The sequence below is a fragment of the Quercus lobata genome, chromosome 3, assembly GCF_001633185.2.
Source record: "Quercus lobata isolate SW786 chromosome 3, ValleyOak3.0 Primary Assembly, whole genome shotgun sequence".
NCBI classification, from domain to species: domain Eukaryota; kingdom Viridiplantae; phylum Streptophyta; class Magnoliopsida; order Fagales; family Fagaceae; genus Quercus; species Quercus lobata.
Genome location: NC_044906.1, coordinates 5,523,669 through 5,595,757, shown reverse-complemented (window position 1 = coordinate 5,595,757; position 72,089 = coordinate 5,523,669). Strand labels below are relative to the sequence as shown.

The following is a 72,089-nucleotide window of genomic DNA, read 5'->3' as shown; positions in this document are numbered from 1 at the left end:
CAGTTGTTCCAGCTCATCAGCCATTTGATCTTCTTTCACGCACAGTAACGAAACACTACACCAAACACAACTAGCAGACTCACAGACACAAAAAACCAGACCTCACGTTGGGAGGTCACTAAACTCCTGTAAGAGAAATACTACAGGACGAACACTGCTACCACATGTCCAGAGAACATGAGAGCACTATGAAATTCATTTTTTCTTGCCGGCCCGCTTAAAGAAGTCACATGTTTTTGACTGTCGGACTTGACTTTTAGAGAAAGGCATAAATAACCATCTCACCACTGTTCACTAGCCAATCATGAACACCTTAGTGCATATCATAATATTTTGTGCTCGAGAAAGTGTAGCACATGCACAAAAAAAAAAAAAAAAAAAAAAAAAAAAAAAAAAAAAAGGTGAAGCCTCGGTTTAAAATTGCTTAAATACTTAAAATTGGTGTGTACTAGTAGGCTTGATGCCAAAATCACATGACTTAAAATTGGTGTGTATATTATGAGGCAAAAATTCAAGAAACTTACATGATTGCAAGCTTATGATCTAGGAGATGTGGGAGTTATATGATGTAACTCTTTAAGTGATAGTCTCTTTTAAATTCTTTGTGATGAATTTTGTAGACTTTGTGATTGATTACTATTCACATATCACCTCACATGTATCTCAAGCTTTTGCTAGTTGCACACACTACACGAGTTACTCTTTGCTAAGCTTTGTACATGTTATTGTGTGTGTTTATGGTCTGACCAACCAAGTTTTGTAAATACCTTGAATTTTGTGCATAATTAATTGGATGCTTGAAAATTTATGGAGAATGCAAGAAATTTTAACGTTGGGAATTTTGGGCTTAAATTCTTGTTTTTGAAAATCACAACATCACATACTCATGCATTTTGTTCTACAATTTCAATGCTGTGAGTTGATTCTGAATTTCTTTCAAAAACTGTATTTTTCCTCAAATTTAGTGTGCCTTTGCCCATTTCGATCGATCCATTCTATTTTTCGATCAATCGAAATTGTTTAAATATGTTTGAGAGAGCCTCTGACTGTTTCGATCGATTGAAACTGATTTTCAATTGATCGAACTTTTTAAAATTGTTTTGTTAAAGTCTCTGTCTGTTTCGATCGATCGAGGCTTTTTTTCGATCAATCGAAACTCATGAATCAAGTTTTTTTAAAAGTCAGATTGGACTGTTTCAAACATACTTTTTCAAATATTTTCAAACTTTCCTCTCTCTCTCCGACTAGGCAAGGCTCCACTAAGGATTTTTTGTCGTATTCGACAAAATTTTTTGCAAGGTTTTTGTCTCCCAAGGCCGGTAAGACCCTTATACCCTTCCTTTTGCATTTATTTTCATGTTTTCATGCATAAACTCATGCATTTTAAGGGAATTTTTGGAACTTTTCATTATTGGGATTTTTGATGAATCAATCCTCTTTTTCTAAAATTGATCATTAGGTTTTGCTTCTATATTGTTATATTCATGATATATGTTGGTTAATTTGATCAATTTGGGGATTTGTGAAAAATTGAAAATTCTAGGGTTTGTAATTGATCCGAATTGGGAATTTTGTTCAATTTGGCTAAATTGATGAAATTGGCTTGTTCAATTGATGTAATTGGTCATTATTTTCTGAAATCTATCATGTAAGATGATCAATTAGTCAATATCTTTCAAATTGATCAAGTGGTTTTCAAAATTTTGGGGTTTTTGTGTTAAAACCTCTATGTTCAAGCCAATTTTGTGAATTTGAATTTATTTGAACTTAATTTTACTGCATTAGGACATGCATCATGCCATTTAACTTGTTCATGTATCATATAGATTTTGTTCTATATTTTTTCCATGTGCTAACTTGCAGTCTGCCCTTGGTATTTTTTTTTGTGTTTTTGTTCCTTTGTTTTGTGTTTTGGTCTTTTTCTTAGCACCATGCCTAGGAAAACTAGAGCCCATAGGACCCCTTCCACTTCCTCTGAGTCTCCCTTTAAGAGTGAGGTGTTTAGGAATGATAGAAGCCGAGAAGCCTTTGAGACTTTGAACAGTAAGCGTAAAATTTGGGCTGAGTGTGCTGTGGTTTTAGATGAGATTGATCTGGCCATTAGGGCTAACTTTGAGTCTAGAGGTTGGTTGTCTCTCTTAGAGATAGATCATCCACCCCTAACCGCCCTGATTAGAGAGTTCTTCTCAAATCTCTCTTGCCACGTCTGTGATTACAACACCCTTGTTAGGAGTTGGATACGAGGTGTTGAGTTCACCATTACCCTTCGGGTAGTGGCTGAAGCTCTTGGGGTTTCGGTTGTTCGGGAGCCTGACTACCCCTATGATGAGTCGCCCTCCTTAGATGTTGTTATGTCATACATCAATGGGTCATCTATCCAGTGGGGTTCTAATCCTCGGATCACATCTGCTGAGCTTACCGAGATTGCCTATCTTTTCTTTAGGATAGCGTGTCATTCGTTGTGGCCTATTTCTCATTTCCACACCATCCCTCTGGAGCGATGTGTGTTTTTGTATGCGTTTGTTTCTGGTGCATCTATCAGTTTTCTTCATCTATTCCTTTATTCTTTGAATGAGGTTCATAGGAGTTCTGCCGTAGGGCATGCACTTATTCATCCTATTTTCATTCATAGGATTTTGCTCTTTTTGGGTCTAGATGGTTTCCTGTCTGGTGAGCCTGTTCATGTCGTTGCTCCCATAGGTGCCACCTTTCTTAGACAGAGGGTTGCTCACATGAGAGCTACGTCATCTGGTGCTGTTCCCCCTCCTCCCTCTTCTACAGGTGTTGATACTGCTGAGACATTGGGTACTACTGCTGCTGATGCTGATGTTCCTTCACTGACTACTTCAAATGATTCAGACATTCAATGTATGTTGGATCATGTCTTGACCGTTCAGGTAGCTCATGGATAGATTTTGGTGGACGTGCTCGATGAGGTTCGTGCCTTGCGTGCGGAGTTGGCGCAGTTTAGACACTCTTCCACACCACCTCCCTTTTGATGATGGATTTTATTTGCCCTTTGACATTCCGTCACAAAAAGGGGATTACATTGTAGAGTTTTGTTTTTCAGGGGGAGAGTATTTTGATTGGTTGGAGCTTGTGGAGTATAGATTGTATCTAGGTGCTTCACATTGTATTTTATCTTTTTAGCTCTTGCCATGTTTTTGATGGGATATTCATATTAGGGGGAGTATATTTTTTTTTGTTACCTTATATTGTTTCTTGTTTCAAACTGTTTATTGATTTATATTTATGAGGTATTCATTGATATATCTCTCTATTGTGTGTTGTTTGAAATCAAGGATTTAATTTGTTTACTTGTAATTTTTCCACACATGCGGTTATGCATTTTGTTTAGTGTTTCAAGAAATATACAGATTGGTTCAATTTAGCTGCTGTCTACACTTGCAACTGATAAATAGTAGTTAGGATTGAGTTTGTTTTATGAGCATTATTTTTGTAAAGGGCTTTTATTTTGTAAACTTTGAGCTTCTAATTGTGTTTTGTCACGGATTGCCAAAGATGGAGTTTGTTAGGTTCTAAAGACTTAGGTATTTATATATTTAGAACTCTAATGTGTATTGTTGGCAAACCATGATCAAAACAATGTGTTTAGAAGTGTTTTAGTCTTGCTCAAAGTTGTGGATTTTATGTAAAGTTGGAATTGAGCTAATGCAGAACGCATTATGCATTTCGGCCTGGCTCGATCGATCGAAGCTTGGGCAGAATGTTTTTTTTCTGCAGATTTCCAACTCAGCCCTAGTTGTTTAAAACGTTTTAGGGTTTTCTAATTTGTTCTAAGTATAAAAAGCAAACCCTAGTCACGTTTTAGTGTTGCTCATATTACGGTTTGTGTAAATCTCTTGTGAGATCTAGAGGAGCTTTCCTTTACACAAACTTAGGGTTTTCAAGGAGAAGATTTATCTACACCTTGATGATCAACTTGGTTACTGCCATTGAAGCTTAAAGAAAACACAAGTGGGTGTGCTTGTATCTAGTGGTGAATCCAAGAAAGAAGGAGTCCGTGGATTCGGAGCTTGCACGTGGTCATGTTAGTAATTTCTACTGGTTGGTAGTAATAAGAAGTCGAGCGTGGGGGCTTGTAAGTCTTATTGTATGAACCTCGATTCTTTCAAGATAGTGGATTCAAGTTTACTTTGAGGAAAGCTAGGTCAAATCCTCCCCAGGTTTTTACCGGTTTGGTTTCCTGGGTGATCATATCTTGTGTTATTTATTTTTCCGCTGCTTTGAATGATATGATTGTGTTGATTGTGATAACCTAGTTTTGTTAAATTGGACTAAGTAACAACTTGGCTAATTACCTAGGTTAAATCAATTGTGTTTTAAGGGGTCTAAAAACCAACAAAACTATCTCTAAAAAAAATAATAAATGTATATTAATAACAACCTTAATTATCAAATTTTATAGGTAGAAAAAAAAATAAAGGAAAGAAAAGGAATCATATTATATTACTGACTAGTATATATATAAACTTAAGCATTCATGAGTAATTTATAAAAGAGAGAAAAAAAGTTCCGGTTCAGGGACAAATTATTTAAAAAAAAAAAGAAATGATTATTATCTAAATTTTTTCTTCTCTTCATTTGAACAATTTGTCCTTGAACCGGAACTTTTTTTTATAGTAATTTTAGGAAAAAAAAAAATTCAATTAATTGAATTCGATTTTTTTCCCCATAGATTTTACTAAATCATCAACTATTTTTTCAATTAGTGTCTTTTATTAAGAGATAATTTTATACAAAGAACGCATTCAAATAATTGTTCCAAATCAGCCATAAAAGATAAAGTCTCTTGAGTGCATAACCCATTGAGAATTAAAATGTTAGTATGGAGATGTTTAGGGAAATAATTCATGTTAGCAATGAAATTGGGCAAGAAAATAATTAAATAAAACAAAATAAATAACAAATTAGAGAAAAGACAAAAAGAGTACATCAGTCTAGGTGCTCAAATTAATTCCTTGCTGATTTGCTTCTCTTCTTCTTTTTTTCATTTTCTTTTGTGTTTGTGAAGTTTTATTTTTGGGCACAATGGAATGATTTGATAAAAGTATGAGGAACATTCCTTCATAAGGTGACACTCATCTAGAGCTATATATATTGTAGAAGTTATAAATGAGCTCCAAGATGAGCTCAACATATACTGGAGCTACTTGGGATTATCTTTGGAGATGTTTCAAAGCTTGAAATGGATTTTTGTTATTGTAAGTATCGATTACTTAAACTTTAGGTCTATAAAATTGTTAATTTCTATATACATACATGCCTAGTGAACCCTGCACTTGGGTTAGCGATATATGATCGTTAAATATATTATTACTTTTTTTTTCTTATACAAAATAGAATTTTTACTCTAACCTAATTTAAGTATATATGTGTGTGAAACTCCTTCTTGGAGACTTGAACCCTGGCTCTTGCCCTCCACACCCCACAAGCATTTATACTTGTGGAGTGACCACCGTACCAAGGGTGCGCAGTGGTTATTATTACTAAATCAATTGTGTTTTGATTTATATTTAATGTGTACCATTAATATAAGTTACACCACTTCATTAACTTCTTTTTATTAAACCACAATTTTGTGGAAACTATTTTTCGGCTAAATGTTTTCAGTAGCAATTACAAACAATTGAATATTGAATAGATTGCTCACATATCAATACTATCATCTTTTTCCCATAAAAAGAAAATCTATAAGTTTTTAAAAAAAATATTCAGTACATTTTTTTATTTTAAAAAAAAAAACTGTAATTTTGAGGACTACTGGATATGTACATACTTATATATTTTACATATATTTCATAAGAATTATAACTAGTATCATAGGTTTGAACATCCTTTTAAATTGAAATTTATATTCATGTTTTACTCGAGGCTTTACATTTGAACCAAATTAAACTTATAATATCGAATTCTTCTTCTACGTTTAGTCTGTCTTCAATTACATGGTCTTTCCTGTAAATATTTTTCAAAAAAGTTTATGCACACTTTCAAACACACAGTCACAAACTAGTTTATGCTCATAAAATTTCTATATGAATAATCAAATTAAATAAATATATACACGTAATTTAATATATATATATATATATATATATATGATGAGCAAATGGCTGAAACCCATTTTCATTAGGTTTTAGATGTTAGCTAATTCTATGTGACAAATACAGTGTCTAAGGGCTGTTGTTCATAGAGAAGATCCATAAAAAATGATTCAAAGAGGTTTTGGGATTATTGTAGTAGAAAGGGAAGAGGGACATTTATTGAAGTTACAATGGAGAGTCTAGTTATTATTATTATTATTATTATTATTATTATTATTATTATTATTATTATTATTTAGAGAGTTTCAATCTATGGCATCTGCTCTTGATGATAGCTCTTTATCATCAGACCAAAACACAAATCGGTTTTTAGTGTAGATAGGAATTGAATCACAAATCTCTTATTTAACCATTAAATACTTTACCAGTTGAGCTAACTGTAAATTCACGAGAGTTTAGTTATTTAAAGGTTTTGTATGTAGACTATTGTAATAGTTTGTTCTAGCGAATTTTATATAGGATTGGATTCCTAGAGTAATTTTTCCATTTAAAGAGGTTTTACATTAGTTTTCCATTTCATTATCAAATCTGTGTGCCTTTTATTGCTTTCATTATAATTTTGTTTTAGATTTGATATTATAATAGTGATTAAGATATCTTTTTTGGTAGACTGTTTGGAATACGTCATAAATTGAAAACTAGTATCAAAGTAACTAAAATACATATGGATTGATACAAACCCATAAGTAGAATTCACCTTGAAAACTGGCTTGCAAGGGGAGGGTGCCAAATAACTTATATACAAATTTTTTAGCTTGTACTTGAGCAATGTGAGACACTTGAATCGTAACATTCCACCACGCTCTGCAGCCGACATCCACGATGACTTACTCTATCAAAACTAACTCGATGGTAGCCCTTTCTCTTTTTGGCGGCTACACTCACCTACCAATTATTCAATGACTTAGTAAGAAATTTTAATCTAACCTCTAGGTCGCCTCCTTTGAGATCTGACCACAAAAGCTGTAATTCATTTGATCTCATAATCAACAAGCTACGTGTGATTATTTGACGTGGTGGTTGGCTCTGATACCAAATGATACAAACCCATATGTAGAACTCACCCTCAAAAAATGACTTGCAAGGGAAGGGGTCCAAGAGTTTATATACATATGGTTAAGCTAACACTTAAACCATGTGTGATATTAGGATCATTGCATGCCACCATGGTCCGCAGTCAACACCCACAATGGCACACTTTATCAACATTGACCCAATGGTAGCCCTTTTTTTTTTTTTCTTTATTTTTTTTTTTTCGCGGATCCATTCACCTATCAATTATTAGATAATTGTGTAAGACATTTTAATTTAGCCTCTAGGTTGTCCCATCCGAGACTCGACCACAAAATCACAAGTCGTTTGATCCCCATACTCAATGAGCTACGTCCGATTACTTGATGTGGTGGTTGTTTATAGCAAATGATAAAAACCTATAGATAATTAAAACTCACACTTGAAAACTGGTTTGCAAGGAAAGGGTATCCAATAACTTATACAAACTTGTTTAAGCTTGTATTTAAGCAACATAGGATACTTTGAAAATTTTAAGAAAATTTTAATGTATTTTTTGTTGGTTTTTATGTTATTTATTTTATAAGGTATATATAATATGCTTTATCTTTCAAACTTTAAATTTATGATGTATTTTGGTATTTTTGTTATAAGGAATTTATATTTTTATGTTTAAAGATTTAAATTGTTTACATATATATATATATATATATATAGTTTCTCAAAAAAAAAATATATATATATATATATAAAAGGAAAATATCTCATTGTATTAATATAAATGGTTGCCACAATTTACATCAAATAGGATTTGTTCCATGACAATAGGTGAGGTTTCCTCTATCCTGAAGATGAGAAATTGATGATAACTTCCATTTTTACGGTTGCTTTCGTATTTGTTGATTTTTATTGTACGATATTGAAAGCAATTATCATTGTTTTATGCAAATGAGAAAGCAACATGTACAAAATATGCAAATTTTATAATAGTATGGAGTAATTCGATATATAGTAGGTGATGATCCACATATTTGTTTTGCTTCAGAATAATTTATGCTATGATTTTTAGGTAAACCATGCCTTTAATTATAATCATGTCATTAATAATATTGTCAAAGGCCTTGTGCTTTAGCCATCAATATAGGTTCAAATATCCCCTAAATTTATATATTTTTATTATAGAATTTCAAATTTTCAATCTATAATGTTTGCTTTTGATAATTGTATTTTTTACCATTAGATTAAGACATAAATTTGTTTTTAGTGTAAGTGAGAATTGAACCTCATATCTCATATTCTAACATCTAGTTAAGCTAACTGAACTCACACTTTTTTTCAATTTATTAATTTAAGAAAACAACTCTATTATACCAATGAACTATATATCAAAGGCCTAATACGAGATAGATAATTAATAACAAAACACGGTAATAGACTGTCGAAATAACCCAGATAATAATGTTTATATTAAATGATGTTAAGAAATGTGATTCATTAAGACTTAAATTCTATATCCTCTAAAAAGGGGAAGGAATGAGATTTTCTGCAGGGAAACAAAGATTTTTTTTAATTTATTTTTTAAACAAGTGAGTTTAATTTGTCCCCCACAAGGGAAAGATATAAACCAAGATTGTTTTGCAGGGAAACAGCCAATTATCGAATTTTTTAAGGCATATCGCTAAAGTGAGGCAATTATGGCAGAGATGGAATCTCAGGAGCTTTATTCTCTTTAGCATTGTGGTTCAGATATTTTTGCTTTTTACTGCACCCCTGAGAAAGGAAACGGCAAACAAAGCTTTCATCATTATCATCTGGGCAGCTTACCTGATTGCAGACTGGGCTGCTGGCTTTGCAGTTGGACTAATCTTTGACAGTGAAGAGAAATATACTGCCTCTGGTGCCATCAATAATACTGTTAGTTTTCTTGTGACGAAGAACCATGGTATCTTTAGTACTGTCAGTTCCAGGACCAAGGATGATACTGGTCTTCTGCTGATGTGGACACTTTTCTATTGTTACTGGTTGGTGGCCAAGACAAAATAACTTCTTTTGCTGTTGAGGATAATGAGTTGTGGATTAGGCACTTGATTTGGCTCTTGCTCCAAATCCTCACCACTTGTTTTGTGTTTTATCAATCATTACATCTAAACAACCTATGAATCCCCACAATATTTCTCCTTCTTGCTGGAACAATCAAGTATGCGGAGCGAATAGCTGCATTGTATCTTGCAAGTTCGGATGGTCTTGGATTCTCATTCTCTGTTCTTAGAAGACCTGACCCTGGGCCTAACTATGAGTGATTGAAAAGTGCATACACACACTATAAAGGAAACAATCTTGCTATTAAAATCGAGTATGTCAACGACGTGGAGTCCGAGACTGCAGGTGAAAAAAGTTCAGACACTGTTGGCAGATTTGATTCTCATCATCTGGTGCAGCGTGCTCATGAATTCGCGTATATGTACAAGGGGCTTATAGTCGATCACATGTTCAGCTCCCATGAGCATATAGGGAGTCGAGAATTCTTCAGTAAACGAAGTACAGAAGATGCATTGAAACTATTAGAGATCCAGCTCAACTACTTTTATGATCTTCTCCATACCAAGGTGCTGGTGGCAACCTCCTCGATGGAAATAGCAACTCGGTTTGTATCCACCGGGTTAGTTGTCGCAGCCTTTGCACTTTTCCCCATCATAGAAGAGAAGGGAACTTTCGAGCAGACATTTGATGTCTTTGTGACCTACGCCTTGTTCTTTGGTGTTTTAGGCCTGGATATGGTAACTCTCCTCTTATGGTTTTACTCTGATTGGGCTGTGGCTTATCTTGAAAATTTTGATAAAGATTCCCTCCGATTCAAAGTCATCAACAAGCTCCTCTCTCCCAAGGAGCAACCCCAATCCAAAATCCCCTCTCCTAAGAAACCATGGAGAATAAAGAAAGTGATTTCTAGAAGGTGGTCTGAAAATCTCTCACAATTCAACTTCCTAAATTATTGTTATCAACAAAGGTCTCGAAGCAGAAGCAGAATAAAAACCATCAGCGACATCATCAGCAACTCTAACCGTGACAAAGTAAATGGCATTCAATATTTGCAGCACATTAAGGATTTAGTTTTTTATTTATTTATTTTATATTATTAACGATTTTATCTTTTATTTTTTATTTTATTCTTTTATGCCGAGGGACGTTAAGAATTTTATAGATCAGAAGAAAAGTGACTTAATAATTCAGTTGAAATATGTGAGTTCTCGTCATTTTGATCCGTATGTATGGGAATTTTTCTTCGACAAGCTGTTAGAGAAATCCTACTTTGCGGATGATGCTGAAGAAGCCAAGAGATTAAGTTCAGCTAGAGGTGAAAGGATTCTTGAGAATGGTGACTTCGACTACAGTATCTCAAGTAAGGTATGCCTTGGGTCAAAAGTACTGTGGCACATTGCTACTGAACTCTGCTACAACAGTGATCCATCCAGCAATCATGAGCCTTCGATTTGTTAAGCTCCTTGCTTCACAAATGGCCTCATGGCTATTAAATTCTGGAATAAAACTGATCCACACATTTGTGAAGGTTTTGATGCTCGTGAATTCAGCAAGCGCCTCTCAGATTACATGTTTTATCTACTATATCAGCAACAAGGTATGATGTCCGAAGTGTCAGGAATTTCAAAACTAAGGTTCAAGTGCACCAGCTCTGAAGCATCGCGGTTCTTTAGTGAATATGGAGGACAAGATCTGGTACAAGGCTGTAAAAATATTCTTGAGGTGAACACATCTGTCAAACCTGTTCATGTGAAGGGGGGTCGATCTAAGTCTGTACTGTTTGATGCATGCATGTTGGCAAAAGAGATTCAGAAATTGAGCCCAGACATTAAATGGAAGGTAACAAGTATGGGTGGAATTGTTGTCATATGCTGCGAGTCGTAGCAGAGCAAAGGCCCATATTCAACAACTAAGGGTGCTGAGCTTATTACTTTTGTTTGGCTTTTGATGGCACAGTTTGGGTTGAAAGAGCATGCTTGGGTTGAGACCCATACCAGAGCAAAGCTGAATATTATTAAATGACCAAATATATGCAGGTTATGTACTGAATAATGATAAATAAATATGATGTACCCAGTAATTTCTTCATTATTATCGTCATCAATAGCTTAGTTGCCATAAATATTATGAAATAAAATGTGTGGATTTCATTTGCTTTCATTGATACCATTGTCTTGGCCCAAATTAAATTATAGGGCAAATTACAAATTCAGTCCCTAATTTTTAGGTTATATTTCAATTTAGTCATTGACCTTTTAAACGTATCAATTTAGTCTCTAATCTATTAGTATTGTATCAAAATAGTCTCTACTGTTAAGTAATAGATGAAAAATGCTGATATGGCTAACAACTAAAATAAAATATAATTTTCTTGAATAACATATAATTTTTTGCCACGTAGATTGCCACTTAGGCTACAAAACGGACTAAACTAAAAATAAATAAATACAAAATGAAAAAGAACCAAGTGCAAGCACAAGGACAAAATTTAACTATAAAATTGGTTGTAGTTTTAGGTTACAACTTTATTCAATATTTTTTTATTAAAGGTGAATTTTGACAAATCAACCATTGGATCATATCTCCTTCTTATATCCTCCATACTTGCAAAATTTCTAGAAAATTAAAGATCAATAGTTATGTCATTAATAAATTGTTTAAATTGCAAGTTTTTGTAATTTAAAAATTATAAATAAAATATAAGTATATATGTCATATAGTAAATAATATCCAATTGACAAAAAATTTGACATGTGTATTAAAAACGTAAAGAATTATAGCTAATTTTGTAGCTAAACTTTGTCCCACATGCAAATATTACCTTCAGTCTTTTTTTTTTAAATAAGAAAACATAGCCTTCAATCTATTTTTTCTTTTTGCACTTTCTGTCATCTTTCCTTACACTTTCTTTGGAAACAAACAGACACTAATATTTCAAAACCAAATATTAAGCCTCATCACCCAAAGAGGACCCAATCAAAGGCTGCCACGTCACAATTAAGGACTAAAAAAACAATTATGGACACAATGTATCCTAACCTTATGCTATTCTCGCTTTAATTTTGTAAATTCTCTTTTTCTTTTTCTTTTACATTAATTTATTCCAGATTTTGGTATCACAAATTGAATCTGTTTAGAGTTCTAAAGCATGACCATGAAACTTGTTGTAACACCACTTGTGTGAATACTAACACTTTACCTTCTCATTCATAAGCGTTTACTTAAATCCCCATGACTATGTCAATAATGCCTACACAACAGTGCTAGCAGTGAAATTTACAATTGCACCATTGTCTGCATGGTTACCATTAATCTGAAACTGTTGTTAGTAACAATGTAACATACATTAAAAAATAATAATAATAAATAACGAATTAAAAAAAAATACTAATAAAGCTCATTTTTAAAATTTTTGGGACTAAAATCGCTCCTTTCAAACATTATATAGTAAAAGGGCTCAGTGTGGAAACTTTAGGGACCATTTTGTTTGTTAGATAAAAAATTATGGATACAATGTATTAGGACCTTATGCTATTCTCTCTTTAATTTTCTAAATTTCATTTTCCTTTATCTTTTTCATTTCTTGGTTATGGGTTATGGCATCAGAGAGTGGAACCATTTGTTGTTCTAAAGCAAGACCATGAAACACGTTGTATCACCACTTATGTGAATAATAGCTCTTTAAAATTTTATTCATAAGTGTTTTTTTATTATTATAATTATTATTTTTAAATCCACATGATGATAAGGACTATGCAACAATACTAGCAGTCAAATTTACAATTCCATGGCCATTCTTTGCATGGTTACCATTAGGATTTGGCTTACATCCAGTACTTTTTTAACTGGAATCTCTTTTTGTTTTAATGAGAAACTATCACATCATCTACTAACTAAATGAAATATGGAGATTAAAACCCACTACAACTTGTCATGGTATTTTTAAAATAACAGGAGATGTCCAGTTAAAAAAATACTGGAGGTAAGCCAAACCCTTACCATTAATCTTAAAATTTTGTTAGTCAAATACTTAAAAAAGAAAAGAAAAGAAAAGAATGAATCAGATATATAAAAGTACCAATAAAGCTCGTTTGTGAAACTTTAGAGACTAAAATTCGCTCATTTGAAACATTAGATACCAAAAAGACTCAACGTGGAAACTTTAGAGACAATGTATTTTTCTTTTCTTTAACATTTCTTGACTATGGGCTATGATATCACATAGTGAATCCATTTGGAGTTCTAAAGCAAGACCATGAAACACGCTATAACACCATTTATGTCAATACTAACACTTTGCCATTTCATTTATAATAGTCTCATAAATTTAAAAGATTAACGTATGAGATAGGAGTATCAATAAAGCTGGTTTTTAAAAATTTTAAGGTCTAAAATCGCTCATTTGAAACATTAGATACTAATAGGACTCAATGTGGAAACTTAAGGGACAAAATGCTTTTCTTTATTTATTTAAATATGGACATGATGTATTTTTTCTTTATGCTATTCTCTCTTTTTTAACTTTCTATCTTCTCCTTTTCTTTTACATTTCTTAATTATGGGTCATGGTATCACAGAATGAATTTGTGTGGAGTTCTAAAGCAACACCATGAAACACATGTTGTAACCCAACTTTTGTGAATGCTAACACTTTTCCTTGAAATTAATTTACAATTCCACATTTCTCTCATGGTTAATTACAATTTTTTTTTTTTTTTTTTTGAGAGAGTTGATTTTTGAGAGAGTTTCAACTTTCAAGTTATGGCGTCTGCTCTTGATGATAGTTCTTTATTATCAGACCAAAACACCAATCGGTTTTTGATGTAGACAGGAATTAAATCCCAAATCCGTTATTTGATCATTAGAGACTTTATCAGTTGAGTTAACTGGAACCCACATGGTTAATTACAATTAATCCTAAACTAATGACTACATATTTCTTTAAACCTTTAGAACTCTTATAAACTCATGTGATTTGTCCCAAGACATGTTGCAATTTTAAAAACGCTTAAAATTAAGAAAATAAAATTCCGATTCCTATGACAACTGACAAAAACGAACCCTCATTTTTTCCCCTCTACATCTCTATGGATATTACAAGGATTTCAATTGAATTAATAAACACTATGTTAATCACTTCAATCTCTTCAAATTTATAGTTACTTGGTCTCCAAACCTCAGGGACCAAGTAAATACACCAGCACACAGGTCTCACTTTCTCACAAAAGAGATATATTGATATGCCTTGCAACTTAAAGAGAAATTAAAGTAAGAGATTTGCAGCTTTCATATAGGAAAGTAATGAACTTTTTTTTTTTTTTTTTTTTTTTTTTTTTTTTTTTTTTTTGTTGGGGTTGAGGGGATTTGAAACAACAAAAAGTGCTAACTGAATTACAAAACTCTTGACATAATGAATTTAGGTAATGCAAGCGAACTCCAAGTAAAATATGGTTTCCGAGTAGTACAAAAAGAGATATGTGTTGCAAATTGAAGTAAAACATATGGCGAAATAATCAATTAAGAAGATAAATTAGGGGTGTTAGAGAGGAGTAATTTTTAAATACTCTCAGAGCAAGGATAATAGTGCTCTTTTCTCTTATATTCATAGTGAGATCCACTCATCAAATTCATGGTGAATCCACCATAAAATATGAAAGAAAGGAGTACAATTTTTCAATGCTCACTACAAAAAAATGGGGCTATCCCAACATTTGCAAAACTGCTGGGATAGCCCTAGAAAGTGTTGGAATAGGTCCAAACTGCCTATCCCGACGCTTTTTTCCTTGGCGCTTCAAACTGCCGCACAGTGAGAGTTGGTATAGGGTCGCCAAACTTGTACCAGTGCTTTTCAAAAGCGCTAGGATAGGTCCTGGCACTTTTTACACCCTGTTCTGGCGTTTTTACTTGTGTCGGGACAATCCTTATCAACAACTTTGAAGACCTGTACCGGCGGATTTCAAGGCATATACCGGCGCTTTTTTTTATTTATTTATTAAAAAGCACTGGTATAGGTCAATCTATACCAGTGCTTTTATAACCGCCCCTCTAGGGTATTTACGGAAATATGAATACAACTTATACCAGCGCTTTGAAAGCGTTGGCATAGGTAGTACCTATTCCAGCGTTTTCAAAAGCATTGATATAGGTCTTCAATGGATATAATATGAATACAACCTATACCAGCGGTTTTCAAAATGTTGAAATAGGTATTGTCTATGCTAGCGCTTTCAAAAGCACTAGTATAGGTCTTCAATGGATATAATATGAATACAACCTATACTAGTGCTTTTAAACAGCCACAATAGGTTCTGCCTATGCTAGCGCTTTAAAAACCACTGGTATAGGGCATATGCCCATACCCTATTCCAGCTGTTTTGAAAGAGCTGCACAGGTCTTTTTTTTTTTTTTTTTTTTAAATTTATTATTATTTTTTTTTTTTGCACCTATAATGTACCTACAATACATATTTTCCAAGACATATTTTATGGCACCTGTAGTGAACCACAATTCATATTTTCCAATAGCAAATACAATACCACATTAAACCAACAAACTAAATATATTTAATTACACCATATCAAAAATTACATCCTAAATGTCTAGAATGTTATACGCAAAATAATACATCCCAAGTGTCTAGAATGTTATGAACAAAATAATACATTCTACACAACTATCTAGAATGTCCTGCACAAAACGTCAAACTATGTAAAATGTCTTGCACAAAAGAATACATTCCAATTGTCTAGAATGTTATAACAAAGTTTCCAACTACGATGTGTATATATATCAAAGTTTGAAACTTTATTATAATATCAAAATGTCACAATAACTACTCCAAAATAGGGCCAACGGTATCGCCTAATGCGTATCATCAAATGATAAGCGCTGAGTACCGAGAGCCTGGATATCCACTGCAGAATCACCGTCACCATCCTACAAATTAAGAAACACACAAGGGATTAGTGTACTAAATAACAGAGTTAGTAGCTGAATGACACAATATCATTAGTATTACTGCCAAGTGCCACATTACCAATTAAAACACACTCAAGTACACTTTACACTTTACACTCTGCATTTCTCCTATAGGTAAACCAGGTCATTTACAAAAGAGTACTGAAGGACACAATATCACTAGTATTGCAATTAAAACACACTCAAATTCAATAAAATAACCTTCATCTTTCTAACTTATTCCCTTCAAGTGGGCACTTTCATGTTGCCCTATCCAACTTATTCAGTTCACTCATAAAGTCATAGGTAGGGGCATAAAGCAATAGCCCCATGCATCTAGACAATTTCAAGTCAAAAGGGCTGATGGTAACGGACACTACCCCCAATAAATGAGGCAATCATCAAGTGCATGAGAAAAAAATTGAGGGGATGAACTCATAAAAGATCAACTTTTAATCTAGTTAATTTGATATTTGTACTGTAACTTGTAAGTCTATTGCGTTTTCTTATTCTAACTATTCCTTTTTCTGTAATGCTTTGGCTTAGCTTTCTAATATTTTATTTTTTATTTTTTATTTTTTTATTTCTGGACATGGGCTCATATATGACCTTTTCTATACATATATGTCAATGAGATGTAGGGTTATATGTGTAGTATGTATCCCTAATGTGTGTAGCTTAATAGAACAGCCCCAAAAACTATTGTACAAGATTAGTTGTGATTTTAGCGCACCAATTGCAAAACATTCTCCGTCACAACATGTCATTTGGACAAAAATTGACAAAAACATATTCACTTTTACTTTCTCTTCTCTCACTAATAAAGATAAATAACTAAATAAATATATATATATATATATATATATATAAATAGACACTACAAAAAAGGGGTCTATAGCCGCGTTTCAAAAACGAGGCTATAGACCCCAAAAACTCGGCTATAGGATAGAGCCGCGTTTCCTATGGTCGCGTTTACAAACACGGCCTAAACGCAATAGGCCTATAGCCGCATTTTCGGAAAACACGGCTAAAGGTCTAACCTAGAGCCACGTTTTTTAAATGCAACTATAGGATTCGGTCCTATAGTTGCGTTTTTAGAAATGCGGCTATAGACCCCAACCTATAGCCGTGTTTTCTGAAAACGCAGCTATATCCCAGCTTTGAGCTGCGTTTATAACCGTGGCTAAGGCGCGGTTATAGGTTGTTCCATGTAGGTGAAAAAGGGTATATAGCCGTGTTTTAAAAACGCGGCTATAGGTTTTTTTTTTTTTTTTTTTTTGCTTTCTTTTCTTTTAATTTTTTTCCCTGCTATCATAACTTCCTGCTATATACAAGTTCCCAACATCGCAACTCCCTACTATCACAACTTCCTGTTACATCCCAACATCACAAGTGCCATAAACAATCAAGAAGGATATATACTAGTTCCCAACACAAATTTGCCAAAAGATATATACAATCAAGAAGGATATATGCAAGTTCCCAACAACAAATCAAGAAGGATACATACAAGTTCCCAACACAAATTTGCCAAAAGATATATACAAGTTTTGTACATCACAAAAAATTACAAATGTTTAAGAAACTAAACTACTTATCATTGTACATTGTCATAACAAAGTCCGATAATGCTTATAGGCAAAGATTTTTTTTGCAAAATGCAAGAGTAAAAAACAGCCACAACTATGATAACAAAATTAAATTAAAGGTTGGGTTGACGGTGTAAGAGTTCATAAAAATAAAATTTACCACGTTTTTAAATAAACTGATTGTACCGATGGTACTTACAAAAAAAAAACTAATGGTATCTTTTTTAAACTTTCATATTCACTAAATTTTGATAACTTATTTGAAAAAATAATAAACTTTAATAAAAATTCATTGTATCACGTACAGTAACAACAATTATGACAACAAAATTATATATATTGACCAATTCACTATCCACTTTTTTCCTACTAAAATGAAGTAACAAAAAATGACCAATTTGAACATATAATATACTTAAAAAGTTTATTCAAGAGTTGGTCAAAATTCTTAAACAAATATCAATTGTGCAACTATATACTTCAATCGGAACATTTCATATGTATCTAATTTAATTACTTTGTGTAAGCTATAGTAATATAAAGCAGAAGTTCAACAAAAGAATGAAATAATTAATGAAATAATTCACTATAATTTTGTGCTAAGTATTACTCCAATTAAAACTTCTTCTTTAACCAAAACTTTGTTAACATGTTCTCAGTAGAACCTATGATCAAGACCCAAAAAAAATCCTCCTCACCTAAAGAAACCTCCTTCTCATCTGATAGCTCTATTTGAAGTACAAACCAATTTTTCTGTCCACTCGCAGTAAGTTTACACAATGCGAGGCAAGACTTTGCAGCAAAAAGGGTTGAGTTCGGTAATTGCCTAATTTAATAGGGCTGTAAACATACACAAATTATGGATGAGAGTGAGAAAAATTAATCAAGTGCACAAATGATCAATCAAGAAATATGAAATGGGAAGAGTAAATTGATGTCCGATGCCTTAAGGGCATTAGTTTAAGAAATATTTTTATGGGAAAAGAAAAAAGCAATTGACTTTTTTGGCAACCTTTTATATTTCTCTTAAAAATGGTACAAATTCTTAAAATGGTCCATTAACGAATATTCTAAGAGTACTAATTAACCAGACTCATACTAAATAATAGAACTCACTCTTGTCAACATAACCCATGGTAGCAACATCCATTTCAGAAAATTGCGTGAAATGTTATACTAACTAAATAAAGAGATTACCCTCATATGTCATGAAAACCAATAAGCCACCATTGAGTACTAGATATAAAAAAATAAAAAATAAAAAAAGCCAAAAATTCCAAAGGGGTATTTGATGGAAAGTAATCAATCCACTGCCATCTATACAGCAATTGTAGAAGCCAGTTTGATGCATTGCACTAAGACATGACAATATTCACCAAAATCGTACATAAATGAGGTTAGTTTTTAAATTCACATAAGACACAGTAACAAGACAAACACAACAACAGGAAAGGACATAACACAAATAACACAAATTGATTTGATGAAAGCTGTAGCTTGCGAAAATTCTTAACAAATAGGTCATATTTCAACTTCAAGCAAATGCTTAAAAGATTTTTTTTTGTTTCTTCTGAGGAAAGATAATAATTTTTTAGATAACAATGATTATCATTTTTTTATGATAATCAGTGCAATTAATCTATCATATCTTTAATGATCTTATTCCCCTCTTTAAAGTGAGATTACTGCTTGCAAAATCTACAACAGGAAAATAAAGTACAGCACCTCATCTCAAAAAATTTTCAAAGCAAGTTATTCCTGCTTTAAAGTAAAACTGATGCTTGCAAAATCTAAAAAAGAAAAATAAAGCGTAACACACCTCAAAATTTTGTGTGTGAGAGAGAGAGAGAGGACGTGATCCAGCATACATTGAAGTGATTTCAAAGGGAAGTATAAGATAACAATCTGAACAAGAGTTTTTATGCTTTTAACTACTGGATAGGTGGAGTACAAGTACAGCTTGTGATGACAAACAATTGAAATGAGGCCACAATTAACTTAATTTGGAAGACACTAAAGAGTCTTTTTTTCCCTACTTTGGTAAGAATCTATTTATATCTGCTACACTAGCAGTGAAGATAACCCATTCAATAAGCCAAGAATAGAAAGCATTCTTAAAAATTTTAACAACTATGGGTTTTTTTGTGTGCGTGGAGAATTTCACATATTCAGAAGAGTTCTAATGATTTGACCAACAGCTTGGGTATTTGACATTAGATTAAGTCTTTGTTTTGCCACTAATGTTCCATGCTAGCTAGGTTGCTATAGGTACATCTAGACATGGAGACGGGGGCAAGGGAAAGGAGGGAGTCATATATATATAAGTGGCTATCTTTTGATTCTCTAAAAAAAAAAAAAATAAGTGGCGAACTTTCAGATTATAATGGAATTTTCAAATGTTAGACCTCAATTTTTCAAATGTATTGCATAGACTAATTTACAAGTATGAATGGACTTGCCACTCTTGAAATAGGGATAGAGCCTATATAGATCACAATGATGTGTCATTGTGCAGACAAGCATGTAAAAGTGACCAAATTATGCAAGTTCTAGAAAAAAAAAGTTTGATAAAGACCCCAAGATCACTTGATTTCAGCCAAGTGATAACTCATAATATGAATATGAACATCAAGGCTTTATGGTAAGAGGAATGTCAGGGCTACCTCAATTCTTTATTGAGAATATTTTTAGTCAAAAGTCTAAAGGAATGGAATGATAATAACACTTGCGATTTGTCATGCCAAGTATCTTAAGACAAATAGATACACAGAGGTTAAAATTTGCAAGCTAACAAAGAAACACCTGGTTAGAACTCGTGAAACCCCTGATTGTGTCACCACCAATTATTGCAATTCCTTTCTCTCCAAGCGGTTGCAGAATTACTGCCTAGCAAATTGAGACTTGTAATAGTGAAACTCTTAATTAAATGTTAATTAAATAGTTATACATAGTTATATACTTCATAATCACCACAAAATGTTAAATAGTCAAAACAAAGCTATCTAAATTTGTTCAACTGTATTTCTTTTAAGGTCTTTACCAAGTGTATTTCTTTCAAGTGTATTTTTTCAGTGTACAGCCTCAGTGAAAAAAATTCAACAAATAGCTACAAGAACTGTTTACACGCACACATAGGGTCTTGAAAAAAATGAATCAAAAGCTTATAACAATTCACATGCTCTATTTATGTATATCAATTCATAGAAGCATTTCATCAAACACATAATTTGCATTACAAAACCACGAATGAAAATAGAAATAGAAAATAAAGACAAACTCAAAACAAATCATTGAAAATAATATGAAACAAAACCCACAAACGAATCAAATGAATCCCAAAAAAAACCCACACACAAATCAGAGGAAACCCAAACAAACCCACAAAAAAAAGACAAAATAAAACCCACAGAATACCCCAAAGCCTTTATGATTCAGATTTAGTAGAAATAGAGAAATAGAGAGGATAAAGAGGAAGAAAAGAGTCAAGAGAGACAAACCTTGCAGCGAGAAAGAGAGAAAGAAGCACTGACTACTGAGAACAGAGGAAGAGAGTGTGTGTCTTGTACTGAGAACAACAACAACAACAAAAAATTAAAATAGAGCATGTGAATTAAATAAGATTAACAACAACAATAACAAAAAATTAAATATGTATATAAAAGAGACCCAAAAACTCAGAAGGAGGAAACCTCAACTTATTGACGATCCCTTCAAGATTTGGGATGAAAGGATATCGATTAGAGCACAGTGGCGTTGAGCTATGTGGCACAGAGCATGGCGGCGAGATTAGGGATCGAGAGCTAGAGAGTGAGTTGAGAGGTTTTTTCAAAAAATTTAGGGTTTTTTTCGTTGTTGTGTTGAACTGAGGGTTTATTTATTTATTTATTTTTATTTATATCAAACCCAGAGCTGTGTTTTATAAAACGCAGCTCTGTACGTGTTTAAGCTGCGTTTAACAAAACGCAGCTTTGTAAAATTGTAAGCCGCGTTTTCTAAATGCAGCTTCAATTCATGTTTAAGTTGCGTTTCATAAAACGTAGCTCAGTTTAGCCGTTTAAGCCACGTTTAATAAACGCAGCTTTGAGCAATCTTGGAAAAAAAAAATCCGCGAATGGGTCTGTAGCCGCGTTTTTAAAAACGCGGCTTCAACCCTACCCCCAAAAACGCAGCTTCAACAGCATAAAATGTGGCTTCAGGGCTGGTTTATAGCCGCGTTTAGTAGTGAGAGTGGTAAAAGAATAATGTATGAGATACAGGAATAGCCATAGTTTTATAGCACACTGAATGTTGAGCCATCTGATGACTCCCTTGTTAAAATTCAAGTAAAAATTATCAAAATTTTATGTAATATTAAGTTTAAGATAAAGAGCCATGCTTACTATTGTCTACACATCTTGTTATTGAAGTGATTAAGGCATGTAGTGGGGGACATTTGGGTGGTCTGTAACTAGGTGTACAATGAGGCACACATGTGATGTCCTATATCTGTCCCTCATGGGTATAATCTTCAATGAGTTGTTCAATGAGACATTCCACTTACATGTTACAAATTTATGGTTATTAAAGATGTTACTGTGTTTTCAAGGAAAGAAAAGCATGGTGTTTGCCGTTATCATGGGGCCACAATCTACATTACCATATCTAATAAACATGCATATGCATATATCTAATAAATATGACACACAACATACATTGTAATTCGAACTTCTTACCATAGACAATGTGGGAAACGATGGGCACTATACCAACTAAATGAAAAGACAGTGATGAGGGAGGGAAAGAGTTCGAGGATGGCTGCGGTGGCTGTGTTGTTGGAGGTGGTGGTGTCGGCGGTAGAAGGCAAGGCCGACGGAGTGTGAGGGAGAGTGAGGAAGGGAGTGAGGGAGAATGAGGTTGTCGGAGGGCTGTTGGACCGGTGGCGGGGAGGACGGTGGTGGATCAGTAGTCCGAGCGACGAGGGTACGAAGACGAGAGTGGGGGAGAATGAGGTAGAGAGTGTTTAGGTGGGTAGTCCAATGGTTTAATTTGAGTGCGAGAGTAAAGAGACCCCAAATTTTTACTGAGTGTTTTGGTGGGAACCGAAGAGTTTTAGAGGGAATTCTGAATTTTTATTGTGACAACATTTTGACCTATTGTGACAACATTCAGAATTTTAAAGCTGCTACAATAAAGAAAGAGTAGGCTAAGGTTTATTATGACGGGAATATAACTTGTTGTGGCAAAACTTAAGCCCGCCTTAATAGCTCTTTACGGATTTTTTTAATAAAATAATATTTAATACTTCAAATTAATAAAATATAATTTAATCCTACAAACTAACAAATATATAATTTAATACTTCAAATTACTAAAATGAAATTTAATACTACAATTGTCAGTAAAATATAATTTACTAATTAATAACAATATAATTAATACTTCCAATTATGTAAATATATTTTAATACTACAAATTATTTGAGTATAATTTAATAATTAATAAGATTTAATATAATACTTCAAATTAATAAAATATAATTTAACACTACAAATTAATAAAATGAAATATATTAATTAATAGAAATATATTTTCATAATTAAATAAAACAAAATTTAGTTGAATTTAATACTTCAAACTAATTTAATATATTTTAATTTAATACTTCAAATTAATAAAATATATTCCTTGCTACAAATTACTAAAATATGATGTAATAACTAGAAAAAAATTGTAAGATGAGACTGGAGGACCAAAAAATGAAAATATAATTTAATATTACTTTGGAATGACTAAAATACCCCTAAAACTAAAAGAAGACCAACTTACTTGCATAATCGTAAAAAATGACCGAAACACCCCTACCACCCAAAAAATAGTTGAAACACCCCCAAAGCAAGAAAAATAGCTAAAATACCTTTGAAACCTAAAATAAGACCACAATACCCTTGAATCCTAAGAAAACACCAAAATTGAAGGAGATATAATGTATTATTTAGTGAAAACAACTGAAATACCCCTAAGGCTAAAAGAAGGCCAACCTACCCCATAATAAACTCAAAAAAATGGCTGAGACACCAAAATACCCCTGACAGCTGAAAATGAACCAAATGCCCCATAGGTAGGGGTGGCAAATGGGCGGGTTGGGTGTATAATTACCAATTTATCCATTTATGACCCGTTTATATATAAATTATTTATCCATTGCCAACCCAACCTATTTAATTAGTAACCCATCCATTTAACCCAATATGACTCAAATACCTCTAAAACTACTTGAATACCCTCTTAACCTCCAAAATTACCAAAATACCCTTAAATATCTAAAATGACGCAAATACCCCTACACTTCCAAAATTACCAATATACCATTGGACATCCAAAAGTATCCCCAAAATCTCTAAAATGAGTAAAACACCCATGAAACCTCTAAAATAGGTTTAGGGGGTATTTCAGTCATTTTTTAAAGTTTAAGGAGTATTTTGGTCATTTTTTAGGTTTAGGGGGTATTTTGGTCATTTTTTGGGTTTTGGGGATGTTTTGGACATTTTAGAGTTTTGGATGGTATTTTTCTCATTTTAGAGATTTTGTAGGTATTTTGATCATTTTGTGGGTTTTTGGGGTATTTTGCTCATTTTTTGGGTTTTGGGGATATTTTGTTAATTTTTATGTTTTTGGGGTATTTTGGTCATTTTTTAGGCTTTGGGGATATTTTGGTAATTTTTAAGTTTCGGGGGTATTTTGGTCATTTTTGGGTTTCAGGGGTATTTTGGTAATTTTTTGGGTTATGGGGATATTTTGGTAATTTTGAGGTTTTGGGGGTATTTTGGTCATTTTTTTTTGGATTTTGGGGTATTTTGGGTCATTTTTTTAGTCTTAGAGTGTATTTTTGGTTATTTTTTAAGTTTCAGAGGTATTTTGGTCATTTTCTAGAAATTTAGATTTTTGTTGTTTATTTAAATTTTAGATGGGTTTTAGTGGATATTAGTGAGTTTATCCATTAAGACCCATATAATTAAATAACCAAAAATACACTCTAAGACTAAAAAAATGGCCCAAATACCCCCGTAAACGCAAAAAATGATGAAATATCCCCTATGCAGTAATAAAGTTTACACACATACATCCTAAGCCTAAAAAATGGCATAAATGCCCTTGGAACTTAAGAAATTAATAAAATGTTTAAAGGGTATGAGACCATTTCTTATGTTTTGGGTGGTATTTCGGTCATGCTATAACATTTCTCTAATTTTTCTGAAATTATAATGTTGCCTTCATAGGTTCTTCGATCATTTTTTATGCTTTAGGGGTGTATCGGTTATTTTTTAGGTTCCGAGTTTATTTTAGATAGCTCCAACGATTATGGGGGCATTGTGGTCATTTTTTTATTTATAGGGGTATATTGGTCTTATTTTAGTTATCGTGGGGTATTTTGGTCTTTTTCAAACATAGGGGGATATTTATGGTCGGTTTCCATGTTTTAGGGGGTATTTTGGTAATTTTATGCACTTTTTTGGGGGGGGGGGGGGAGGGGGGGTTGGTCATTTTATAAAGTTTCGAGAGTGTTTCGGTCATTATTTAGGTTTCAGAGGTAATTCGGTCTTTTTTTTTTTTTTTTTTTTTTTTTTTTTTTTTTTTTTTTTTTTTTTCTGTATTGCATTGGTCTTTTTTTTTGGTATCGGGTGTATGTTGGACATTTTTTGTGGTTATGAGGGCATTGTGGTCATTTTTTGGATTTATAATGCTATTTTGGTATTATTCAAGTAATCAAGGGGTTTTCCACCTTTTTCAGGCATGGGGGGTACTTTTGTCATTTTCTAGCTTTTAGGAGGTATTTCGGTCATTTTTTATGTTTCGGGGGTGTATTAATCTTTTTCTGGGTGTCAGGTGTGTTTTGGACATTTTTTGTCTTTCTGGGGGCATTTTGGTCATTTACCAGACTTATAGGGGAATTTTGGTCTTATTCAAGTAATAGTGGGTATTTTGGCTAGTTTTAGGCACAAGGGGTACTTCAATCATTTTCGTTGTCTTAGGGGGTGCTTGGGTCATTTTTGATGTTTTGGGGGTATATCGGTCTTTTTCTAGGTATCAGGGGTGTTTTTACTCTTTTTCGATGTTTTGGAGGGTACTTTGGTCTTTTTCTAGGTTTAGGAGAGTATTGGTTATTTGTTAATTAACAAATCCCTATAGGTGACCTATTCTAGCGCTGGGATAGGTCTCTCTCCATAAGGGAATGGAGTGATCCTATTCCAATGCTCCAAAAGCACTGGAATAGGTGGACCCTATTCTAGTGCTTCCAAAAGCACTAGGATAGGTCTCTCTCCATAAGGGCATGGAGTAGTCCTATTCTAGCGTAGGTGGACCCTATTCTAGCGCATCCAAAAGCGTTGTGATAGGACTCTCTCCATAAGGGAATGGAGTAATCCTATTCCAATGCTTTTGAAAGCGCTGGAATAGGTGAATCCTATTCCAGTGCCTCTAAAAGTGGTGGGATAGGTCTTTCCCATAAGGGAAATCAGTAACCCTATTCCAGCACTTTTAGAGCGTTGGGATAGGACAATCATATTCCAACGCTTTTGAAGCGCTGGGATAGGGTAGTTTGAAAAATTAAATTAATTAAAAAAAGGATAAACCTAACCTGTAGTGACGGTTATAAAACGGTGCAATAGGGCATCCTATACCAACGTTTTTAGAAACCGCCGCTATAGGCCACCTATTGCAGTGATTTATGAAGCACCGGTTTTGAGTTGCCGTAATAGGGTTTCTTATACCAGCGGTTTCAAAAAGCACTAGTACAGGCTTCTCTGTTACGTAGTTTTTAAAAGCACTGAGAAAAAAATGCTGCAATAAGACGATTTTTTTTGTAGTGGCTCCAAGAGTATTTAAAATTTTTCTGCCAGAGAAATGAGAGCAATTCCACAAATTTTAGCAAAAGTAAATCTGGATGAATTTTTTTTTTCTTTTTTGGTTTTTTTGTAAAGAGTATAGTAAAGTAAAACTGAATTTTTTTTGAACGAATATGATTATGCAGGTACATACCTCCAAAATGGTATTGATATCGATATTATTTTTATTAGTTGATTGGAACTATTAAAAAGAAAACTAGACTAGTACCGGTAGGCAGTAGCATTGTTGTAGTCGGCAACCTGAACTCTTTAGTACTATAATAGTTTTGCTTCAGAGCTGTAGGGGCTTTGTTGGAGTAATTTTTTATATACAAGGGATTAATAGTTAAGCTTTTTTCAAATATATATATATATATATATATTGGTTTTTTGTTTTCCTTTTTCAATTTTCTTTCTCTTTCCAAAATCATAAGCATTATATTTCTCTATAAAAGAAAAGGAAATAGGATTACTTTGAATTAAATCCTATATATTTCATTATGAGGGCTTCAGTTTATGCTCCATTAGACCAAATTATCATATATTTCTATTTTTTCTTATAAATTAAATGAAATTTCAAATTGAATAATTAAATACATTTCATATTGTAGCTGGTGGGAAATAAAGTAGAATGTTACGCCGGGCCACTCTAAAGCCAATTAGGCTGTCATTTTTTATTTGGTTTTGTATTGGTTTTTTGTTTTCCTCTTTCAATTTTCTTTCTCTTTCCAAAATCATCTATAAGCATCATATTTCTCTTTAAAATAAAAGGAGATAGGATTACTTTGAATAAAATTCCTATATATTTGATGATGAGGGTTTCAATTTATGCTCCATTAAATCAAATTATCATATATTCTTATTTTTCATTATAAAGTAGATGAAATTTAGAATTGAATAATTATATACATTTCATATTGTAGTTGGTAAAGTATAAAGTGGAATGTTAAGTAGGGTCGACCTTACCATTACGCCAATTAGGCAGTTGCCTAAGCCCCAAATTTTAACTAATACCAATATTTTTATACCTATAAGAGTATTAATTAGACCTCAAGTATTAGCCAGTAGATAAAAAATATATATATAGTAATGCAATAGACACAAGATACAAAATGTTACAATAATCTAATAACATTTCAAAATTAATATGCCAACTCACACATGGGCTCACTACAATCTCTATTTTTTTTTTTTTGCTATGCTAATTTAGGAATGTTATGAAACTGTTGTATCCCTAGTATTACTAAAAAAAACTGTTTAGAGTACTATTACATCCACAACATTTTAACAACATATCCTGAGTGGGTAATCCATTATTAATAGGTAAAAAAGTGATGTTAGTGGTATGCCCAAATTAGAACCAATAATAGATTATCACATAAGATTTGTTGTGAAGTTATTATGAAATTGTTGTGAATATAGTATTACTCAATTTTTCATCAAAGACAAAAAAAGGGGAGGAGGGGAGGGGGGAATTAGCGAAGTATAACTGGACCACAATCCGCTCATTTCTTTGTTAACAAAAAAATTATGATGAAACACAATATAATAATAATAATAATAATAATAATAATAAAGGGGTAAAAAATGAATAAATTCTTTTTTTTTTTAAGTTATAAACAAATTTAGATGAACAACTCACACATGAACAAGAAATTTATTTAATAAAACTATTTTTTTTTCCAGTCTAAGCAAATTAGAAGAATAGATTTTATGTAAAAAAAAAAATATTATTTACCTAAATTTAAATATATAAAAAAAACTTCAATTTAAACATCACCTTAGGCTCCGAAATCACTTGAGCCACCACCCTTGTGTTGTCTTTCATAAAATTATAGCATGACTACCATTTTTGAATTCATAATCATAAGAAAAAATGAAAAAGAAAATAAGAAATAAGAAGGAATTTATGGTCTATAAGATGTCTTACCATCTCATTATATTCTTTTCCTAATAACCACGAAAATAAGAAAGGAAACTAAGAGAAATAAAATTTTTTTGGGAAGAACTGAGACATTTTTTTTTTTTTTTTTTTTGAGGAAATGGTTTGTAATTTTATTGTGGTAAATCATATTGGAATACACTATTTAAAGTGGTAGATCTTCTAACCACATGTCAATAACTAAGACTTCTTTATCTTTGTATATATCCACTCAATCATTTACAAAAATGATTATCCTAAACTTTAAGTTAAATAATATATCTCACAATAATGTCAAATTTTACTAATCAAATATATTAACTTTCCTATCAAAAAAGAAATCTGTTAACTTTAATTCTTCTAAAAAAAATCTGATAAATTTAATAACCATAAAATTATAAAGAAAAAGAAAAACTTTAATATACATAAAATCATTGTTTCCATCATTATTATTTATTAACACCGAGTAGTTAAAAGGCCAATATAAAAACACCTTTTATTGCGAGTGAATATATTCACCTAAGTTTCTTTTGCTCTAAGCTTAAGAAGTCCATTTCTCAACATTGAGAGACGTACAACTTTTGCCAAAAGCCTTATAATTCACCTATATGGCACATTTTAGTGCTTTTTACGGACATATTCAAGATTCAAAATTTCCACCCCTTTTTCGCCTGTCACGTTAAGCCTTTACTATAGGATGTTATAGACTTGAAGCCATTGGTTGTGACTTAGTTGTGAGTCCAAGTACAAACCAAGACTCTCTCTCTCTCTCTCTCTCTCTCTCATTTTTTGTTTGTACATGGCAAATCATATTTTTATTAGATTGGGGTAGATTAGAGATAACATTTAAGGGACAAAATGGGCAAATGCCCTTTTCTCGCAAATTAAACATCATTTTGCCCTCTTTCCCAAACTAATTAGGGAAATACCCCTCTTTTGTAACTCGACAATACAAGAATCGAGTTTTTATGAAGAACTTGATATTTCTATGATCGAGTTAGTCTGACCGTTGTGCCATGCTGGCACTATAGACGTGGGTTTTTCCTAATAAAAAAATATTTGTGTAGACATTCATAACTCGGGAAGCGTAAAATCGAGTTTTCTTCAGCGGTTTGAATCAATAGGACCCTAACGTCTCACAATGCCTGTTCACTTACTCTCTCTCCCTGTACACTCTCTTTCCCTCGCTCTCTGCCATCACTATCTCTCTACCCTCTCTCTCGCTCGCTCTGCAATCAGGCTTCTCCACTCTTCCTCACTCTCCATCAGTCTCAATCTCCCTATCCAGTCTCCATCAGTCGTTGTTAGTTCCAGTCTCCATCAGTCGTCGTTGGTCCCCGTCGTTGTTGCTTCCCGCCACAATTGATTACAGGTACCATCCTCTCCTCTAATATCTTTTCTGATCTTGGTTAATATTAGGTTGTGTTTTCTATGGGGTTTTGATTATTTTGTTGAAACTTAAAAGGTAGTAAATTTACTAATCAAGATGAGAATTTTGTTGTCTTTTATATGCTACAATGATGATTTTCTCATTAATGAGTTTAAATGTGCTTGGGGTTTTGATGGGGGGTTTTGGCAAATCGAGTGGTGGTGTTTCAATGATGTCTCTGGGTTTGTGTAAAATGTGTCTTATCCGATTGTAGGCATGATTTTGTTATAGTTGTTGTAAATGGTGTCAAACTAATTATGTTTGAGTGTAAATAGTTGTTGTAAATGGTGTAAAATGTGTCTCATGCCTCTAGCAGCAACTGTTAGCTCTGAAGCAAAACCCATCTCGTAAAGATTGGTTCTATTGGGTACACAGGTTAAGAAAAAAATGATGAAAACTTTGAGACTCTGGTTGTTTGAAGCAGTCTTCCGTAAATCCAAGATGTTCTACCCATAATGACATCCTATATACATAAATCTATGAAATACAATACACATTCACATGAAACAGAAAGTCAGTTACTGTAAGTCCAGTTAAAAACTAGTAAGAGTGATGAAATTGTAGCGTTTAGTACAGCAACAAAGAAATTAAGTTCTTTCATATCCCTTAAAAGTTTTAGTACTCATTGTTTTTGGTATATCTAGGTTTTTATAAATTTCATTATTTCTTGGAATTGACACTACTTTTGTTTTGCATATCAGTTCTAGAAAATTTTAAGTAACTTAACTGAAAAAAAAAAAAAAAAAAAAAAAATTCATTCCCTGGTACCCTCAGCTTATATGTGCAAATGTATGGCTGGAGAAGCTAATATAGCAAACATAGAAGTTCTTTTGCTTGCAATACAGCTCCTATTTGTTTAAAATTGACCATATGGAGGGGGAGAGGTATAATTGAACATTCAATGGTCCTGCACCCTTTGGTGAATTTGAGATTCTTGTTTGATCCATGAAATATTATAATATTCTTTACTCTAATTTTTTATTTGAAGAATTTGGAGAGTGAGTGCCTGCTTTTTAAGGTTTCTGTAAATCAATTTGGTACTCTTCTATAGGAGCACAAATATGTGAACTTTTTTTTGCCCTCTTTTATTTTGAGTTGGCTGGTTACTATGGATTAAGAAATTTAAAATCTTTGTGTAAATGAAAATGGGTGCTTCTATTGTGGATATTTCAGGCCCCATTTGTGCGGTTCTAACTCATTCCGACACTCAACATGTTTCCCTGTTTTCTTTTTCTACTGTCATCCATTTGCACTCATCACAAGTTTTTAGAACTTAAGATTTGCGAAGATGAATTTTTCATTTGCTCTACAGCCTCATATGATATTTTGCATTAGTCGATGGTGAGCAAATAGAAATGATTGGCATGCTTTATACATGGTTTTTCTCTAAATACAGAAGTTTAGGATACGAGGGTTTTTATGAATTTTTTTACCCCTAAATCAATCTGTTTAATATGTTTAAGTAAGGTATGTCTACTTGGGATGGTGTTTGATGAGGACCTAAGGAATAATCTTTCTTTATCAATTGATTTATTTATTTTCTTCATAATAGTTGAATAATAATGTTTCAGCTTGTGTGTTTTTTCTTAGTCAGACTGCAACTTCGTTTTTGTTAATTGAAGCCTAGCTATTTTTTGTCTATATCATCATTGATATCATTTTCTGTCAGGATGGAGACCACTGGAGTTTTATACTTTTATAATTTTATTTATGTCTTGCTATTTGTTAGTTAGAAGTTTTGAATCTTGATGTGTCTACAGAAGGGGAAATTGTGATTCACAATCTTGATTTGTGATGATGTGTCTACACTCTATAGGGAGGGGAAATGTTGATTTTCTTATGCAACAGAGTGCGTAGAATTCTTGAATCTTTATATTTGAGGACATAAGGCAATAATCTGTTTTTGTCAATTGAAATCATTATTCTTTCCCCAACATGCGAGTGCCTTGGTTATGGAAAAAAAAATGATTGTCTTTAGTTTGTCGGCTTGCAACTTCTTTTATGCTAAACACTGATTTTTCATTATGTCTTGCTATTTATTGTTAGTGAAAAGACTTTAACTCATGGTTTGTCTACGTGAGGAAAAATTGTGATTTACTTTTGTAGCAAGGGTATGGTGTAGAATTGTTGAATCTTTATTGTTCTTGGGCAATATGAAAGCCCTTGAAATATTCTTTTGATTTCACATTTTTTACTGCTGAATGTTTGAATGTTATCTTGTCACTTGTTCAATTTATTTTATGGATTTTGTTTCTTGGCAGTTTTTTTAAGGCATATATGTTTGATCCGTTTTTCTTGATCAATTTGGTCCTCTTTATTAGGTGCACAAATATTTTAGGTGGTGCACAAAAATAATAAGGAAAAAGTTAACAACAAAAAAGTTAACAGAGCAAAGAAAAGGGTGTTGTTCTCACATTCATTGAGGAGTCCATTTTTTAAATTCATGATGGGGTTCATAATAAATTTGAGAGGAGGGGGTATCATTTCTAATAAATATTTTAGGAGTACTTAAAAATTTTCTTAGATTTTGGATACATTTTTAGGAACTTTGTAGAGGACAAGAAAAAAGCATTTAGTTTTTATGACGGTTGATTATATTTCTTATAAAAGTGGTGTTATAACTTAATTTTTTTAAAATAGTTTATTAATAATTACCCTAAGGGCATGTATCAATATAAAAATACTTTTAACCTTATGTTGACCAAGGATTGAAGGTTAAATGTATGAAATATCTGTAAAAGATTTTGTCATTGGCAGGGTCCGGGACATGTTATCTCATTTTTAATTAAATAAATACCTAAACAGGCAAGCTAAATAGAATTAGCATTTATTGATTTTAGAATTTTTTAAAAATAATTTTTTTAAAACATATATCTCCAAATCATGATAATTGGCTTGAATTTTTCCCTTTTGAGAAAGTGCTAAAAAGAAGCTGAGGTAATATATGTGATTGGTATCCACTAATTTTATTTTTATTTGTTTACTAATAATATGTCCATGCATAGATTAATTAAAAATTATATATAATTATAAAAGTATTAATTATATGTAGATATTTTCTATAAAAAATTATGTATAGATGAAGATAATATTTTATTAATATTATTAAAACTAATTATATGTATAAAAGAGAATATTATTGAAATAAAAATGTTTATCTGTAAATATAAAATATAAAATTGTTTAATAATATCAAAATTATCCGAGTCTATTAAAAACTTTATAGGCTTTTGCATGAAATAAATTAACTATGTTAATAATTTTTAATTAAAGAGCTAATGATAAAAAGACTTTAATTATAATAGTGTAATACACACATAATATTGAGTTATTTGGAGCAAGGTCTATAGTGAGCGTGTTTCATAATCTAAACAGTTTTTGAAATTTATTTTTAAATTAAATGAAGCATCTAAAAAAAAAAAATTACTAATAGAGTTTTACTTAAAAATTATGCAATGCTCATGGATAAGCCTTGATATACAGAGTTTTTTTGGCAAAGATTATTTTTGCTAAGTTATTTTACTATTTAGCTTATTGGGTTGAAGTCGGTGAATTTGAGATTCTTGTTCGAGTGGTCCTGCACCCTTTGGTGAAAATGACATGCATTATGTTGTAGATTTTATTGATAATCTGTCTTTGCGATTATAATATTTTGATTATGTGCAATTTTTTTTAGGAGAATCTTCTGTAATTTTTCACCCTTTTGTTAAACAAGAAATGATATTCACTGGAACATCAAACTGCTCAAGTAACTTCAAGAAAAAAATGAATGCATTTACTCTAGGAAACAACATTCACTCCATCATTGTGGTTTAATGAGTTTGGTACATTTTGATTGACCATTGCTTATAGCTAATACAGTGGAACAGGGTAATACTAGATCCATACTCATATAAATGGATCTATAACTAACTCCTAAAATTTGTAAAACAGACCCAGCAAGCATGGAAATGAGCCTGAAATTTGAAAATGACTCACCAAGCACCGTTCAATTGAGTAGAGTTAACTCCTAAAATGTTGAAAATAGGCCTAACAAGCAGGGAAATGGGCTGACTAAGCTTAATTATGCTTACATATCTAGTGGTAGAAATGTATAATAATTAATATAGGTTTCTAGATATTAAGTTGAGAACTTGAGCCCAAATGACCTGTAGCTGTAGGGATCTTAGTAGTCCATCTTAAATGGGCAATTGTGTAGGACATAAAACGGGGAGTTGTCAAGGATGACCTTATAGAGAGTGTTACTTTGTTGAAAAGACCAAGTTTGATTGAACAGGTTTGGGAATAGAATACCTAAACATTGAGTTGTTGCAATTTATATTTACTATGTGACTGCATTGGTCATAAGACATAGAGTTGAATTTAAATGTCCTTGGGGGAAGATCACATATTGTGTGTCGCATGGTTAAATTTAATATGTCTTCCCTCCATATGCAGCTCCTAATAATTGTAATTGATATTTTCCCTGTTAAAATCACTCTCAAAGACATCATACACCAAAAAGAACTATCACATTTAAATATTGCTCAGATGTTGAACATGCAGGTATCAATCAAGTTTTTAGCACTTTAATTAGTCATTTGTTTTGTTTTTTTACTTCAATTACAAATAATAGAAAAAAAAATAGGTGTTTTTATGTAAAATTATGGCAAGTTCTTATTTATTTAAGCTTTAAGAAGTGATGTTGACAATCTTATTGGGGTCATAATATGTCTTGTTGAATCCATGCTTTTATTTTATATTAATTGTGGTTTACTTGTCAGATAATTGCTAATAATCTATTTGCTGCCATGTCAGATATGCAGGCACTAGATAGAGTGCAGCCTGGACCCATCATTCATACCCAGTTGACCCGGCAGCCGAATCATCAGTCAACTCTGCTTTGGAGGCACGCCATTGACGAGGTATGTAGTTGTATTATTAATACATGTCTGTTTTATAATTATCTCGTGTACACTACCTAACACAATACTCATCCGTGTGCAGGAGGTGCCTGGCATGATAAAGGTTCGACGCCGTAAATATGTATTGCCACAGGGTGGGCTAGACCCACATATCATGCAATACATAGATGCAACAGGTTTGACTGGTTTATTCAAGGTTCCTGATATGGAGGTCGACCACGCCTTGATCACAGCCTTGGTCGAGCGGTGGCGTCCAGAGACACACACGTTCCACTTACCCCATGGAGAAATGGGTATCACCTTGCAAGATATCGAGGTGATGCTGGGGATTCTGGTGGATGGGTTGCCTGTCATTGGGAGGACAGACTATAAATGGAACTTGCTGTGCCAAGAGTTGTTAGGCCATGAACCTTCGCCCGTGATACCGAACTCAAACATGTCTACCCTTACTGGGGCAAGGATAAAATACAAGTGGCTTGATGCACAGTTTGCCGCTCCCCTAGCTGTGAATGTTGGTGACGAAATCGTGTAGCAACATGCCCGCTACCACCTACTTGTACGGATGGGGGCCCTGTTGTTCATGGACAAGTCTGCAGATCAGGTCTCACTGGTGCCTCTGCAATTGCTCAACCCAATCAACAATGCGAGACGGTATAGCTGGGGTAGTGCAGCATTGGCTTGGCTCTATAGGCAACTTTGTGGTGCATCAAAGAAGAATACGATGCAGATTGGAGGAGCACTATTCAAGGTTCCCACGACTATGCCCTGTTGTGAGGCCGCCTCTACTGCCAGTGCACTCAGGGCCCCTTGCCATTAGGTATGTTCATTGAGTTCTCATTATTCAAGCTAAGTGTCTCTTAGGAATAATTATTTATGTGTAATAGTATATTACATTTTATTTGTCTCTTTGATATAATTAAAAATATGCCAAACTAACAAACGAAAGAAACTTATCAATGCTTAGTATATGGATGTGAAATATAAAGCAAAGTTTGTTAAATGTAAGGTTTAGTAATGAGCATTTATCAACACCCCATGTTTGCTAGGTGGAGCAGGCCAAAATGCACCGCAGAGCATGCCACACACGTCCTTGCTGCGTATCGGGCGTTGCTGGCTACACTACGGGCCGAGCAAGTATTCAATTAATTTAGTTTGAATTCTTATGACCATGTTTCCCTCAATTCTTATGACTACGGGCCGAGCACGTTTCCTTCAAATGCACCGCACATGCTTTTATTTTCATTTCCCTTAATTGCATGACCACGTTTTTATTTTTATTTTAGTTTTAATTCTTGGATTGTTGTAGGAATGAGTTGATTTCATAATATTGGTTCCATCCCATCATTTTGTTCGATACTAGGATTTTCATCCCATCATTTAACTCAATTGGAATGTCCATCGTGAAGTACTTCACATTAGAACTTCCATTTGCAGCACCTGCATGAATACGACCAAACATAAACTAAAAAATTCTTGAATGTTAAATCAATGGCTTCAATTCTTTTATTTTAACCTAGCATAAACAAATATTATATAATCCAACAATTTTAAAACCTTATATTTGGAGTCTACTTATTATCAAAAGTAGGGGTGTACATGTGCATGGGTCAAGTCGGGTTGGATTGAAGGGTTTTTTCCAACTCAACCTAAGCATGTCGGGTTGAGAAATTCCTAACTCATTACATGTGTAGAAACCAATGCAACCCGACTCACATGAGTCAGGTTAAGTTGGGTTGGATCAATGGGTTATATTTAAATTTAGTCATATATATATTAAGTAGAATTTGGCTATATCCTTCATTATGTACGGAAACGTTTGTGATTTATACCCAAAAAAAGAAAAAAAAAAAGAAAGAAGAAATTGTCCCTTTTCCAAGATGTTTGAACTGAATAAGTAACTTACCTATGTATATGTTGTTCAAAAAAGCATGTGCAAAAGATTGAGCATGAAGTCTTGGTTTAGTGCAAGACAAAGTAACTTACCTATGTATATGTTGTTCAAAAAAGCATGTGCAAAAGATTGAGCATGAAGTCTTGGTTTAGTGCAAGACAAAGTGAGTTCAAACTTGTATTGCAACCAAAAAAAAAAAAAAAAAAACTCCATTGTCATTAATCTGATGCAATGAAGAGAAGGCACACATATTGGATTATGTAATTGGTTATAATTCAATGAGAAATGAATTTACCTAAGAGTATACCAAAGATAATCAGATTTGTCTTTGGTTGTATTTGTGTGCTCAAGTAATACATTTGATTTTAATGATGCATCTTCGAAACTCAAGATGACATCTTTAAATTCTTCCCAGCTACTAACTAAATGAAAATATTGTGTTGATTTACTGATTATGTCATTATACACCGTTTCAACTTATTTAACATAAGAGAAAATAGAACTTTTAGCCTGCCATCAAAAGAAAAGAAAAAATTTCAAAACAATATTTCTTAAGAATTTATATAAGCCGAATGATTGTAAACTCACAAGATTTCAATAAAATTATAAACAACAAATTTCCTAATATAAATTTGACAAATATGGGTCTTTTCAAAACAAGGGAATCAAGGCATATTAGAATATAAATGATATTTTCAAAAGGCAAACAATATATGCTAGAAATTTGATTAAAAAAATAAAAATTAAGCTTGTACAGTTTGTAATTAATTAATAAAATGTTATGAGCTTAAAACCATAATTATTGCTCAGCCTAATAAGTAGACAATTTAGTATTTCTTGTTCTAACATGGGGGTATCCAGGATTACAAACATTGTTATTGTGATGCAAAAAACATTGTTACATTGTAAGTTATAAATTACCTTTGCTGAATTGAAGGTTATATTTTTACAGTCTAGTAGAATACTGTTCGACTTCGATTTACGTATTCAAGTGGTATATTTTTAATATGTACAGTAACATTTTGTTTCGCATAGTTAGTAAGAAATGCCGCATAGCCTCCGTTGTCTTCTTGGAAAACAATGGCCTAAGTTTAAAGAAACAAATAAGTGTTAATCAATGATATATGAGAAAACATAAAGACGCTTGATACATTACCTCTTGTTGTTGGCCTAAATGAAAAGTTGGTCCGTGCTCCTTGCACCAAAGTTGGAGAGCACAATATAATTGCAGCATGCAACTCCTTAAGTTGTCCCTACTTTAGCTACCTTAATAGTCCTAAAATTATTAAAATTTGTGGATTATTAATTACTACTTTATTCATATAATTTTAGAAGCGTGCAAAATTTGCTACTCACCATATTCATCAAGAGGAGCTAGATCATAATAAGCTGTGATTTACACTGCAGAGCTTGTTCCACAAAATTTGTTCTACCATGATACTATGATAAGGAATGTAATTTTAGACATTGACATGATTAGTTTCAGATAACTAAAAGGCTTACGTAATTTCCAACACTAAAATTTATAAGAAAATATATTTAGATAGAAAGATGATAACAGTATTTGATGAGGATTATACCATGTAATAATTTACATAGCTTCCATTTCTTGCAATAAAAAGTGCTACTTGAAATGCAATGTCTTCAGCAGACCTTATACATGTCTTCCCTCCATATTTTTGATAGCTTTAAGAGAAAATTAAGTACTGTTAGTTTAGTGTTAGAATGATTAATAGTCATTTTGTTCTCATTCATTGAAACATTGTTAATGACTAATGCAATTAATCTAGTACAAGTTTTCTATTACGATGAAAAGATTTTGCGAAATCATCAACTTGGATTCATCTTACAGCCATAAGGATGCTCTAGTACCCTTCTCTAAGTTTGGTTCAAATTGAAAACCCTAGTCTCTAATGGTGTCACTTAGCTTTGAATGTTATGCATATGGAAGTGGGGCTGAAAATGGTGGACACGAACAACCTAGATCTTTTAATATTTTTTGTAGATCAATGTTGTTGTCTTTTACTTTCTGCCCAATAATCCTTGAAGATTTTGTGTACGAATTGAAGCAAGAAATTTCATACTTTCCATATTACATATCACAGACATAATCTTAAATTAGTATGATGTCTCACTATCACAAACATAATCCACTTATGCAGATTGTATGGGAGCCGTACACGCATACGCTGGGCTCCCTGCCTGCGTATTGCACTACTGGGCAGCATATTTGGAGGGCCGAGGTGCCATTGATATACTTTTGGATAGTGGAGTGGCATCATCCTGAGTGGGTCCTCCATCAGTTTGGGATGAAGCAACCAGTTCCACTTGTCGTGGATACGTCAATTGCCCTTCATAAGATATCCCTCCAGGGTGAATGGGAGAAGGACTGTGAGGTAGAACATGCGCCCTTTATTTAGAAATGGGCCAATCGAGAGAATGAAGTTCGCGGGTCCCCTCTCCTGGACGGTGATGATACGTACCTTGTTCAGTACATGGCGTGGTACAATCGCAACACAAGGCAGTACATAACACCAGAGTCTGTGTACTAGGAACTCATGGTGAGGCAACAATTCCTATTTTATGGATGAAACCATTGTTCGATTAAATATCTCCAGCAGCTTTATAATGCATGCAAAACTCCACAATAATTATTGTTGTTATGTCTCTATGAGTTTATCTTTAATTATGTTTTAAAGTAAAAAAATACTGCATGATTTAAGTTGTTCATAAAGAACTAAATTTGTCTTGATCCAATTTGTTTGCAGGAGGAATGGTTAATTGGCAATGACTAATGATGACCACACCTTTGTTCATATAATTACATTCAAATTTTAAAAAGGGTGGGTTGGGTTGGGTTTTATTCTTTTATTTTTATTTTTTGTATAATTTTTGTTTTTTTTTTTTGTTTTTGGTTGGCTTGTAATTTCAAATGGACGGTGTAACTCTTTTTAGTAATGATAAATTCACATTTCATGATAGTTAAGATAGCCTTACCTCCAGGACTGAAAGCTAATTACATATTCCTTGATAGATATTACCTCTAGGACTGGGAAGTCTTTACTAAACTGTTGGTAGAATGCAATTTCCAATAGATTAGAGGTCATTTGAAATCTTGCTAGTATGCAGCAATGAGATGTGCTGGACTACTAGATTCAAGTATGATATATGTTACAATTTTTGGTACTTCCCTTAATTGAAACTTTAAGCTCGCATTTGATATTTTCAATTCATTTGATTCAAATGTGTACCTTAGGAAATAATAACTTCAAAATATGTGTCTTGATTGCAATATGATATTAATGGAGTTGTAACTCTGGTGAAGCCTAGGTACACAAATGAAATTCAGATATTTTCACTTATGCTAAGATTGAACTTATGTACAACCAACCATACGTGTTTTTCGGAAATATTCTCTCAATGTTTAGATTGCATAGTGATAAACATAACAGGAAACTGAAAATTCCTGAGTGCTGGGTTGGAACTATAAATTTTTGCACAGGGGGGGCCAACCCCTATTTTTATACACTGTCCTTTTAAAGATGTTTAATAATTATAAGTAATATAAGGATTTCATTAGCTATGTTTACTACTTTTTTCTTTTGATTGTGGAATAGATTTATCTAAGCTTTGCATCATACCTGCATTCTTGCTTTTATGACGCCTTTGTTTTGTAGGTTCGGACAATGATTAGGTCTATACAAAGGTGCGATGAAGGTTCTGACATGCACAGTGACCTTACATTTACACTAGAGCTTGTGGAGGAGCTTGGCCAACTTAAATTGGTGAATGTGCTTGCAGAAGCAGTTCACATTGGTACACAGGCCCCAGGTCGTGGCGGGAAAAGTGGTGAGTCTCGTGGGGGTGGACATCATGGAGGTGGTCAAGCTAGTCATGGCCGTACGATCGGGCCGGATCCCATCTACGAGGAAGGGGATGACTCGGGTGCAGAAGAGTCATGGCTTGCCACTGATTGGGTACTGTCTGATGACGGCGGCAAGACACTGCGATGCATGTCTGGCGCTGGTACTAGGCCATCCCATAGCATCGGTCATAAGGGCACTATTCCAGCCCAGACTACGTCCTATAGTGCTAGCATGGACTATAAGGACCCTCCCCGTATGTCGCCCCCAGTTTTCAGTGGATCTGCCCAAGACCCTCCTTGTATGTCGCCCCCAGTTTTCAGTGGATCTGCCCATGATGGTGGATGCATATTTGTCCCCACACCAAGCATGCCCACCCTACCTCTAGTCATTGCCAATTAACCATTCCATATGGACATGGACCCCACCATGTTAGCTTTATCTCAAACCCCCCACGAAGAGGCTGTACAGATTGAGCAGATACCGGCTGAGGACATTGAGCCGGTGGAGGGTTTGCGGAGATCGTGATGCTCGTGTGCACATGCTCCTGATTGCGGGACGGGTGATGGTATGTACTTTGTCTACACTTCCCATCTTCTTGAGCTACTTATACTGCGCATTTGATTGATTATGTTAATTTAATTATGCTGTTGTGTCTGATGAAACAAGTAAGATTAGACTTGTCAGGGCATATGGGCAGAAATGGAAAGATCATTAAATGCCTTAGTGTATGCTTATACTTCCTACTTATAGGTGAATGGATAGTTTCGTTTCACTTTTCTTTTAAAGTTGTATATTTTTTTTAGATCTAACTGCAATGGTGGACATGAAAAGGCCGTTGAGCCTAATTGTCCCTATCTACTTATTCTTCATATGTATAGGTGACTAGAATAAGCATGCAAAATGTTCTAATTGAGGAGAATCTTGGTGGCTGTGCATCTGTTTGTGGATCATTGCTTGGGGAGAATGCTGGCTTGCAATGTGTTTGTTGTCAACAAATTGATATTTTGGAGAAAACCCATAAGGTGTATTGTATTTACTGATGTATTAGGAAGTTTTTTTGGGCTTGGACTTTTGATTGCAAATGGACAAATGCCTCGATTGGTATTCATTTGAAGCCAAACTTTCTTGTATTTTGATATGTTGTTAGCTAGAGTAAAGTGGGTTGTAAGAGAGATTTTATGTGGCATTGTTTTTTTGTTTTTTTATTATTATTATTTTTTTTTAGAAACAAATGTGTGGCATTGTTGATAAGCAAGAAGAAGTAATTTGATACTTTTCGTAAAAGAGGGTGAGAGATAGAAGGCGAGAGGGCTAGAGAGTTCTGGAATCTGGAACTCTCTCTGCCTCTCAACCTCAATTTTTCTCTCTTTCTCAATGTCTAGAGAATTTTTGGAACGAGAGAGCAAGCCATGGTTGCCAATGGTTTTTTTTTTGGACGTCTATGGTGATATCGGCCGATCTGAATAAAGCAAAGGGGGATCGGTAGATCGGAGTGAGGGAAGGCTTTGAGTTGAAAGGTATGATCTTTTGCTTTCTTCCTTTTTTCTTCTATATACTTTGCTTTTATTTATTTCTTTCATTCTTTCTTCTAGATTTTTGATATATGTTATGGGTAGGTGTGGAAAGGACCCTCAAAAGACTTCTCATACCCTCTTCTGTCCCTTCCAAGATCACAACCAAGCGTATGAAGGTTGAGAGAATGAAATGGAAAAGCAGAGGACTGATTTGTGGCTTCAGTGGTTTTCTTTCAGCTCACACGACAAGAATTTTCTATCTCTAAATTTCTTTATAGTTTGATTGATTTCTATCTCTCTTTTTCTTTTGTTTATTATACTGGGGTACTGATTTCACAAAACTGGTAGTGAGCCTTTTATATATTTGATGAAAGCTTTGACGTCTCAAGGCTGGGAATTTCGCCAAAACCCAATTCTTTGAAATTTCAGTGGGTTTTTCATTCTTGTTTTAGATATCCTTCTTTAATTTGTGTTGGTATTTGAATTTGTGGTTTTTTTTTTTTTTTTTTGGTGAAATCAGAAGAATGGGATATTATTAGTGGTTGTGATGAAAATACACATGATATATTATAATACTTCCTCTCAATAAATTATAACTGAAAATTTAAAAGAGCAATGAAATCCAAGAAAGAATTTGGAGTTCAAGTAAGGTTCATATATAGCCACCTTAAGCATTATATGACTTACATCACAATACTTGTATTCACTTCATTGTTAAGTTCATTAGAATAAATATTCAATATTGGAATGGGTGATTTCAAACTTGGAATTATATATCAACAATTTGTAAGCAAGCAGCTAATATTATAACAGAGCATTGGAGACACTTAAGCTTGGGTTTTTGAGTTTCTTGGCCATTTGTTCATCGAAGATTAAGTTCCTGTCTCTCATAGAGTTTATTGGTGCTCATAATCTTAGACATTGTTCTTTGAAGAGAGTGGATTGTAATTATATGTCATTATTACCAAGAGATCAAGTATGTGTCATTGGAGTGTAATTGTATGTTATTATTAGTCTGTTGTTGGAGACTAATGCATAAGGTTGTTATTTATATTGGCAATCCATTTACACTTTAGAAAGTATTAGAATTGGAAGTTACTAGGTGTTTCTTCTATGATTTAAATCAAACTGGTGGTACCTAATAGGTTCTAAGCCTTGAACTTAGTTCACAGTGTATATCAAAGTGCTATTATTTATGAATTCGCTATATTTATCTCGGGAAGCTGTTTTTTCCCTTTTAAGATATGTTTATCTCACTTAGATTTAGCTTCTTTATAATGGGTTCATCTTTTCTGTTTTTTCCTTTTAGGAGAGACTGGTAAGAACATGTGGATTATTAACTTCTTTCTATTTGGTATGTTTTAATTCCTTATATAGTCATGTTATTTATGTTTTATATATATATATATATATATATCATTCTGACTTGAAAGTTGATTGTGCTAAGAATATTACGACCCTCACCTATAGAAGAATGAGAAGGTTATGATGATACAAAAGAGTTGAATTTTGGGATGGTTTCATTGCGTTTTGATAGGGACATTGGCCAAAGTTCAAGTTTTTGGCGGTTTGAGAGAAGGAATTGGGTTTTGTATTTCTAATTGTAGCTTGCTTTGTTGGTTTGGTTTGAGATCTTTGTGGGATAGGGCTTGGTTGTGGTCCTTGTGGGCAATGAAGTTGGTTTTGGAAAATTTGTATTTAATTTTTTGTTTTGTTTAATGTTTTCATTTGTTTATTCATTAGTATTTTGGAATAAAAATTTTAAATTTAAATGTAGAAGTGTAAGTTTGATTGATAAATAATGGTTCAATCATATAGTGTTGCACGCACAAGAACTACATAAAATGTTTTGCATTTTGGTGAATCTTAGATGGGTTTAGGGAACTATAAAGGATTACAATATATAACTAATTGTGTGATTTGCATATATTTAGATCTAAGTTATATTGGTAGAATATAATCCTCTAATAGATCAAGCACGTGCCTATTGTTGGAGATCAAGCACGTGTTTTTTCTACTAACTATATAAAAAGAGCGAATAGCTCTATCTACAATATTTTGGTTTATTCAAGTTTTGGTGAGTAAAATGGTGCTTTTGGGTGAGGTTTTAGTGGGAGACCAAACAAAGACAAAACTGAGAGAGAAATAAATTATCTTTTGGCTTAGGGAGTGGGGTACGTATTGTTTGAAGAAGAGAGAGGCTTGGTGAGAAAATACAGAAAGAGTGATCTCACTCTTTTCTTTGGACAAATCTGAGAGATGGAGAGTGGGGTGGGTTTGGTGTTTTTACTCAAATCACACTTTAGGTTTTTTTTTTTTTCTCTCTAAAAAATTTTTCTTTCTCTATGGTTTGCTTCTTTTCTTCTTTCCATTCCTTTTGGTTTCATTTCTTTAAATTTTAACAACTAAATTTTTGGATGAAGAAGATGTAGCGGTTGTTTTTTTTTTTTTTTTGGTGTATTGTATTGGGGGCATGATTTCTGAATAAAGGTCTCTCTCCCTATGGTTTGTATATATATAGAAAGAGTACTGTATCAACATAGGAAGATCTGACTGCAAATGATGAGACCATAAATGTCTTCGTTTCTGGTTTTTTTTTTTTTTTTTTTGAATTTCTAGGAGTTTTTAGAGGTTGTGAAGTTAAATTGTTCAATTCTGATTTGGATTTTCAAGATCTTTATTTTTAGAAATACAATTTTGCCAAGTGATCAATTTTATGCTTTCTATCACTTACTGGTTCATTCTTGATCTTTGTATGATTCATTTTTTCTTTTCTTTTCTTTTCTCTTAATGGATGTGTAGAAACTTTAATTCTTGATGTGTATAACATACTCAAGTGCCAAGCTCTGAACAGTTCTTGGTTTTTTTCTTTTTTTTTGAGGCCTTAGTAGAATTCTAATGGTATTTGGAACTTTGAATGCAGTTAGAAGAACATTCATGGATGCAGAAGGATTGAGATGGGTACTTACACTTTATTCTTTCCTCCTTTAGTTCTATTAACAAAATCTTACAATACATTAATTTAAAAAAAGTTTTAATTAATATTTAACAAATTTACGTATTTTAGTATTCTATATCTCTCTAAATTTTTCTTTGGTTTATTCATTTTGCAAATCACTGGTGAGTCTTTTACATGAAACAAATACTTTGTATTTTGTCTTTTTAACTAGAAACCTCTAATTGTTTCAGGACCTACACCATGCTTTATACTATTTTTTTCTTTTTGGCTAATTTTGCTATTTTACAGTTGCCTTAGTGTCTTCTCTTGTACTTTTAGCTTGGGATCTGTGATATGTTTGGTTCTGCTGTCTCGTAGGGCTGTTAATTTGTATATAGCTTTGTTTTGTTCAGTGAAAATTTACTGATATATCATAGAGCAATCACCTACATTTTTATTTATTTTTATTTTAGAGGATGCTGTCATCTATGCTTTAAGATAAGAGATTTATGGTGGTGACAAGTTTTCTGCTGAATTTCAAGATCAAACATTCAAAATTAATCCCTTTAAGAAGAAAAGATTGGATCAACTTTAGCATGTAAGGACAACTTGGGGAGAACTATAGTGCTTTGCTGTTATAGTGCTACTGCATCAATAGAAAAGGAGATATTCATTATAGCTCTTAGAAAAGCTATTGGGGAAGTTATTTTTTTTTTGTAATAACTTTTGGAAGTTTTTGGAGAGTGATTAATTATTAGGTTATACTTTTACATTGTATAGCTCTAAAAAGATAACTTAATAATATAGATAAATCAATATCTTAGAGAACTATAGTGCTTTTCTGTTATGGTGCTACTGCATCAATAAAAAAGGAGATATTCATTGTAGCTCTTAGAAAAGCTCTTGGGGAATTTTTTTTTTTTTAAATAACTTTTGGAAGTTTTTGGAGAGTGATTAATGATTAGGTTATACTTTTACATTGTATAGCTCTAAAAAGATAACTTAATTATATAGATAAATTAGTATCTTATATGTAATTATTCTAATCATGTAGAAAAATTTGTTAAGATTAAGAAATTAGTATTATCTATGCATTTTTTAGTACAAAACCTTGTGGTTTTGTGTTTTCTAATGAAAAATATAATTTTTTCAGTAAAACAAAGGAGCAGCACATGCCTTGCATGTGCAACCCTAACTAGTATCAACATATAAGGCACAATAAGTTTTAATGTCCACTATAATTTATCTAAAGCATTTGGAACATGGGGCATTCTAAGTATTGTATACGAGGAGTATTTTAGGTTAAAAAAGACTCATTGGAGTTAAGTGTAGGCTTTTGCACTGCTTTTACAACTCTGTAAGTTACACATAGTTCCAGGAGTATAATTGCTTGCTTTGTGATATTATTAATTGGGTGGTGTTTGTATCTCTGATATGAATGTTTGATGGTATATTAATTCTTACAGTCTTCAGAATAATATTACAAGTCACATCATATGTCTATTTATTTACTGTGTTTGGGATTCAAGAATCTTTATATAGCTGTGTTATTTGTTTTTTTAGTTGGTTGGTGTAAATTTTTATTCATGGTTATTTTGTTATGGACTTTCTATATTCTGGGTATTAAATTTTTCAGAATTGACTTGAAGAATTTGGATCATTTTCTGATGTTGGACGATTTTTCATGTATGAATAATTCCAATCCTATCTTTTTTAAAGTTTGAATTTTCTTTGATTGGTATGGATTGTAGTGAATCCTCCCAGTGGATTTCCAAAGCATTCATCCAGAGGTTCTGCAATTCATTGTTGTTTTTGACGTCATGTACATTCATTAATCGTGGCTCATTGTGTATGGGTTGATCTTGTATTTTGTAACTACACAATAATGGACTGAAGTGAACCAAATAGATCTCATACGACCAAAGCTGACTGAATAGGATCAAATAGAGCAAATAGAATGTACTAGACAGATTTCACTAGAAACCAAAGTGGACCGAATAAGACCAAAGTAGATATAATGGACCGAATAAGACCAAAGTAGTCCAAAAACAAAAATAATAAGGTTATTTTTCCATATATACATATCTGCCAGTCAAACAGCTGGAAAACGATGACACTTCTAGTTAAACCACACACACGAAACTAGTTACTTGCAAGTATACATATCTTACTAAATTCCACAACAAGAAGTCGTACTTTTGCATTCATTTACCCGTAACATTGTCTCGTGGGTGCATCAACTTCATCATCCCCCACAACATGGGCCACCACTTCATTTAACATGTTTGCACTCAAGGTTGCAATCTTCCTTGCATGGTCACACTCCTCAATGGCAGCTTCCAACTGATACCTTAACAAGGTGTTCCTAATGTCTCCATTGCCATATTTGGTTCCTTCGCTTGGAGAAGTGCTAGGTGGAGTTGAGGTTGATATGTTCGGAGTTGCCCGCGATGCGGACGCACCACCATACACGTCCATACCATTACAATGCAAATACTTCATGTATGTGACTTCTGCTTCTCTTCGATCTTTATATGATTTGTGATTGGCGTTTGGGAATTTATGAACTTGTCTGCTTGCATCTAGCCAACTGTCATATATGCTTGGAACACGACTGTTAAACACAATATAGGTACGTCCCATCCTGCTCTACAAACACGTAATGGTGGAAAGTCCTTGCACCAAAATGGTGGATGCACCTTCTTACATGTGGAGTAAGTCTGGCTTTTTGTAGAGGAAATGGATGCTAAAACTCGATTCCTAAGAAATCGAGTTATAGCAATATCTGTGGGTAAAGATAATACGGAGTTACAAGCAACTCGATTTCTAAATTACCGAGTTTCTGAATTGCCGTCACTTCAATATGTCGTGTCAATAGTAACTCGATACCACAGAAATTGAGTTTTTAAATAAAATCGACTTCCTGGATATCGAGTTATGATTCCCTCCCCACATTTCAAAATCCATGCACGTGCCTAGCTCTATCTGTGCTGAAAACCTTCAGTGGGTTTCTGAAAAAGAAAGCCTGCGAGGTGAACAAAGTTTACTGACTCTTCTGGCATTTTCCTTGTCACTATTGCATCCTCACCAAGCGTGCTATAGCTGTGGTCCCCTTCTTCTTTGTTGTGGCACATCTTCCCTGACAGGTATATCTTGACTTACATAACTCTGTAATTACAATTGGATTGGCATTTTAGTATAAATGTGATTGCTTTCTACCACTATCTTGTTCTGACACTATATGTGTGTGTATATATATATATATATATGTATGTATGTATAGATATATCTATATATAGACAAACCTACCTACCCATATATCATAAGATGTATATGTGGCATGAACAAATATATATATACACACACATATACATATATATATATATATATATATATATATATATTGTATATGCAAATATATGTAAATATAAACAAAGCTACCTACCCATATATGATCACATATATATATATATATATACACACACATATATAGGTATGTTTATATATAATGTATGTCCTTAGGGCACCCATTTTTTGAAACATTTTGTTAGGAATTACAAAAACTGTTAATACACTGAGAAACATTTTGTTAGGAACTGCAAAAACTGTTAATGAGAAAAATTGTCCCAAAAACTATTAATTATTGTGTGCTCTTAGGACACACATTACCAAAATCCTATGTGTGTGTGTGTGAGAGATAGTGACATTGTATATATATTGTTCCTCTATATGTATAGATATGGTAATGTATATAATCATTCTAAATAAACATATATATATATATATATATATAAACAAACATTGTAGGGTGAATTCCTATGATGACATATGCATTCATTCATACATATCAACAATGATGTAACAAGCAATTAAAGGTTTAAATTGTATTGCTCTTTCAGTTCTGAAAGGCTTTAGTGTGTGGGTTCTGAAAAAGAAAGCCTGTGAGGTGAACAAGTTTTGCTGACCATGTTTGCATTTTCCTCGTCCCTATTGCATCCTCACTAAGCGATATGTGGAAGACCCTGATTCTTTGTTGTGGCACATCTCCCCTAAAAGGCCAATGTTTGTGTACAAACGAATCAAGTTTGTTAAGAATACTTAGGATATCATTATAGTGCATCTATAAAAGATTAATTAGTGCTGCATTAACATAACCCCCTATCTTCTGCATGATAACCACAATTAATTGTCCTTATCCAGGTCTGGCATGGGTTGTCATTGCTTCTACGTTTACTATGATGGGGAACAGTATTTCCATGAGTTGCATGGGCTGTCCTATAGAGGCGAGTTAGTGAAGTAGAAGTTCATTGAGTTGAAATGGGGAACACACTTGAGAAAAATGCACTAGAAGATAATGGAAGCTCTACGGTTGGACAGGGAGTCACATAAGATATCCATCGTGCACTGTGCCCCCCAGATAGTTGTGAGTACTCAGGTTGTCTACAACTCAAATCCGTTGGGTTGCGATGCTGACGTGGACATGATGTAGGCAGTGATTAAGCGGACCCCCCAGTTCATAGTGTCCGACTTTTATGTAATTATTGAGGCTGTTGGGTTCCATGCTAGTGTAAGTTCACAGCATGGCAGTGGGGTGGAAGAGCCACACTCATTGCCGCTTAACGTGCATCCTTCCTTTGCCAATGCCACGCCTTTGCGCTACAATAATCAACCATGTAGTGCGGTTGATGATTTAGACAACACCGAAGTGTTGGGCGCCACCTATACACATGATGTGGGAGGGTCTAGTCACACATATGAACATGTCTAAGCTGATATGGACTGGGGAATTGATATTGATGCCAGCCGAGATGTGTACGAAGAGTTCATTGATATTGATGGACCGATGGACGACGCGGAGGTCTTAGATGTACCACAGATCGAAAAAAACAAGGAGGATTGCCCTACAACAGTTCATATCCTAGAATGGTTCACATCAAACACATGCGACAATATTAATGACCCATCACTTGCATTGCGTACAGGACATCTTAAAAGTTGGCATAAAGGTGACCACCCGGCAACGGGGATGCTATTCAAGAATAAAGCCTCTGTTCAATATGTGTTGACTCTCTACTCTATAGAGCATAATAAGCAAAACAAGGTCATCAAGTCTAACACCAATAGGCTGGTAGTGCGGTGCATACATGAGGCATGTCTTTGGTCAATTCGGGCTAGTTGCAGCAAGAAGCACGGGATGTGGGTTATCAGTACATGTAAGGGTCCCCACAGTTGCTCATCCCTCTAGGTAGCGACTGATGGGCAGATGATGGATTCAAAGTTCATCTCAATTGCACTTGAGAAGTATGTATGGGAGGACCTAACCCGAAAGGTAAGGGACTTGCATAGTATGCTGTATGCAAGGTACGAGCATGATGTAACTATGTACAAGGTTTAAGAAGCTAAATAGAAGGCAGTTGCGTGTATTTACGAGGATTTTGACGAGTCATATGTAGAATTGCCAAGGTTTCTAACTGCATTGTCCGATGTAGATCCGAACACTGTGACCACATTAAAGTGTGACCCCCATGTCCCGGGGACTTGTATATTCAACTCCATGTTTTGGGCTTTCGGTCCGTGTATTAAAGGGTTCAGGCATTGCAAGCCGGTGATAAGCATAGATGCAACGCACCTCTATGGAAAATACAAAGGAAAGCTGTTGATAGCAATAACAACAGATGGTAACAACGAGGTTTATCCACTCGCATTTGCCGTTATTGAAAGCGAGAGCACGGAGACATGGGGATGGTTCTTGGCATGCCTGTTAACCTATGTTACAGACCGGACCAATTTGTGTATAATATCCGACAGACATCGTGGGATACAATCATGCTTCGATGACACCACTAAGGGCTACTTGCAACTGCCCTTAACCCATCACCGGTATTGCCTCCGCCATTTAGTAAGCAATGTTAACACTAACTTCAATAGTGTGCCGTTGAAGAACTTGGTACAGAAGGCAGCAACTGCAAATCAAGTTAGGAAGTTTGAAAACACCATGGATTGCATCAAGAATGTCAACCCGGATGCGTACGACTATCTTAAGGAGGTACATCAAGAAAAGTGGACACTTGTACATGACCATGGGCACCGATATGGGGCAATGACAATGAACCTGTCAGAGTGCTTCAATGGGGTACTTAAGGGCGCCCGTAGCTTGCCCATAACTGCAATGGTGAAGTTCACATTTTACAAGGTGAACTCATACTTTGACGAACGTCGAAACAAAACCCTAGAGCAGTTGGAAGAGGGGTAAGTGTGGTGCAAATATGCCTATGACAAGTTTGAGGCAAATCAAGAGAAGGCAAAGCTCCATATGGTTAGAAGGATGAGTGCGCAACAACAGTTACATACAGTGGAGACACAGTCTTCATTGTTGAACACTGGCAGGGGAGATCACATCCATAGGGTTTCCCTCATGGACATGACATGCACGTGCGGCAAATGGGAAGCAAACAAGATCCCATGTTCCCACTTGATAGCAATTTGTGCCAAACACAACCATGATGCCACTGAGTATATGGATAATTTCTACCACGTGGAAGAATGGTATCACAGCTATGAGCCGATATTCCAACCACTGAAAGATAGGTTAGAATGGCTGGAGCCAACAGAAAGGAGAATTGTGATGCCAAACCCACGGTTGATCTATGAGTAAGGTCGGCCGAAGTCCACGAGAATCCGTAATGAGATGGATGACGAGGATAGGGAGTTGCCAACCTCATTGTGGATTGAGAATGGACCAAAGTTGAAGTGTAGGTTGTGTCACCAAGAGGGTCATAACCGTCGTACATGCTCGACTCGAAATGTGGCATTAACAAGCTGTGGTGCTACGTAGCAGGTAACGATTACAAGTCATAGTAACAAAGGGGTGTCATAAGTTATTATTCTTTACATGTTTAGATATTATATTATATGAGTTATAATTAAGATTTCTGGAGTAATTTTTAGATTGGAACCATGATAGTAATACCATTGTATCAAATTTAGCTACACTTTGGGCAATCTTGTGATTACTTCTTCAAGTAGTTGCAGTTAGTCTTAACTCCTAGGTATTACCATTCCAAGTCTTTGGTCCCAATTTTGGTGTTCTTTCAATCTTATTGTTTGTGGTGGACATATTCTAGTATTCATGGGGTCTCTATTTCCCTAACTGTATATGTTTTGCTTTAGATTTCTAATTGTAGCCAAGGTGTAACTGTAGATGCTAGTCATTTAAGCAGGCAAGCTTGGAGGTTCTTCAATTTATTAATTAATGTGGGTTGTATACTAATTTTTGTGTTCGTTACTCCTCAGAAAGGAGGCAACTTCTAAAGAGAACAAAAAAAAGGTGTAACTCAAATGCGCAGACTCCATGATTGCCTAAAACCATTGTTGGTGGATGCTGTCCAAGTTTCAAGTTACAATTGTGAAGAATGTTTAAAATGCATAAATTGAACTTTTTATTTTTGTACATCAACTGATTTAAATGTATAAAGGCTCTTTACTAACAAATAAGCTTGTATGGATGATTTTTTTATTCGCGTAATGGAAATGCAGGAATGATTTTTTGATGGATATGGTTGGAAGTAGATGGATGAGTTGTTGTTTATAGTATGATTGTGAATAGGTCCACTTTTATGATGAATAAGCAAGCCAATACTGTATGGGGTGTGAATAGTGCAAGCCGTAAGGAAAACTTCATGTAGGTAGTTTATACTAAACATAACTCGATCTTTTATTTTTCATAGATCAATTAGAAAGATTGTCACACTAGATACTTGTTGCTAGACATTTTGTTGGTAATGGTTTGCTTATTTGTGTTTTTAGGGGAAAAGATGTATATATATTTAACTGTATCATCTGGATATCAAATAGTATCATCTTAGGTTCAACTATTTTTTAAATATCTGTTATTATTTCTTGTACAAAGTTTACCCTGGGGCATTATCAACTACTTACTGAGAGAAGGCTTTACCAAGGACTACACCAAAGCAAGTATACTCACTGTCAAGCTCCAGGTTGTGGACCAATTATGGCCTGTGAAGTTATACGTTTATGAACAAAGTGTGGGTTCATCATGTGTCGTATCAGCTAGTTGATTTGCATTTGTGAGGGAAAATACTTTGCGAGTAGGAGATGTTTGCGTATTTGAGCTGATTATGAGGGACGGTGTTGTGTTAAAAGTCCACATTTTCAGATGCCTCGATTAAGTGGTTATGGTGGATGCATTCTAAATAATGTATTATGTGATGTTTAGAGTGTGTTTATTTTGCAACTTTACTGTTCATCCCTCTTTTGTTCATCCCAGCTTGTAACTTTACTGATTGGGTACTTTTGTGATGCTTAGAGTTTGAGTCTTGGAAAATTTTTAATTACTGTGATGAACTTTCATATGTATTCTAAAATGAAAATGATGTTGTATTTTTTTCTCCATCTTTGTTTGGATTTTGGCCTTTTTGCATTTCATTCAATTATATTAGGTTCAATGGCGACTCTAGGATTTTATTTTAGGGGGGTCAAAAGTGTCTTGAGCTAGGATTTTGTTGTGGGGAGTAAAAAATAAAATGATAATATATATATATATATATATTTATATATTTTTGTATATACAATTGTCATATTACATACAATAATCTAACATAGTATTCTAAATAGTATACAATACAACTATATTGTAAAATAGTCAAAAAAATATTATTAATAGTTTAAAGATCGGTCAGAAAACAACTATAGAATGCATATAAATAAATAACTAATCATAATATTTGTCAAATTAATAATAACTCACTCTCTAGCATCATTGACAACCCATTTCCCAACATAATTTCAATTTTTTTTCAACTTTAGGTCCCTATGGAGCTTTGTTGTAGCTGCTAGTGCCAGCCCATTGCCCCATTTTCTTTCTTCTCAACACAAAAACTCCTATCTCAACCAAAATTATTAATCCATTTTTTTCTTGGTGCAACATCATCTTCTTGACTTGAAAGTTCAAATATGTGTATAAACACCCTTGAACGTTTAGACCCCCAAATTACAAAACAACCAATTCAAGCTTTATGTCAAACAACTAGTGTGCGGAAAATGAACAAAAGCTATATGATAGAATTGGAAAACAATCTAAGCCATATTAAAATCACAACCACAGCAGAAAATAAAAGGCAAAGATTAAGGGAAGAGAGATGCAAACACAAGTACAACACACGATGTGTTATCGAAGAGGAAACCGAAGCCCTCGGCGTAAAACCTCTCCGCCGCCCTCCAAGCGGTCAATAATCCACTAGAAAATGTAGTTGGGATACATGAACAGCAATAGACCCTCCAAGCCTAATCTACCCGATGTACCTAAGCCCTCCAAGCTTCTTGTTCCAACGAGGTTGCGCTGAACCTTTTTCTTTTCTAGCTTACCGGATTCCGCTACTAAACCGTAGCATCCGCCATCCTTGGCATCTTCCAATGCTTCCCAAAACTCCAAAAACACTCAACACTCTGAATGGGTGTGGGTAGTGTTTGGATAGAAATCTCCTCTCAATAGGTATGACAATGAGAGAGGGAATGAGAAGAGACTACAAAGATTTCTCTCTAAGAATGAGTAGCTCTCTCTAATTGGGTGGGTGTTTTGAAGAAACCTCTCTTAGGGTTTTTCTTTCTGAATAGCCACACATATTTTGTGAGAATGAGGGGTATTTATACTGGTGTGAGAAAAGAATGCAAAGAGTCAGTTTTTCCAAAAACAGGGTTGGCTGGCTACTTGACCTCGCGACTTAACTGAGTCGTGAGTTCAAGTCGCGAGCTAGCTAAATGGCCAGTCTGGATTTTTGTCCTGTAGTGCTCCAGCTGGCATGACTGTTCAGCTCCTCTGCATGCTCTGCACGTGTGCAACTTTTGGCGGCTTGTAAGCCGCGAGCCACCCGCGAGTCTCTGCTTCACTGCACTGTCTTGAGCATTTCTTCACACTCTCTCACACACTACCCTTACATGATTCCCATCTAAATACAAGGTTTCTAAGTGCTGTATTACAAGCAAATTTGTCATGGAATAAAGCCAACACATGGTTGATTAAATTCAACCTTACATGACTCTTTAAAGAAGTGAAAATGCAAGTGCATTTTCTTTTCTCTCTCTTTTATCAATCATCATTGTTATTTTACCATTAGTATTATTTTTGTTTCTTTCTTCTGTCACTATGTGCCTGTTGATATGCATAAGGGTATTTAGGATTTTTTTGTTCACATTTTTGTATTGCTATCTTTATTCCATTAAAGATTGTTGGGCATAATTTTGATGTGAACTGTTCTTTTATTGGATTTTTTTTTTTTTTTTGGTATTTGTCTATAATAAACTATATAATTTTTGTATGTTCATTAATATTTAAAAATATAACAATATATCAAAGTTAATAACTTTGTATTCAATATGAACTATGGTTAATATATCAATACTACAATTCGGCCCCCCCCCAAGTAAAATTTTCTGGCTAGGCCCCTGAGTCTGATATAGATAATAGATGCTCTTCAGGGCTCCCAAAAGAAAAATTAAAAATAGTGGCAAGTACATAATACACCTATCTACAGCCTGGCATCCTTTGTTTAAAAGCTCCATAGACTTGTTGTGTAATATGTATAAGTCATGCCTCCTTTTTAAATTAATATCATCTATACTAGTTGCAAATTGTTGTCAATATTTGTTATTTTGTTCTTAAACTGTGACTTCAGTTAAATTGAACATAACTCGACTTATTTATTATCGATTTACAATACAAATAACTCAATTTTTGAATAACCAAGTTATGTGCAATGTATATTGAATAACACTCGATTTTTCACTTATCGAGTTACGTGGAAGACCATTCTAGACACTTGGATTCCTCTTAGACTGCATCTGGAGCAATCCAAATATCTGGGCTGGGTGGGGAAGCCCAGTCAACATAACTCGAGTTATATATAATCGAGTAATTTGAACTTAACTCGTTTTCCTTAGTATCGAGTTATGTGCAAGCCGTTCTAAACATAAATTGGATTCTTGTGATATCCACTGCACGTAACTCAATTTATTTATAATCGAGTAAATTGAACATAACTCGTTTTCTTGAGTATCGAGTTATGTGCAAGCCCTTCTGCTCAAAAATTGGATTTCTGTTTTACACTTCATATAACTTGATTCATGAATAATCGATTTTTATGGACATAATGAAATGTGATTACCCACCATTATAAACTCTCCCCCAGTTCTGTAGAACTTGCAGCTGTCTGAAATTACATCTTCGATTGCTCTCGCTGCATCTGGCTAGAATCGACAATTTCCCACGCAAATTCTTCAAAGATTTTACATAGTAAGACTCTTTTAACGGTTGTTATCTTTAAAATTACACATTGGTGGTGCGTTATTCTCAATTTTTTTTTTTGATTCTTCAAACTTCATTGTCTATGTAGATTGTGATGAAATTGGGTGTTTGGCTAGTCAAATGCATTGTTGTTAGTAAGGTTGCCTATCTCATAGGTTGTCTTCCTTCCACAAAATTTCGTTGGGCAGTGGCTCCATATGTGTGTGGTAGTCCTTATGTTGTTTGTATGTCTGAACTATACATTGTGCAATTTATTTAATGTTTTTTGTACAAGTTGGTGAAACTTACTACATGTAGCTAGGAATTTTGAAAATGTGTCAGGTCCTACATCCACTTGTATGTTTCCTGTATAATATTATTACTGTTAGAATACTTGCTATCGGTGTGTGACATTATTGATCATTTTGACTGAGTACCATAATATGTTAACAAATTGCATGTTGGCTCTTTGAGCTTAACTAGAGTTTATATACTCTAGGTCTCTATCTTCAAATTATTGACTCAGACCAAAATGCATTACAATTATTTCACCAACTAAACAACCCGTGAATAAGAATATTTTTTTTTTCATTGTGCTGTTGTAAACTGCTCTAGATAGTATATTGCATGGATGATTTTCTACACATGGTAGTTGGTTATTCTCCAATTTTTGTTCTCTGCTTCAAACTTCATTTTGGTTCTGTTTTTACGTGAGCTAATCGTGTTACCACTACTGACCATCGATTAGTTATGGCTCCAAAGAGGACTAAGAGGGGAAAATGCAAAGCTGCATCCGAACTTGAAGTGGTGTTTGATCAATTAAGGTTCCTCACGCCTGAAAATGAGCAAACCTTTGAAACCTTGATTAAGCATAGGCGTATTTGGGGAGAAAGGCAAATTAATCTACATGAACTGCATCCTCTTGTTCATGAGAATCTATAGTCTAGGCATTGGCTGTCCCTATGTACAAACATGCAACCCCCTCCAGCTAACTTGATTAGAGAATTCTATTCAAATCTATCGGTGCATGAGGATCTGGGTGGTCACAAGGTGGCATCGTCCATACGTGGTGTACCGTTTACAATAACTAGGGAGCGTGCATCTAAAGCTCTTGATGTACCTATAATTTGCACACCTACTTATCCAAACTCTATGTCTCCTCGTATTGATGATGTTATGGATGTCCTTTGTGGACGATCAGTCACTCAGGGTTCTGACCGAAGTATTAGCTCAAGTAAGTTGACTGAGCTTAATTATATCTTCTTTAGGATAGCTTGTCACAACATTTTCCTTATCTCTCATATCCACACAATCCCTATAGATAGGCGTTTCTTTCTTTACACCCTCGTCACCAATAGTTCCATTTGTTTTCCTTCCCTTTTCATCGAAACCATTCTGAAACAACGAACTGTCTAAAAGAAGGTTGTCGACCCCAGTGTTGGTACATCCAAGAGACCACGAGTACGGTGTACTACTGGAGATGTTCCAAATGACGATATGCAAGGGGATCCCACATCTGTTGTTGCTGAGGATGGTGATGATGAGGTAGATGTTGACACTGCTGATGCAGTGCATATAGGCCCTCTTTCTCCCTCTCTTCATGCTATGATGGAGACCATTATGACGACTCAGGTAGCCCACGGGTAGCTTCTACATGGTCTTCTCGCCGAGGTTGCAGCTATGTGAGCGGACTTAGCTCACTATAGACGTCCTATTCCACCTTCTCCACCATCTGACTCTTGATGATTGCCATTGGCCATTGTACCCAAGAGAGGGGGGGGGGGGACGATTTACAGTTCATAGTTGCTGTAACATATTTGGAGAATTGTATGACAGTTCTATGGCTTTCAGCCAGTTCTATTTTTTGTTATTTTAGTGGTAGTTCGAAGAACATGGTATCTGTTGAAAGTAATTTGATATATTAATATGATGGTTAGTTTCATGCCCATCGTTACTATCATTAGTATTATTGAAATGGATCTGATGGTGTAAGAAAATTTTATGTTATTATGTGATTCTATATAATATCAAGTAGATCCAAGTCTGTGTGTAAATAAGATTTATTTCATAATTCTGTATGACGCTCACGTGTTATTAGATTATAGTAATTATTAATACAAATTGAAGGTTTGTGAAAGCATAATTGGCTTATAGGGTTTGATATTAATGATGAACCACCAAGGAGATTTTCCTTAGAACAATGGCTCAAGCTATATCTTCACTTTAGGCAACTATTTTTATTGGAGGTTTTGCTGACCTTACATGTATTTTCCACTAATTGGATATTTTTGTCGCTCTTAAATCAGCAATTATATTATTCTAAATTTGGACCCCGCCTGGACTGTACCTCATACATCATATTTTCATTACAAAATTTATTGATGAAACCTTGTAGTGTAGACTCATCGAAAAAGATAAAAGTGACACTTTGCACGACCTCATTCACTCCTGCATTAGGTCTAATGGTTTTTTTTAAATCAAATATTAGGAATCCAAACAGGGGAAGCCCCTTACATAATATATTAGATAACAGTGAGCTGAAGATAATAAACACCGTGAAGTTTAATGTTTTTGTGAAGGACCAAACACAATTAAACAGATATAATAGTGAGCTCAAGCCACCAACATCAAAGTTCTGAGAGCAAAGTGGTGCTTTCAACCGGTAAATGTTTATGGGACGCAATTGTTTGAGAGCTCAGTTTTAGGGTTCAAGACGGTTTTACCATGTGCAATCTCTTCTAACCAACAGTCACGGATTATGGGAAGAGTGTTTTGACTGGCATCCTTGAAAATGACCAACGATAATAAACACCCTGATGTTTAATGTTTTTGTGAATGACCAAACACAATTAAACAGATATAACAGTGAGCTCTAGCCACCAACATCAAAGTTCTGAGAGCAAAGTGGTGCTTTCAACCTGTAAATGTTTATGGGACGCATTTGTTTGAGAGCTTAGTTTCAGGGTTAAACATAGTTTTACCATGTGCAATCTCTTCTAAACAACAGTCACGAATTATGGGAAGAGCGTTTTGACTGGCATCCTTGAAAATGACCAACAATAATAAACACCCTAATGTTTAATGTTTTGTGAAGGACCAAGCACAATTAAACAAATATAACAGTGAGCTCAAGCCACCAACATCTAAGGTATCACAGATGTGGTATTTAGTTCCAATTGGGCTTCACTTAAAACCGGCAAGTCTTTGACCACGATGTTTGATTGAATAGTTGACTAAGTAGGTATTCCAAAAATGCAATGTCACATTAATTGGCTATGATTACAAGATAAATTTTAGTGTTTCAGGCTATGGGGTTGCATAATTTGTAAGAGTGATGGTTCTGAGACCAAAGTGATGCTTTTAACCTCTAAATGTTTAATGACCAAAGATAATGAACACCGTGATGTTTACACACCATGATGTTTAAACACCTTCAAAATGACGAAAGATAATAAACACTGTGATCTTCAGAATTTGTTTTGTGAAAGACCAAACATAATTAATAATTAATATAGCGAAATTCCAGCGTGAAAGACAAGTTCGAACTCTGAACGCACGTCACCAGCCCGCTGCTGTAGCACCAACTGTAGTCATATCAAACTCCTTCAATTGCAGCACATGTGCCAACAGACGCGGTTGTTTGGCCAAGTCATGTTCGGTGCTCTGCACATGCTGCTCAACAGCTCGGCACTGTTTCACACCCACGCTTACGTGAATACATAATTGTGAAATTGGATGCACAGATGTCTCATTTACATCTAATGTTGCAACTACTACCCACCTTTGATGTGACATTGGGAACATTTAAAATCCTGTTCATATAGTGTTTTTCCTAAAGGGTTTGAGATGACAAGCCCTAATAACTGAAATTGTAATGCTTGGACCATGAAATGTGATTATAAATGCACATGCTTTTATAATGTTAACTTTCTACCCTGCTAACTTCGTAGATTGATTAAGCTATGAGTCGTAATGCCTCAATATCAAATTGTACAATGCAAAACAAGTTTGGACCTACTTCAACAAATGCATCATCACAAGTTCCAACAGATCAACAACTACATACATACACAGACCACTATGGAGGGAAATGGGTTGGAAAGAAGAGAGATTTCGTTAATATGCCAATATACACGTATAAGAGTTTTGGAAGCGTCGGACCTTCATGGTCGGCAAACCTACAAAACTAAGTACAGATACCACCGCAATAGAGTTCACTACAGCAGAACCAGCAGAACCACCATGGTCAATCCTATACGAGAAGAGGTGTGAGTTAGAAGTGTATTGTCGATGGTACGGGTTACGAGTTCCTAAGGCACGCTCAGCCGAGTTACCTAGAGATGAACTTGCCAACATACTTGCTTATCTTAAACAAGAGAACAATCAATTGCAAAGGCGACTAGACCGTTTTCACACAATCCAAAAAGCTAGGAAGCATCTAAAGGGGAAGGCGCAAGAGTCAGCCATCAAGTCTATTAATGAAATTACTACGTTAGATGATGAAAGAGATATTTCAGACTTCTCAAATTCAAGCAATGATGATTTCTAAAAATTTCTACCTACAAATATTAGACGTTGTTGTTAATGTCTACACATTATGTGCAATACATAATGTTGTTGTTAATGTGTGACAAATGATAATTATGTACGTTTAACTTTTCCAACTCTAAAGATTAATTGTTTATTAGTTTTGGCTAAGTTTATGTGAAATCAGTTTCTCATTTTTTTTCCCTGTTGTTCTTTGTTGCCACATTCAAGTAATGTGCTTTGGTTGGATAATGTCCTTTTCTTTATAATGTAGGGAAAACCTTAGGAAGTGAAATGCCTCCAAATTATATTTATTGCACATTACTTGTAGGAAAATTTAATAGATTCAATACATACAGACTCATCCAAACCACATAGACCAACCACGCATATGATTCAATAATACGAATAATTCATTTATATGAGTTGTTTGAGTCGCGGTATCATATGCACGTATTTGTGTATCTTAGTTGTAATAGTGTCCTACTTTATATAGATACATTACATAAAGACTTGTCCCAACCAGACTAACCACTCACTCACTGAAAATCCATATGGCTCACACAACACACTGTCACAATGATATTTAGTTTGCTTAGAAATAGGGTAAAGGCCTAAAAGCCTAATCAGCCTCTAAAATGTTTCATTCAAGTTATTGGATTGTTGTAGCATTGCTCCAAAGCTCCCTAATATTGCAATTGTGATGATCGGAAGCCATTGATGTAAAACTTGGAAGCATAGTTTTCTTCATGTAATTTTACATTGATGTTGAGAAAATGTAACTACATTTTGTACCTGCAAAGACTCCCTGAAAAGTTTGTAAGGGAATATGGGGATAAAACTTTCTAGTGTTGCTACACTCACTGATAGTAATAATAGCATTTGGCAAGTGAGGTTGGAGAAGTCTAACACAGCTCGGCACTATTCAGCTAAGTCATGTTCGCAGTTCTACATGTGCTACTCAACAGCTCGGCACTGTTGAACCCTGTTCAGTCATATCATCCATGCTCACGTGAATAAACAGATATGCAACATTTTGCAATGCACTATTTTCAAGGATGCAGAGGATCCCTCAAAAGTGTAAGCAAAATTTTGGGGGTGAGCTGTCCATCATTGCTACACTTGATTGATGTAGTTCTACATGTGATGCTCAACATCTCAACACTGTTGAACTCTGACCATGCGTACCCATCCCCACTCACGTGAATACACAGATGTGTAACCCTTTGTAATGCACCCATTTTCGAAGAGGCAGAGCATCCCTAAATTGGTTATGCATCAATTTTGAGGGTGAGCTGCCCACCATTGCTACACTGATGCTCGCAATGCTACATGTGCTACTCAACAGTTTCGCACTGTTCAACCTTGTCTAGTCAATACACAGCTATGCATCCTTTTGCAATGCACTGTTTTCAAGGATGCAGAGCATGGCTAAAAAGTTTACGATACATTTAACACAGCTCAGCACTGTCTCGTCAAGTCATGTCAGATGAAGCACATCAATGCTGAATAGTCTTCACGTGAATAAATACACAACCTCTTTTGCAGTACATATCACCAGCCCGCTGCTGTAGCACAAGCTATAGCCATATCAAACAGCTACCTCAGTGAATCACATGCACCAACAGGCGCCACTGTATAACTAAGTCATGTTCGCAGCTTTGCATGTGCTCCTCAACACCTTGCCATTGAACAATATACTATTGAGTCATATTATCTTTATTCACATGAATACTTATAGTCACATCTACGTGAATACTTGCCCTTGCAAAACCCCTATATAATGTCCCATTTACATCTACTCTTGCAAAACATCTACACATACTGAAGTCTCATTTACACATACCGATCTAAAGTCACATTTTCCAATGTCAATGCGCAATTGGATGCTACCTTGTTTTCCAGATAACTATAGAAGGGAAAGAGATTCTGACGAGAGGGGATACTATGCCGGACTACGGCGGGAGTGGGACTTTCACGTGAATGAGTCCAACGCTCTGCACGATGATCTCCTGTGACTTGGAGCGCCTCTTGTCGACCGTAGCTCACTCACACTGCCACGATGAAACATGCACCAATATGAGCGTGCAGTGACTAAAATAAAAAAAGAGAACAATCTTATGATACTTCATAGGTCCAGGTATCACATGCTACAATTGGCGGAGGAGCTGGCCACCGCAACGAACAAGCAACTCACTTCAGTAGAACGTAACAATGTCCTCAACTACGAGGACTACCTGTCAGAATGAATGCCTATGTGGTGTGTGTGTGTTATGTCTAGGGTTAAGTTAATGATGTTAGTGTAAGTTATTTTAAGTTTTTTGTGTTATGTCGTACGTGCTTATTGAAAAACATCATGTGTGAGAATATTTAATTTTTATGCGTAATGTGAGAATAATCTAGATTACGAATAACGTGCATGCTTCTCACAATCAATAATAAGGTTTATATAGTACAAATGCGACCATACATATAAAACATAGTTAAGCAAAATAGTTCTCCAACAAAATCTAATTACACCACAACACGACACGATTACTCTTCATCTAACATCTCCACATCTGACTGATAAATGGGATCAGCAAGAAGTGATTGCATGAACTGTGCATGCTCGTACCACCCTTCCTCCACTGACTCTCGAATCTCGACTTGGGTTTGATATCAATTAAGACGTATCTTCATTCGATTATTTTCTTCTCTTATGCGGTTCAATACTTTACGAAGTTCGTTGATGGTTTCTCTAGGCATCTACGATGCGAGTCGCCGAGGCACTAGCAACTTAAAGCCAACCAACTCATCATAAAACATTTGCTATTCACGAAATAACCAAGCCCACTCCTGTCTCATGGTATTGTGAACGTAAGCACTATTTCGTAGATTCGGATTTATTGGATAGCTGAACTCATCTTCCAATACCCAATAATGACCTATAGCAGTGAACACATCATGAGGCCTATAGAGTTATGGGTTGCTAGAACCAGACATTGACGCTGAATACAATAACACCAAATGATCAAGTTAACAGTGTGCATCAACTATTGGTAAATAATGTAATGCTGCATAAGATGGTACATAGCAAAGACATTCATAAAATTGTGTACTATTGCATGCTAAAAATGAAATACTAACACTAACACTAACATTTGAACATAAACATTAGACATTGTTGGTAATGTCTACACATTGTGTTCAATACTAAATGTTGCTGTAAATGTCTAACCAATGATGGTTATGTGCAATACAAAATGTTGCTATAGTAAAGATTTCATTCTCTTATGACCAACATTTACTACAACAAACAACCAAAATCACACCAATGTACTTACTTCACACTCATTCAACCAAAAAAATAAAAATTTAGTACAATATCAAATGAAAATACATTGCCCTAAAATTGTGGTGTGAGTTTTTTACCTGAGGTGATACAAATTTCAATTGAGTCTGAAAGCAGTTGTTGATCTGTGAAGCAAAGTGGAACTCAGCTTAGCAGAAAGCGTTCAGCAGAAAGCAAGACACTCCGAATGGGAGAAGGTGTGGAGAAATTATACGAGAATAACTCGATTTTACGGAGTTTGAGTATACTTTATAAATCGATATTAAAGGAATCGAGTTATATTGAAAGACTACACCTGACACAAAGACAGTCTCAAAACAGGTATAATAAGAGCATAACTCGATATCTAAATAATCGATTATTTAACTCGATTACTATATAATCAAGTTATTTAGGGATTCAAAAAGAAAATGCCACGCTGGACAGCTAGTGTGGGAAAAGCTGAAGCTAACTCGATTATAGGAATATCGAGTATTTCACATAACTCGATTCTCATATTGTCGAGTTACAAAAGAGGGGCATTTCCCTATTTAGTTTGAGAAAATGGGCAAAAGGATGTTTAATTTCCGAAAAAAGGGCATTTGCCCATTTTGGCCAACATTTAAGTTTGGAATAATCCATTTTCAGAAGTAATTAAATAGATTTTGAACAAAGATAAAAAGAAAAGTATAGTAATCAAAGTATGAGTAACTATTAGGTACTCCAAAGTATGATGATGTGGTGTTCCTTTCTTTTAGATTCATGATGGATCCTATTAATTAAGTTCATTGTGGACTAAATATGTACTTTACCCTTAAATTATATATGAGTCAAGCACTATTGGACAATTGTAAAGTTTCTCCTTACAAGTGTGTAAGATCATCTTCTCAAACAAAAACAATTGTAAGATATTATTAAGGTGGGTTTCAGTTAATTCAACTTGTAAGATTTATAATTTCCTAACATTAATTTTATGAGACGTTGAATTATGTACTTTTACTCCTTTTCCATCACATTGCTCTTTCATCTTTTAAATCTTGAATGCCATACAATAGACAATACTCCCTTAACCCCCCTCCCCTAACTCATCCCTCTCCCTCCTTGATTTTCAAATGTAACTACCCACATATTTGGTGTTGTGTCAATTGTTGCCTAATACACCCAATCTTCACTTACTAAACCCATTAACAATGGAGAAAATCTTCTTCTTCTTTGAATTCTTATTCTTTTTTAGATTTTAGGATGTTACTTCACAGTTCACATAATATCCACACTTTTCACATAATGTGTCTAAATTTCAAAGTAATGTCCACACTCTACACATACTATAAAAGAGTGTGGATAATGTTGGATGTGGGAAAAAAAAGAGCCCTTAACAATGCCAATACCTTGACAGAAAGCATCCTCTTAATCCTCTAGTTATGATTTTATGGTCCATTTGGACTAGGCGAAATGAATGGTTGGTGCTCGAGATCGATTTACTAAGTTCATGAATGCTAATTCAATGGCTGGTGCTCCTTCTGTAGTTTGAACTCATCAACCAAGGCCATGGGGCTGTTGGATTCCACCACCAAATGACACTTTTAAGATTAATTTTGATGTGGCAATTTTTAAGGATGAAAATCAAGCAAGGATTGGGGCAATTTTATTAGGGATAACAGACGCTTGGTGATCGACTCAATGTCTCAAAGGTTGCCCTCCTAAATTCAATTGATGATATTGAAGCCATGGTTGCTGCGAAGGCTCTTGAATTCTCTATGGATTTAGGAATCTCAAAGGCAATTTTAGAGGCAATTTGATGGTTATATTAATAATTCTCTGCAGGATGAGGTGTCCTCTCTTGCTTCATTTGATCACTTGATTGACAAAGCAAAAATTTTAGAAGAATTCTTTAGTTTTATTAGTTTTCCCCATGTACGCTACCAAAGTAATTCTACTACTCAAACTTGTTAGGTATGCTAAGCATGACGTAGTTTTTTTCAGTGTGGATGGACGATGTTCCTCCACACCTTCATGCTGTAATTCAAGCCAATTTGGGTTTTCATTAATAAATTGATAGCCTTGTTCTCAAAAAGAAAAAGAAAAAAAAAAAAAGAGAAGGTTGATCCAAGATTGAAGAATGTAAATTTGCTAGATAAAATAAATTTAATTAAAAAAATGTCATTTCAGAAGGAAGGCAATTCTAATTTTTATCCCTAAACAAATTACTTAAAAAATTTACAAATAAATTTCATAATGAAAAACAAACAAACAAACAAACAAATATATATATATATATATATATATATTTATACAAAATAAATACTTTTTCAAAACAAAAAAAAAAATATGTTTTTCTTTTTCTTTTTTAAAATGGTAAAAATATCACTAGTTAAGTCAAAAGGCCTCCTATTTCCAATAGACTCACCAAAATTTCAAAGTTATGACACCTCAATAACAAACACAATAAATAGACAAAACTATTTCACTAAGTCAAAACTTTAACAATTAAAAATATATTCATGTTTCAGCAATCGAATTTGTTCTTTTAAAAGTTAAAATACCTTAATTAACTTAGATAATACCAAAACAACATTGCTTCTGGAGTAATGGAAAAATATCTTAAAATTTTATTACAAAAAACTGGTTCTATAGCCACGTTTTTTTCCTAGTAGTTTTGAAAACCACCACTCTAGGAGACCTAAAACAACACTTTTAGAAACTACCACAATAATTTGACCTCTAACAACAGTTTAAAACCGAAGCTTTTCAAACTACTACTATAGATACCCTACTGTAAGAAACTGTTACAATAGGTAAAGCTATTACGACAGTTTCCAACCGCTACTATAGGTTTGATTTTATTTTTTTTGTACTTTAAATGACCTATTACTGCGATTTTAGAATCGTCACTATAGGTTTGCTCATATTGAGAATCTATTACGATAGTTTTAAAACTGCCACTATAGGTTTGAAATTAAAATTTTTATTTTTGTATTTTAAATTACCTATTATGGTAGTTTTAGAATTGCTGCTATAGGTTTGCTCATATTGAGGACTTATTACGACCATTTTAAAACTGCCACTATAGTTTTGAAATTAATATTTTTATTTTTGTATTTTAAATAACCTATTACGGCGGTTTTAGAATTGCCGCTATAGGTTTGCTTATAATGAAGACCTATTACGATGGTTTTAAAATTGCCGCTAGGCTTTACATTAAGAACTCTTTATATTCTTTAAAATGACCTATTACGGTGGTTTTAAAATTACCACTATAGGGTTGCAAAATTAAGAATTTTTTTAAATGACCTATTACGACGGTTTTAGAACTGTCGCTATAGGTTTTAACATATCCCATAATTTAACGACCTATTGAAGTAGTTTCAAACTGCCGTAATAGATCTTTACAATGTACAAACCTATTGCAGCGGTTTTAAAATTGCTACAATAGGTGTTTGATAGTAATAAAACGTTAAGTTAAGGTTTTATCTTTTTTTTTTTTTTTGGGTGTAAAACAAGCTAGGGTTTTGACATTATAAGTTAGCTGCCTCACTCTTTCTCTCTCCCTCACCTTCGATTCTCTCTCTCCCACATTGTTCTCTCTCCCTACCTCACATTGTAGCTCTGCCACGCCCCACTTCCCTCACCTCGTCACCGCCGTGCCCAACCCCCTCGTCATCTGTTCTTTCCCTCCTCCTCACCTCTCGACTCACCTCTCCCCTCTATCTCCTTCACCTCGGATTTCCTCTCTCTCACCCTATCCCTTGGACCTCCACCACTACTCCACTCCTACGTTTTAAAAACTGGACCTGACGTGCCGGTTTGATTGGTTGAACCAAGAATTGAAGGCCAATCCAGTCCCGAAAAAAGGCCTAAAATCAGGGTTAAACCGGTCAAAAATTAGGAACTGTAGGCAAATCCGGTTTTGCCTTCGGTCCGGTTTTTAAAACCATGCTCCACCCTTTTCGAATAGGCATGGTTTTTAGACCCGAATTTTTCAATGAACCGTACAAAGGAGAGGTTTAAGGTTTTTCAGGTTGGACCAGGGTCAAACTAAGGTCGAACCATAATAACATCATAATTGATTTAATAATTATTTAAATATAAATAAATATATTAAATTAGTAAAAATAAAAAAAATTAATTAAAATAGTCTCCAAATAAATATGAGATCTATCTTTCAAATATATTTTCCATAAAATCATAATTTTCATTAGACAAATAGAAAATATTATATCTTAAGCAAACCTAATAAACAAACAAACATATAAGTATATAACAATATTATCATTGATATACTTGGTATAAAACCACTATTGAAGTAGATATTAAATTGGGTCTAGAGCTAGCATGAAATCAGTGTTTTACACTAGCCAATGAAACCATGCCACGTCACTATTTCAGTAAAAGCCAAAGACACCTTACCACAGACAATAATAGTCCTATTAAATCCCAAATAATCACAAATGCTCATCAGACCAAATTGAAAAATCAATGTTTTAGACCAAATTGAAAGATCTCCTTTACTTCCTCTTGCTTAAACCTCCACCCCACCACACATTGAAGCACACTGCCACACAAGTCACTGGATTCGTTGTTGGAGCTTGTAAACATGCTAGAGCCACCGTGAGCATGGTTTCACGAGACCAAGGTTTGTTTTTCATGATTTTCCTTTTTCCCCAATTTGGGTTTCAAGTTATTGATGGGTTTGGATTTTTTTTTTTTTTTTTTTTTTTTGTGACCTTAATAACTTGATTTGTTATGGGTTTTTCTGTATTTTGATTTCTTGATGGGTTTTGATTGGATTTCTAAGTGTTAAAGCTCAGCCAGTAAACGAATCTGATTGTGGTTCTTCAATGATAGGAAGGAGGATTGGTATTTTTTGATAGGTGCATAGAGAAGGCTATTACCTAACTACCTTAATAAAATTCAGAATGATGTTACTTCTTGTATGACAGAAGTTTTGACTGTTGAGTAATGTGGGAAAAGAGAAATCAATCTGAAATCTAAAAATTTTATTTTTCCAAGGGTGCAATGTATGGAAACCAAGAACAAGAAGATTCAGTTATATCTTCTTTTGTGTGGCTACAAATGTTTTGATTTCAATTGGTGATGTGGAGTTGGTGTCATAGGTCCCAAATTGTTTTAATCAAGATATGGGCAATCCAATAATTTGACAAGTTTGTTCTTTTGTTCTTCCCTAATAGGATTTTTATTTATGACAAAAAGAAAAACAAATTTGAAATGGCCAAGTTGTGGGTTCTTGATGTACATTAGTTAGCCATATAGGTTGACTAAGTCTATTAAGTACTATATGAATCGTTGTCAAGCACCCAAATGGGAAGTTTTAGTTTTGAAGGCAGATGACCATTGAGCTACGCTGTAGTTGTCATCCTGGATGATGTATATAAGCCTATTAAGTATTGTATGAATCGTTATCAAGCACCCAAATGGGAAGTTTTAGTTTTGAAGGCAGATGACCATTGACCTACGCTGCAGTTGTCATCCTAGAAGATGTATATAATTATATAATCTCATGTTCATGCTAATAATACCTTTGTGTCATAATGTCTTTTATAGCCAATTATTACACTTGACGTGTTATAACTATTGAAGATGGATCTAGGTTAGAATCTATGAAAAAGCCAATATGAAGCATGTGTTTTGAAACTTATTTTTTGCGAATCATTATATATTTATGTTGTCCTGTTTGTTGTGTATGGCTCTTCTATGGCAGGTTAATGCTCAAGTCCATGGCATAAGGTGTAGGAGATGACTGTCATTTAGCATAGATTATGCACAATTTTTCTACTTGCCTAAATTGAATCTTGTTTTTTTTTTTTTTGGGTTGGTACTTTTAGATAGTAAGCATGGCAAAATGGGTCAAGGTCCACTGACCCGACCCGAATCTGAAGAAAAATACCCAGTCAAACCTAAATTTTCTATTTTCTTAACTCGAAGTAAAAACAGGTTGACGCGTGACCCAGCCCATATTTTAAACAATAGACATGTATGGTAAACATTTATTAGTGTAAAAAGAGTGAAGTTGAAGTATATCAATGAAATTGACATAAATTATAGTTGCTTAGGCCTATTTTTAATAGTCCATAGCCAAAATAAACAGTTTTTTAAAATGACATATGATATTTTCTAGAGTGTATGTTGCTTAACAATGACATGATATTCATAAATGAGACTATGTATAAATAAGTAAATAATCAAACTTTGATGTATATTCCCAATTGAAATAGAGTACCAACCACAATACATCCAAAATTAACGGAAGTATTAGATTATTTTTCAAGATATTAGAATATGAAGTTTGTTTTCAAGATTGTAAACTTTTTATATGTTTTTATTCTTTGTCAAATCATCTTTCCAATAGCACATTTGTAATTTTGTTTTATTTTTTGGGTGTTGATGTTGTGTAGAAGTGAAACGTATTTTTTTGTAATTATATTTTCAAATGATAGACTAAACTCCTGTGTTTGCGTTATTTTGTTTTGGTTCGCAATGTTGGGATTTGTATAATTTTATAATTATTGAACAAATATGAATTTATTGAGTTGAGCTCTTTCTTAATATTGGCGGTAAATGCAAAGTAATGCATTTATACCAAGTAATTTGTAAGGTTGAATTTATTCAACCATCTAATTGGCTTTATTCCGTGCCAAATTTGCTTGTAATTCAGCATTTAGTAACCCTGTATTTAGGTGGGTTTGATGTAAGGGTAGTGAGTGAGATAGAGTGAAGATTGCTCAAGAGTGTGCAAGAAAACAGAGACTCGCGGCTGGGACTCGCGGCTGCAAGCCGCCAGACGCAGCACACGTGCCAAGCATGCTGGAAGGTGAACAGTCATGCAAGCTGGAGCACTACAGGACAACTGGCCATACGGTTATCTCGCGACTTGGTCAAGCCGCGAGGTCAAGCCGCGAGCCACCCCTGTTTTGTAAAACCTGACGTTTCACATTCCTCTCCCACTCCAGTATAAATACCCCTTTTACCCACGATTGAAAGAGAGCTTCTAGAGAGAATTTTGAGAGAGAAACCCTAAAGAAAAACAAGATTGTTTCACCCACAATCTATACCTTAGAGTCTCTTCAAATTCCTCAACTCTCTTCCTCTCCATTGTCAAATCCTTGAGAGGCATTATACTAAACCTGGTTCTCATCATCATCATCATTGTGAGACAGCTGTTTGGATTTCTGGGAAGCAGTTAGGAAGGAACCAAATTTCATTGGTTGATGCTACGGTCTAGTAGCGGAATCCGGGAAGCTAGAAAAGAAAAAGGTTCGGCGCAACCTCATTGGAGCAAGAAGCTTGGAGGGCTTAGGTGTACTGGGTAGATTAGGCTTGGAGGGTCTATTGCTGTCCATGTATCCCAACTGTATTTTCTAGTGGATTGTTTACCGCTTGGAGGGCGGCGGAGAGGTTTTACGCCGAGGGCTTCGATTTCCTCTTCGATAACACATCGCGTGTTGTCTTTGTGTTTGCATCTTCCTTCCTCTCTATCTTTGCCTTTATACTATCTGCTGTAGTTTTTATTTTGTGTTGACTTAGATAGATTTTAACCAATTTCATATTATAGCATATGTTAAGTTTCCGCACACTAGTTGTTTGACATATTGCTTAAATTGGTTAAGTTGTAATTTGGGGGTCTAAACGTTCAAGGGTGTTTTTACACGTTTTTGAACTTTCAATTGGTATCAGAGCGGGTACACTGCTATTGGTTTCATTACCATTGTGTGATCCTTGACTCCCTTTTGAGATGGATAGGTCTCAATCCCTAAATGCACCTCCATATTTTGATGGTAGTAATTATGCTTTTTGGAAGGTTCGCATGAGAGCTTTTCTGTGTTCTATTGATGAATCCGTTTGGGATGCTGTTGAGATTGGTTGGACCAGACCTGAGGCAGCCAAAT

The 72,089-nt window shown here is 34.3% G+C and overlaps 2 protein-coding genes across 2 annotated transcripts; both read left to right on the top strand.

Moving 5' to 3' along the window:
* The first annotated feature begins 2,732 nt into the window (after positions 1-2,732).
* On the top strand, positions 2,733-9,241 carry LOC115980178. The gene is made up of 3 exons (XM_031102458.1): positions 2,733-2,868; positions 5,113-5,225; positions 8,778-9,241. Exons 1-3 carry the CDS (start codon positions 2,733-2,735, stop codon positions 9,177-9,179), a joined length of 651 nt encoding a protein of 216 aa, XP_030958318.1. The 3' UTR covers positions 9,180-9,241.
* A 40,579-nt stretch (positions 9,242-49,820) lies between these two features.
* On the top strand, positions 49,821-51,701 carry LOC115980177. The gene is made up of 4 exons (XM_031102457.1): positions 49,821-50,174; positions 50,292-50,375; positions 50,457-51,295; positions 51,434-51,701. The coding sequence occupies exons 1-4, from the start codon at positions 49,821-49,823 to the stop codon at positions 51,699-51,701; spliced, it is 1,545 nt and encodes a 514-aa protein (XP_030958317.1).
* Positions 51,702-72,089: the final 20,388 nt, after the last annotated feature.

Excerpts from the sequence above, each read along its gene's own strand:
- LOC115980178 (XM_031102458.1), top strand. The coding sequence starts at position 2,733 with ATGAGAGCTACGTCATCTGGTGCTGTTCCCCCTCCTCCCTCTTCTACA. Across the intron at positions 2,869-5,112 it reads AAATGATTCAGACATTCAAT|CTATATATATTGTAGAAGTT; the intron begins GTATGTTGGATC and ends ACTCATCTAGAG. Across the intron at positions 5,226-8,777 it reads TGAAATGGATTTTTGTTATT|GGAAACAGCCAATTATCGAA; the intron begins GTAAGTATCGAT and ends ATTGTTTTGCAG.
- LOC115980177 (XM_031102457.1), top strand. The coding sequence starts at position 49,821 with ATGGACTGGGGAATTGATATTGATGCCAGCCGAGATGTGTACGAAGAG. Across the intron at positions 50,376-50,456 it reads GGGAGGACCTAACCCGAAAG|GCAGTTGCGTGTATTTACGA; the intron begins GTAAGGGACTTG and ends GCTAAATAGAAG. Across the intron at positions 51,296-51,433 it reads CTAGAGCAGTTGGAAGAGGG|GGGAGATCACATCCATAGGG; the intron begins GTAAGTGTGGTG and ends GAACACTGGCAG.